This window comes from Eublepharis macularius, chromosome 8, assembly GCF_028583425.1.
Source record: "Eublepharis macularius isolate TG4126 chromosome 8, MPM_Emac_v1.0, whole genome shotgun sequence".
Lineage (NCBI taxonomy): Eukaryota > Metazoa > Chordata > Lepidosauria > Squamata > Eublepharidae > Eublepharis > Eublepharis macularius.
In genome coordinates, this window is record NC_072797.1 from 22693790 (window position 1) to 22754737 (window position 60948).

Sequence of the window (60948 nt, forward strand, 5' to 3'; positions counted from 1 at the left end):
CCACAAAAAGTTTATGCTAGAATAAAATTGGATTATTCTTTAAGGTGCCACTAGACTCAATGTTTATGTGTGCTACAACAGACTAACGTGGCTAGCCCGCTAGACTTCTCAGAGGCTTATAAAAAGCATCAAACAAGGTGTCCTGCAGCAGGTAATGGAGGGCCTTAATGAGTTCCCTTCTGTATACTACTGAGTTGCAAAAGGGGATTAGCTTCATGATGTTTGGGCTATGGGATCCTTCAGGGGTCCATCCTGTTCCCCATATTGTTTAACACAGAAGGGAGGGAGACAGAGGGAGAAAGAGATTTACAGTGCAATCCTATGGAGAGTTACTCCAGTCTAAGGTCATTAACTTCAATGGGCTTAGACTGGAGTAACTCTGCATAGGATTGCATTGTTAGAGTGAGGTGTTGCCGGTATACTGATGACCACACAACTCTTTTACACCTGAGGTAGGAGAGGTAGGGGATATCTTAACTGAGCACTTGGGGAAGCGGTAATCGGCTGGATGAGGGCCAATCAATTAAACCCAGGAAAGGCTATATGCTGTTGCTGGAAAATACAGGGGTTGAGGATTCAACATTTTCTGGATTTAGTTGCATTCCCCTGAAGGAGTAAGTCCAGAGCCTGGTACTGGTGTTAGATCAATGCCTGATGATGGAGGCACAGGTCTCCTTTGTGGAATGTAACTTTGCCTGGTTTGCCAGGTGTGGCCCTGCCTAGTGGTCTGGCTACAGTTGTCCGTGTTCTGACCCCATCCACGTTAGATGACTGCTATGCATTCTCCTTGGGGCTGCCCTTGAAGACTGTTTGGAAGCTTCAGTTAGTACAAAACAGAAGTAAGATCATCTCATGTTGAAGAATAGGACCTGTATGACTAAATCTCATGGGGCCAATGCACTGGAGAGGTCTTCCAGCTACCTTCAGTTCAGTCAGGATGGCATGGGCTTTCCAGCAAAAATGCTCCCCATTCCACGCAGGAGTAACTTGCATGGGTGACAAATAGACTCCCCACATACATATCATCAGGAGAGAGAGAGATGGGTGAAAGCATCTTTGTTAGGAATGACCCCTGGTAGGTTATCTTCCATGCCCACCCCCAAAGTAGCAAGTGACTTTAAGAGCCAGGGAAGTTCTCTTCTATCTCCCATCTTGGAAGGCAATCTCATCTATTCTTTCCCTCCACTCAGGTGTTCTTCACTCACATCCAGGTGAGCTGTGTCTCTATTGTTACTCAGAGTATACTGAAATTTTCAAAGTGGTACAACTTTTTGGAGAGTGCAGAATGAACTTGTTTTGCTATATTACTTTTTCAGTTTAGGCTGTATTGGCTTTTCAGTTAGGTGGCATAAAGGAAAATGGAGCGCATATACCCCACGGAATACACAGTGCACGTAATGGGAGCCATCAGGTTAGCGCAACATTAAGTATTTTGCATTTTCAGGAATAGCTCCCATGTTGAGCTACACTTAGTCATTCTGGAGAGCTTGCTCAGTTCGATGTTATTTTCTCTTTAGTAGTCAAATCTAGAATCCTCCAGATGTGCTTTAGTTTTAATATCTCGCCTTCTAATTTTGTAAGACAATATGTTTAAGCAACAGCTGTTACTTTTGCAATCCACAATGTACTCTCTTTGAAGAGGACCCAGATCACTGGCCTAAATCCCAGGATACAGTGACTAAACGGAAAAGAAAATTTTCTGAGATAAGGTCATGGTAATGATGTTCAGCCATCCCTGATGTTCTAAAAAACTGATCTGGGATTTCTGGTCGGGGAGTCCCAGAGCACACCAGACACATTTTGCCTAAGAGGGAATTCTGAGTGCTTACCAACAACAAGAGCAATTCACAGGAAACAGTTGTACACATGTATTCAATACATTATGAGAATACTAGCAGTGCAATCCTAAACACAGTTACATCCTTCTATGTCCATTGAGCTCAATGCACTGGTGGCGTCATGGACCATCCCAGATTAGTGTGGGATAGGGCTGCCAACTCCTTCCTGCGCCCAGCCACTGTCCCCTTCCTCCATTCTCCTGGTCCCCAGGGGTGAGGGCAAACCTGGGGGAAGACGTGTGCACGTCCACATTGCGCTGGAAAATGACAATTTTCTGGCACACAGAAGCTGAGAGTCACACTGGAGGAAGGGATTTGCTAAAATTGCACCCAAACATTGAGTATGGGACTGAATTTTAGCACACACACACACTGTACAACACATAGCTTCTGTGTCACACATCATTTCCCAGTACAACAGGTAGCCACGGGAGGTAAGTTCCTGCTGCCCCCCTTTCTCCTGGCTTGGCTCCGGGGGACCTGGTAACCCTAGCATGGGAAGATGAGACCTAGGATTGCCAAGTGCTTGATTTTCACCTGGACAGTCCAATATTCTTTTTAACTGTCTGGGAAAACTTAAATGTCCAGTATTTTCGCATGGTAGGGAGGAGGAGCAGTCGAGGCAAGAAAGATGAGCAGTGGTGCCAGCTGCTGCTGTGCCTGGGTGTGCAAGCGTTTTGGTGGGCAGCCAGCGATGCCAGCAGGTTGCTATGGTTGCTGATATGCCATGTGGCTGGCTGGTGTCTCAGCATCTAGTAGAAGGGGATGGCAAGCATGGGCTCTTGCTGAGGAGAGCGGGGCTTGGGATCTGCCTCCCTGCCTCCTCCCTTCTCCCCCTTGTGCTTCCATCCAGCAGCCAGTCTGCTGCTGGAGGGCAGGAAAGGCACAGGGGCTTGCTGAGGAGGGCACAGCTTGGTTTTCGCCCTCCTGCCTCCACCTCCCTCCGCCCAGTCGCTTCAGGCAGCATCTCGTTCTCTGTCTCAAGGCGGCAACCTGCTTGCTCAGACTTCCCATGCAACCCCCTTCCATCTCCCAGCCGTCCTCCTTTTCAAGTTAATGGCCAGAGCGAGCAGTGGAGCCCACATGATCTGGATAACTGACAGGATGGGAAAGCATGTTGATATTCTTCAAGTCTCACTTTCCGCCTTATCCCGATGCAGAAAGATTCAGGCAGGCTTCCCCCCGCCCGCCCCCCGACACACCCCGCTGCCAAATCTCAATATAGAAGAATGATTCAATGTTCAAAACACACACATCCCTTTCCCGAAGGCAGTTTCAGGCTCCCTTGACAAAAACAACTTTTAAAACTCTGTTGCCCTCTTCGAAGATGCTTGCACCGTTTGCATTTCCAGCATCCCCACATTATTCCTGGGCTTGAGGGGTGCAGAGGAAGTGGAACAGAGGATATTGGGAGAGCCCAAGATCCGATGTCACTTGTCCAGCCCCAAGCAGTGAATTGTGCAGCCAAGGAAAACAAATGGAGCCCCAGGAAGACTGAGAAGGTAAGTGTTTAAACAGAGAGGCATTGTTTGCCACATGACATCAGGGGAGAAGAGTATGAGCCAAGCTCCAAGTGACTTTTTTCTCGTGGAGAACACTTGATTGTTTTTGCAAGTTTTCCTGGGAACTGAAGTCCGAGTGTCCTTCCCCTCTCTGTTAGAATCGCTGCCTGAACAGCCAGAGAAAGCCGGTGGCAGCAGCAGCTTTTGCAAATCGTTCATCCAGTCACAAGCCTGCTGGGCAAGAGGGCTCTCAACGATTGTTTGGGGGCGGGTGGCTGCTACTTTCTCCCTGGGCATCCTGCTCCTGGGGAGCTGCTCTGGAGAAAGCCACCAGGTCGGTGAATCTCCAGCCGCAGCGACAGCGGAAGAATCTACTGCTGCTCTAACATGCCCTTCCCCTGCTCCTGAGCTCCTGGAGAAAAACTGGAATGAGGACATGAGAAGACAAAGAGCTAGGGCTGAGGCCCGGGGTCAAGTGCAGGGATGCACGCAGCACGCCTGGCAGCCCAGTCTCCCCTCTGCTAAGGAAGAACTAGAAAAAGTCACTGCAGGATCTGGGCCCTCCTCCTTGTCTTGAGTAGAGCAGCTGAATCAACTTGCTGGGCTGCCCTAATGCAGGACCCAGCTTCACCTATGGGGAAACTCTTATATAAACCTGCAACTAGAACCAGTGTGGGATAAACTTGTTTGTAACTTTGCTGCTACTGTATCTGACTGCCGAAGCTGGCTTGCTCGGTACTATTAGTGCAGGACTCTATGGCTGCCCAGGGCTTTGCCTCCAGCCTGGTGAGCAGGACAGGTGGACACTGTGCACCAATTAACAGAGAATTTTGCAAATAGTTCAGTCAGGGGCCATAATCTCTAAATTATTTGGGGGGAAATGGGTACAGCTTTGCAACATAAATGGGGGATTTCTACAAACTATGCAAAATAGTTCAGAAGGGCATTTTTATAAAGTTAATATGGCTACAGTTCAACTGAATACTTCATGAAGGCTTTTTTTATAAAAGAAGCAAGACTGTAGTCCATGCCACTATCAGTGAAATCCTAAACAGAGTTATTCCAGTCTAAACCCACTGATTTCAATAGGTTTGGACTGGAGTAACTTGGTGTAGGATTTCACTGAATTTGTGGTATGTATTATCTATTTGTTGCTTTTACTGCACTGTTTCCTATTCTGTAATTCTATTTTCTGCACTGATTGACCTATCACGTCTGATACCTTTTTGCACTATAACTAATTTTTGCAATCTTAATCCTATTGCATTGCTTACTAGAGCTCTCATGCGATTTGATAGCAATGTTTTATACCATGCAATCTGCCTTGAGTCTTGATGAGAAAAGCAGGCAATAAATAAAATTTCGTGTACCGGCTTGTCTTTTTTTTTTTGTAATACAAAGAGGTGGCAGTACTCCAGCACAGACTGCCCCAGCCCCACAGGCTGAAAGTGGTGCAGGTACAGCATACCAGTGTGTAGCAGCAGGGAAAAAAAGTTCTGTATCTTCCTCTTGGACATTTCACAGTCATTAGAAAAGCTGTGGAGCCTCCCACACCACTTGGAGGCTGTGAAATGTACACAGTTCCCGCTTCATGTTCCCAATTTATCCACATTAGCTATACTTTCTGATGACTCACGCAAAGGCCATTGTTTAGGTATGTTCTCTCCACTCATTTCGCATTAACCCCAGTTTATACTGCATTCTCCCTTTCTAAATACCATTGCTGACGCAGTGTTGCTGTGCTTAAAAAGAAAACAAAGCTGGCATGAAGAAAATGAAAAACCACAGCTGTCAAAATATTGATGTGATTATTTGCCGCCTGTGAAGCCATGCTTTTTTGTTTCTAGAGGAACATATGGACTTTCAGACCATCGATGGGTCTTTTGCACCAAAGTACAGGAGTTCCTTGGCTCAAAGCTGCAATTATAAAAATAACAAGACTTTGTCATTGTGTTTCTTAAAAAGGACTTAAAAGGGATAATCATTTTATGAAGGTCATATGAAGTTGTCAAAGTAGGACGTGCATGAGGGTTGTCTAGCACTAATTGACTCAATGATACAACATCTTCTGTGAGGAGGTGTCATAAACAGGGTTGCAGGCTTCTCTTTGTGTGGCTTCTCGCTAAAAATTTAATGTATGAACCAGCCATGAGATTGATCCCCATTTGGGCTGTGAAGGTAACTATGACAAAAGCCACCTGTGATAGAGGCAAACCTGAGCCAGTCAGCTGGGCCTTGTCCCGCACCATATGAATGACCCATCACACATTTTCTATCATTCTCTGTGCCAAATGTGTGCCTAAATTAGGACTTGATTTGTACTCCATCAATAACGGAGGTTAATACCTCAGAGCCAAGCTACAAGTGATGCCTTACACATGTTGGACACTTGTCAGCTTACCTCAAGCTTTGATGGGAAATGTAGGCATCCTGGTTTTACAGCTTGGCTCTCCATTACAGCTGCAAGACCAGGAGGCCTACATTTCCCATCAAAACTTGAGGGAAGCTGACAAGTTTCCAACCTGTGGCAGGCATCACTTGTAGCTTGGCTCTCGGTCACTAGAAACAAGACCCTTGTTGGCTGTGACCAAGGTTGTGGAATGAGCCTCTGCTGCCCCCTGCCCCACCATGAATCTGCAACTCTTAATTTGCAACTTTCAGGAAGGATTGCAAGATGATTCTGTTCAGGTCAGCCGGCTAAAGCCCAAATTAAAGGACTGCCTAGTCCCTTATGAACCTGCCTGACCACTGGGGTCATCTTTCGGAGGCCCTGTTTTAGGTGCCTCTGCTTTCTGAGATTAGGTGGGTGACGACATTCTCCCCAGGGAGATTTTTTTGTCCCCTTTTTGTTGCCATCTTCTACCGGCAGGTAAAGACTTCTTTTGTTTTGTTTGGCTTTCCCTCCTTTGTAACCAATGTTTTAGTTATGTTTGATGTCTTTATAGGTTTTTAACTCGGGTTGAACTGTTTTAATGATGTGTTGTTGTTATTTTGTTTTAATCATTTTAAAATGTGATTTAATTACATATGCTTTGTTGGCCACCTTGTTGGCCCTTATGAAGGCAGAAAGGTGGGACATAAATTTTATTGAATAAAATAAATAAAAAAAATTAAATAAGGATGCATGAAAGATCAATGATAATGGCCTCCCTTTTTAAAAAAGAGAAAGGAAAACTGGATTGTGGGGAGGGGAGTTAACCCTTTCCTCCTGCTCTGTTATTTTTCAATTTACATTGCCCTCAAGAGCTACTATTTGACTCATGGGGATAAGCTTAGGAAAAAATTCCTACCTTAGCACCATTTTCTCTTCCTTTCCAATGGCTGCTTCAACTTAAAAAAATCCATCCTTTCCTATGTATAATCTAGTTGAATCATAGGTGTTGAGAGTTGTCCTGAGTGATTTGGAAATCAGTAAATGTTTGTGTATGAGGGATGGCGGGCATTGCATTTTCTTGTTCATTTTTATTTTGTGGAAGCATTTGATTGCTTCATTAATGGCAGTTGGTACAGAGGTAGGCCTCCTCGTTCAGGGAATATATTGTATTGTATTTATATCCTGCCCTCCCCACAAGCAGGCTCAGGGTGGCTTAAAATAGATGAATCTAGCCATGAGAGAAGGGGCCCCAATCCTCCCATTACTGACCCCATTTATGACCATTGGAAATAGGATTTCTAACCTCCAGGTGGAGTCAGAATAACTGACCTCCAAGCTACAGAGATCTGTTCCCCTGGAGAAAACGGCAGCTTCCGAGGGTAGAATCTATGGCATCAAATCCCAACTGAGCTCCCTCTCAGTTTGGTGTAGTGGTTAAGAGTGGCGGGACTCTAATAAGGAGAACCCCACTCCTTGATTCCCCATTCCTCCGCTTGAAGCCAGCTGGGTGACCTTGGGTCAGTCACAGCTCTTCCAAGCTCTCTCAGCCCCATCCACTTTACAGGGTGACTTTTGTGGGGATAATAATAATATACTTTGTAACTGCTCTGAGTGGGTGTTAAGTTACCCTGAAGGGAGGTATATACATCGAATGTTGTTGTTGTTCCCCTTCTCAAGCACTATCAGGTTCTGCCTCCAAATCTCCAGGAATCTCCCAACGCAGAGTTGGCAACCATAGTTGGAATCTGTGGGTGGTACTTGGTCCAGATATGAGGCTGACTGCTTTCGGCTGAGGGTTTAATCAACAGCAGTAGGGAGGTGAAGGAAAGAGGGTCTGTTTGATGTGCAAACAGTCTTGGGATATAAGGATCTTGTGTAAAAGACTCCAGCCATTTTGGAATTTTGGAAGGTAATTCTTTAGCATTAGGAGGTTTGGTTACCCCATAATGCATTGCACACATCAGCTGGGAACAAAGGCAAGAATGATAAGTCTCTGTGAAGGCTGTTATCAAACCATCAAAAGAATTTGTTTATAAAGTTTAAATGATGTCTGTATCTGTTCCAAAAAGACACATTAATTAGAGGCACTGATAGAAACACCTATCACTTTAGAGACAAAGCCATCAATCTTTTTGACATGAGAGTGAAAGAAATCCAGCATTTCATTATTCATCAGTTAGGAGACAAACAACAGGGGAGCAGAAGACAGCTTAATTTTGTCTTTATTATCCATTTGGGAGGCCTTTACATATTTAAGAATTTGGGCATGTGGTCTCTGCAGTGAAAAAAAAATAAATTGGAAATGTTTTCCCCATGAGAAGTAATGGCGAGTGACTGGGAGGCAGCTTGTTCAGGGGCCCAATCCTGAAACTTGGTTGCTCTTTAGTAGACAGGAAGGAGTAGGTTCCCTGCAAATTTGGTGGAGCTTGCTTGAAAAATGCTCCCCCAGCCCCACAGATAGTTTTCCTATTATTCCCCATAGGGAATTTCCCATACGGAATAATGGCTGGATAAATTTTGGGGTTTTCTAACTAGCTTAGAGAATATGCCCCATATTTCAAGATATTGATCACGCAGATTTTTTTTTGTGCACACCCCTAGAGAAAACATTCTAACATACACAATCTAGCAAACAGATATCAGGACAGAGACGTTTGATGTTATAAAAAAAACCTTGCTTGACTTTGTTTAGAGGATGTCATCCAAATAATAGGAAATGAAGTAAAGATCACAAATGTCTTATCTATCTATCTATCTATCTATCTATCTATCTATCTATCTATCTATCTATCTATCTATCTATCTATCTATCTATCTATCTATATCTATATCTATATCTATATCTATATCTATATCTATATCTATCTATCTATCTATATATATATATATCATACTATTAGTAATGGTTCTGAAATTTTCATCCTTGTGTTGGTCTGTTTTAATACTGTTTCACCATTGTTTGACTCCAATTTGTGATTCTTTAGCTGATTCTGCACACGTTGGATAATGCACTTCCAATCCTCTTTAGAGATCATTTGGAACTGAATTTTTCATGTGGGGGATTCCGCATGATCAATTTTGATCAGACTTTCTGAGCAGTGAAGCTGCGGTGGAGTCCTACGAATCCACTTCTCCCCGATTCCACTTAGGCTTTTGTTTTGCACATTTCATCGGCTCAAAGTCCATCATGCGGAATTTTTGACAGGATAAAAATCGATTCCTCATCGCTTTTTCCGGGGGAAGTGTCGAATGATGCACATCTTCATTTTTTTGTTATCCCCCCCCCCCAAAAAAAACATTGCTACACATAAACGTTGCATCAAACCAACACATTAGAAAAAAATTTCTCACAAAAAAACGTTGCTACACATAAATGTTGCATCAAATAAACATATTGGATAGGCCAGAGCACTTCCCGTCGATATTGTGGAAGAGTATTGGCTATTGACATTTGGAGGGAAAATTGTTACCAATGACCCCACGTCTGTCTTTCCTGCTTTCTTCGTGAGCAGTGTGGTTTAGTGATAGGTGTTGTGTTGAGGACGGTCTCTTTCTCCCTCCATGAAATGCCTAGACCACTAGTTGAATGCTGAAGTCCCTCCATCACACTTTCACTCTACCTCAGAAGCTGTCAGCTGTCAGCGAGCAATAAGTAACAAATTTGGCGTGTTGTAAAATGGACCCGTTATTGGTCAGCTGTTGTAATGTGACACAGGATATCTTTCTGCATAGATTTGTAGAAACGTTGCAACGTTTTTTTACATTTTTTTAAAAAAAAAAGAGGGGAAGGGAAAGGGTAGTGGGTGTAGCTTAGAAAACATGATTGGCCAATCAAATTAAGTTGATTCAAAGGGCAAGAGAAAAGGGCAAGGGTGGGGAGAACATCGGATAAAGAATTCTGCATGATTAAAATCCCTAATCTGCTGTGCATGGACAAATAAGTCGGGGGAAAGCAGGATGGAAAAAAACCGGACAAAACGTGCAGTGACTTCGAATCTGCTGCTAGGATTGCCTTCCCACGTGTGGAAACACAAGAAAAAATCGAGGTCATTTAGAAGCTGAAGCAGGGAAAACCATTCATGTGGAATCACCCTGTGTGAAACAAAAAATCCACTTCCAAACGATTGCTAAAGTGCATTGAAAGTGCATTATCCAACGTGTGCGGAATCAGCCTTTATTCTGTCCTTTATTGCCATAAACGATTCCTTATTTTCATGCCATCCGGTTTCTTCACTTGCACCATTTTTTCTCTGTAAAGTGTATATATTTTCAAAAGATTTTGTTTTCAGCAGCACAGCAACCTTTATTGGCATAAATAATACAGACGGAACAGAAGAGATGTTGTAGAATAAGTTCATAGGGCAGCACAATCGTGTCCCCAGACAGCAAAATTATCTCAAGATACAGCACAGTCGTAGGGGGCTTTATAAAATATTACCCTTGATTTTGTTAATAAATCATCATTGTACACTCTGTGTATGAATGACATATGCTGCACATACAAATGTCATACAAACTGCATCTAAAAGCCATACAAGTTGTGTATACCATACACATTTGCAAAGCCAACAGCAAGAAACAGAACTGAAATAGCTGGCAAAAATAAAAACAAAGAGAAATGAAATATGGAACACTTTCTCATCCCTACAAAGTATTACAAAAATCGCCCCTCAGTTTTTCTGGTTACACAGTGGTTTGCTTCATGGGCCATGTGAACTGTGTAGCTACTGCCTTCTGATCCACAAGTCACCAAAAGGGTACAACAGCACCTCTTTACCTGTATCAACCAACCTTGCCAACTCATACAGGCCCAGTGATTCAACTTCCAATTCTTATATTCAGGATTCCCGGAATCCAACCAAGCAGCTGGTTTTTGCTGACCTAAAGTCAGCTATAGGCCATGTCAAAATAAGGTCATGTTGGCAACAGGTCAATTTTATATTGTAATATGAAAATAGTAATGTAATAGCATACCACCATTCGATATACTATGGGTTGCTAAAAAAAACACCATGAAGTGACAGCCATTTCCAGAATTCAAAACTCTTTCTGTATCTCTGTCTGGCTTCCTGAGTCTTGGTTGCTCATTAATTACCATTAATTGTTAGTGGCCAAGCCATGCAAAGCTGAGGGCTTTGATTTTGATTAGCAAGACAGCCCATAAAAATATCTTTAAGTAGAGACTGCAGCTGCCCACACTCCATGGACCCACCCAAATCTTTATCTGTAATTCTCCCAAGCAGTCAGGAACGGGGCAGTGAAAATGGTTACGAGTCATCTGTAAAAACAAAATGTTTTGTTATACTTTAGAGAGATGGAAAGGGTTTCTCTTTGCAAGCTAATCACAAAATGGATGTCCTCCAACTTTTATATAATAACTATAATAATAACATTTGATTTATATACCGCCCTTCGGGACAACTTAACACCTACTCAAAGTGGTTACAAAGTGTGTTATTATTATCCTCATGAGACAATCAAATGGTGAGGTAGGTGGGGCTGAATGAGCCCTGAGAAGTTGTGCCTGACCCAAGGTCTCCCAGCTGAGGAGTCGGGAATCTCCTTCAGAATTGTGCACATACATAAAAGCCAGTGGAGAATGTATATAAAGGTCTAACAGGAAGAGGATTTTGCTAATATACATCCAGTAGTTGATATGTGTGAGGGGGCTGGGAAATTCGCCAGCCTTGGGCATGATTTGTACAGGAAAAAACCCAAAAAGACTAGAGTGGAATTTGGCAACAGGCTTAATAAACACTGTGTAATTATTATTATCATTATCAAGTTTTCACCCAACCCATCAATTAAGATTTGCAACACTGATTTTATTTTGGTTTTTAAAGTAACAAACTCTACTGTCGTCACTGCCAGCACAACAAACGGTTCTCTGGTAGAATCCTCACCTCATTTGTTAGAGAGGACAAACCAGTAACTGACTTGCTTTACCACCGGATAGAATTTTAAACCATTAACTCTTCATTTACAGCTCCAAAACTAGTAATTTGCTATCTCTACGGTTGTCAAACAGCCAGCATTTTCAATGAAACCATGTATTGGAAATGCTGGAAAACCGGAAACTTGAGATTTTGCTCGGTCCCACCCTTTGTCTTTGAACCACCAGACTTCATCTTGGAACCACACCTGACCCACCAAACTCCTTCAGCCCTTGCCTCTGATCCACCTAGTTCTATCCTGTTTCTGCCTGCCTGGGCTCTATCCCAGGTGCAGCCCTGGAGGCCAAGATTTTCACAATCAAAAGCCAGCCACCCTAATCAGATCCCCAACTATATTGCCTAACCAGGGGATAATACAGTCACGGGCAGGCAACTCAGGTCAGCATATCAAAGGTGGTAGGAACTTCACCAGCCCCTCCAGGGATTGACATATGTGTCCTTTTTTGTTTTCATATGTTGTCTTTTATTTTTGCAGCCGACCTTCCCAGTTTATTTCTTTTACAGTATTTTATGGCTTTGGCTCATTATACACTGTTTATATACCATGATGCAAAGATAACATTTTTAAAACATGTCAATGAGCAAGCTTTGACACAAGAAAATAGAAAACAGCATGAAATATTCGTGTCCGGTGCAAAACTTGAAACAGGGACTTTTGAATCAAAACAGCAAGGCTTTAGGGAGATGGCACTTAACAACAACATGGTGCTTATATTCCGCCCTTCTGGGCGGTTTAGTGCTCCATGCAGAGCGATGAACAGTCAGTGTTGTTATTATCCCCAAAATACAGCTGGGGAGCTTGAGCTGGCTCACCCAAGGCCACCTCCTGAACTCATGGCAGTAGTGGGATTCGAACCAGCAGAATGCTGATTCACAGTCTACATAACCATTATATCAGCTTTCTGAGCAGGCTGCTGTGGTCACTGAGTAAACGCATTATCCTCAGCAGTTAGTGCTTACAATGTGCATTTGCATATATTAGGAGAGAAGACCATCAGGAACTAGGGTTACCAGCCTCCAGGTGGTAGCTGCAGATCTCCTGGAATTACAACTGATCTCCAGGCAACAGAGATCAATTCCCCTGGAGAAAATGGCTGCTTTAAAGGGTGGACTCTGTTGCATCATATCCCACTGAGGCCCTTCCCCTCCCCAAACCCTGCCCTCTCCAGGCTCCACTCCCCAAAATCTCCAGGAATTTCCAAGCCTGGACCTGGCACCCCTATCAGGAACCATGATTCATAACTGAAATTGTTACAGTCATTGATTAGACAAGAACATACACACCTGAGATATTTTGTTTTTATTTTTAAAAAAACCCAAAAAATCTCAATAGGGTGCATTCAACTACAATGCTATGAGTCATCTCATCCATTAATACACAATGTAAACAGAGCATGTCTGGGGAGGACACATTATCCTTGCAGTCTCTCCTTTCTGAATGAGCAGGGCATATTTAATCCTTCTATGCTCGTCGTCACATCATTTTTATCTGAAATGTGGGAGATTATGCAAGGGTAATATTCCTACCCTCCAAAATTTGCCAAGCAACTTATGAATTCTTGTCTTCCAGTCACCTTTTACCATGATGGAGAACTAGAAATTAGCACTAGAGCGTATTCCCAGGAGGCTGAGCGAATTACCACTCACTTAATTACACCAGCTCTGTCTGCATTCCCATGGTAGTTTCCAATGCAAACATTATTCCTCATTAGATCTCTCTTCACTTTACTCTTGTCCGTATTCTTATTACAGGATCCAATACATGCAGACCAGTTCTTTGTATATGTCCTCAGAAGCGAGTCCCACTGAATTCAATAAACTTTGCCCCCAAATTATAGACATTGGGTACGATCTGCAAATGTTAGGGCACTTGAGATTTATAGTTCAATCCCGATCAAGGATATGCATCAGAGACTGCTGAACGCAATAAGAAGTGTTCACGGCAGGGGACTCATGTCTTTCTCATTTAAATTATCAAATGTTGGGTCAGGTAAGCATGGAGTGTCTAGCTACATGTGGACATACTCCTGCTGAATCTCCTCACATTTCTCAGCCGTATCCCACCTTTCTAACCTGCTGGCAAAGACTTATTTCCAGGGGTCATTTCATAGAAAAAGAGCTGCAGGAACTCATTAGCATAACTGATTTGCATATGCCACACCCCTGACCTCACCTATTCTGGCTGTTTTGGACCCAATCCTGGCCATTCAGTGCCGAAATTGGGCCCAAAATGGCAAAAAGGGGCTGAAAATGGGTCCAAAATGGTCAGAATTGGGCTGCTGCTGAGTGGGAGAGTGATCCACCACCCATCAGAGGCCTGATCCTATCCATTTTGGGACTAATCCTGGCTGTTTTAGACCCAATTCTGGCCATTTTGGGCCCAATCCAGGCCAAAACAGGCCCCAAAAGGCCAAAAATCAGGTGGGCAGGGCCACCTGACATGTGACCTCTTTGGAGAACTACAGGAACTGCGTTCCTGAACGCTCCCCCTCAAAATGAGCCCTGTTATTTCTGAATCCATAAACTTCTTGATGGTACAGGTGTACTCTTTCAATGGCAACTGATTTTCAGCAGGGAGTAGGGTTGCTGAGACAGGAAATTTCTGGAAACTTGGGAGCGGAAGCTGGGGACGCTGAGGTTTGGGGAGGGGCCTCAGTGGGATACAGTGCCATAGAGTCCACCCTCCAAAACATTTTCTCCAGGGGAACTGATCTCTGTAGTCTAGGTATCAGTTGTAATTCTAGGAGATCTACAAGTCCCATCGGGAAGCTGGCAACCTTAATAGGGGGGCATGTCTACAAATGAACATATGCAACATTGATTTCACCCACTGACTAAGAGGAAACTACATGAGATGCCCATGCATGTGTCGGGTCCTGCAAGGTTCCCTGGGTAGTGTAGTCTTACAAAGAACAGCCCTTGTGTGATTCTCCACCAGGGGAAGAATGATGGGAGGGATTCTTTCTCTTTCAAAAAGCCTCAGCTCGGGGTTTCCTCTGGGAGCTCAGGGGTGGGGAAACAGGACATAACAAGTGGCAGTAAATCCAGGGTGGCTTTTTGTGTGTGTGAGCGAGAATCTGCAATGCAATTCTCCACCAGAGAGAAGAGTGGTGGGGGAATTCTCTCTCCCTTGCAAAAAGCTACCCTGGATTTCCTGCCTCCTGTTATGTCCCTAACCTCCAAGCTCCCAGAGGAAAACTCAAGCTGAAGCTTTCTGAAAGAGAGAAAGAGAATCCCTCCCATAGTTCTTCCCCCAGTGGAGAATCACATTGAGCGGTTATTCTTTGTAAGACTACACTACCCAGGGAACCTTGTGGGACCTGATATGTGAAGAACACGTGTCTGGCATCTCATACAGTTTGGCTCTTAAGACTCCAATGTATTGTATGTGTAGTCCTCAAGGGAGGAAACATCACCTCCCACACAAAAGATGGGTTCGGAGGCCCTCTCCTCCATCCACTGCCCAAAAGAAAAGGAATGGGGGCAGCAGCAGCAGCTGAGCCACATCCCAAACTTTGGCAGCTTCCTAATAATAATAACAATAACAATAGTAACAACAACAATAATAATAGCAAATAGTGATGTTGACAGGCCATATTTACCACAAAAAATTGGTGGAAGAGGACTTAAAAGTACATCAGGTAGTGGAAGAAGAAAAGAGAGGCCTAAAAGAGTAGAAGCACAGAAAAATTACTTCAGGCTGTGAAAACAGAGAACATATTAAAAATAACTGAAACAAAGGCTGAATACAAGAAGAAATGATTTGAGAATAGATTAAATGGTTGGAAGAACAAACCCTTACATGGGCAACATCTAAAAAATATTGAAGGAAAAAGTGACAACAACATAACTTGGGCATGGTCGAAGACGGGTACAATCAAGAAAGAAACTGAAGGTCTGATCTTCGCAGCACAAGAACAAGCATTGCAAACGAATGTTATAAAAGCCAAAATTCAGAAAATCAGTGAAAATCCAAAATGTTGACTTTGCCAGGAAAAAGATGAAACTGTGTCCCACCATATTTGTGAATGCAGCAAAATTTCACAGACGGACTACAAAGCTAGACATGACAGGGTTGCAAAGCTGATTCATTGGTCATTGAGTAAAAAGTATAATCTGCCAGTATCAAAGAATTCATGGGAACATCAGGTGGAAAAGGTGTTAGTAAATGATCAAGTCACGATCTTGTAGGATTTTAGAATAAAAAAATGATTGACATCTTGAACACAATACACCAGACATACCAGTTGTGGAAAATCGAAAAGTTTGGATAATAGACATTGCAATTCCAGGGGATGCGAGAGTCAAAGAAAAAGAAGAAAAAATGATTAAATATAGAGTCCTTAGAGCTACATTTTACGAGCAAAGCTAGTTGCCTGGCAAATGATGAAAGAGGTTCTCTTTGAGAAAATTTAGTCATTTTATTTACATTTTTTATTAACTTCACTGATGCCTTTCTCCCCATCGGGGACCTAAAATGGCTTATATCGTTCTCCTCTCCTGCATTTTATATTCACAACAGCCCTGTGAGGTAAGTTAGCCTGGCCCAGTAGGTGATAGAAACCACCCGACTATGGAAGAAGAATGCAACATTAGACCCCATTGTCATTGTCATCGGGGCACTGGAAACTATTTAAAAAATTTTTGCAACTTATATGGCAAAACTGCAATTTTCTGACATAACACCTACAGAACTGCAAAAGACGGCATTACCTGGAACAGCGTACATATTGCACTGATACCTAGCTGATACTTAGGTCTCTGGCAGAAACTTGTATCAGTGCAGCAAGGCCAATCAATGATAACATGTGATCTTTATTGATTATTGATTGTGCTGCATATAATTTGAATAATAATAATAACTATGCTTATATACTGCTGTTCTAGACAGATTAGTAACTCAATCAGTGTGGTAAACAAAGTCAGTGTTATTATCCCCACAGCAGAGCTGGGGAGATGGGCTGAGACGAGTGGTATACATACCCAAGGCTGCCTACTGACCTCATGGCAGTAGAGAGATTGAACTAATGATTCTAGCCTCAGGTGCCAGCCACACTTTACGAGCAAAGCTAGTTGCCTGGCAAATGATGAGAGGTCCTCTTTGAGAAAATTTAGTCATTTTATTTAAATGTTTTATTAACTTCACTGATGCCTTTCTCCCCATTGGGGACCTAAAGCGGCTTATATAGTTCTCCTCTCCTGCATTTTATATTCACAACAGCCCTGTGAGGTAAGTTAGCCTGGCCCAGCAGGCTTTCATGGCAGAGTGGAGATTCGAAGCCAGGCCACCAAGATTCTAGTCTGACACTCCAACCGCTAAAGCCTGAAAAGCAGCCTCAAGTGGTACCTGGTAGGAAATATACTGGTATTTTTCACAGGCTGGTGCAGTTACCATAAATTGTTCATATGAGGGGGAAAATAGGTGAATTATATTCTGTTTGAAAACTTGATCACTGACTTTCAGGCCTGCAGCTTAACTCCCTTTTGGACAGTAAAAACCTGAGATACACAATTTCAAAGCAACCCACAGGTCATTTTCTGAAATTCTATTGAGATGACAGAGCAATGATTGTTCTCTGTACACACACCAGGTTTTGTCTCATTGTGTCTGGTCAAACTGGTTTTACAGTCTGGGGTGGTTTTTTTTTTTTTGGCAAAAAGAGCTTTAACACGTTTGACCACGTCGTCTTCTTAAAAGATGTCTTACAAGCTACTCTCTTATCCCAGCCTCAGGTGGGTCTAGAGAACCAAAGGAGACGGGTTGAGTGGTTCACACCACTGAAAAGCCAATGGTTTTCTAGCAAAGATGCAGAGAAGGAAAGATAAGGGGAAATTAAGAATATGTTATGTACTAGAAGTGGTTGGGAACTTTTTTTCACCTTTATTGAGGTAGGTACTAAAAAGGACCCAAATTATTTATTAACTTTTAAAAAACAATATGTTGCTGTTTTACCAACAGGGACTCAACTTTTAATAAGAAGGTAAACAAAATACCGTCAGTAAAACAGCAATACAATTTAACTTAAGCATGGGTAGCAGCATTTAGAAATTGCATTTAAAATTGCCACTGTTTGGCACAAACTCTCTCTCTCTCTCTCTCTCTCTCTCTCTCTGTATGTGTGTGTGTGAGAGAGAGACTGCACACATTGGTCTGCTTCAAGGTGGAAACCACCTGCCAACCAAAAGCCCCATGATACAAGGACCTTGCACGCTGTCCTGAAATATGGAGCAAGTGCCAGATTAGGGTATAATGCTTAAAAGAGCTGCAAGTGGCATGTCAAAACAAACAAATGGCTCCTGAGCCACTGACTATTATTGGGTTCTTATTGTACAACAATTCCTCACAGATTTAGTCACCCTTCAAACTTAGGCTCTGTCGCTGTGTTTACCAATCACTGAACAACACATGACATCTAAAGACTGAAGTTTTACACCCAGCACAAAAGAAGTAAAATCAAAATTTAGACGGGATTCTAATGCGATTCTCAGAGCAGTAAACGAGTACTTCCTTTCAGACTTGTAGGAACTAGTACCAGAACTGGCCAGAGATGTTGTAGGATTGAGCATCAATATTGTGTTTGTTAATAACTGATTTATGTTTTCTGAGGTGGAAGTACAAAGCCACTATTCAGAGCAATTGTTTTTATTCATCATATTTGTATTTTATCTTTTCTCCAAGAAATTCCGGTGGCGTAAATTTTATCCTCATAGCAGCCCTGTATGGTGGGGGTAGGCTGGGAGAGTGTGAGCTCCAAGCCTGAATAAAAAATCAAATCCAGATCGCCCCAGTTCATGCATGATACTCTACCTAATTCTCTATGGTAGCTCATAACCACTGTTACGTGTGCAAGGAGATTACTGAGGATTTTAGGCTCTTCCTTGGGCAATTCCACTTCAGCTTTATACGAAGAGGCAAGAAGAAACGCAGCTTGAGGAGAAATTTGAAGACCTTTGAAATTTGAAGACCTTCAAATTTGGGACATTCAATAAACAATACAATACAGTATGAATTGCAGAAATTTGAAAACAAGTATAATTCTGAATACAGAGGGGAAACAAAACATAAGTAATTTGATATGGCAAATTAAATGATGTGGAAATTACCCAGTAGGAGCCTATATACATCAACATACAGTACCCAATAGTATAGTCTACAGTCCCTGTTGCTTTACCAAAGCATCTCTCTGACCCATTTTTTACAGCACAATCCAATTACCTGAGTAAAAAAGTCCTCCTGAATAATTCAGTTTTTCAATTTTGGAAAGCCAAGACAGTGAGAGCTCTCCTTACCTCCCCAGGGAGGCCATTCCATCGGTGCCCATCCTTCTCTTCTCGTTTTTTTTTGGGGGGGGTCAGTCATATGCACAGGAGGCTGGAGAGGAGGGCCAGCCAGAAGGAACTGGTGGAAGAATACCAGAAGCACATTTAAACAAACACTATCTCCAAGAGCTTGCCTGTCAATCTTAACCCATTTAATGGGTATCACGTATCTTGTGTAGGGGAAGTCTCTTTTCTTTTTGACTCCCAAATGTATTTTAATATTCAAAGATTTTAAATCTTTTTAGATATGTGTATTTATTAGGACTGTTCTGTCTCCCTATATAATGCTAACACACACTGACAGTTCCTGTCGGAGTTCAAATTTTAAAAAACAAGCAGGTAGTAGAGAAGAGGTGCTATTGGGGGAAAGCCACATGCTGTTTTTATGCACTGTGATTCTCTTTCAAGGTAACTACTTTCAGAGGAGGGCTCTCCCTTCCACGTGGGAGCCAGTTTGGTGTAGTGGTTAAGAGCAGTGGGACTCTAATCTGGATAACTGGGTTTGCTTCCCCAATCGTCCACTTGAAGCCAGCTGGGTGACCTTGGGTCAGTCACAGCTTTTCCAGAGCTCTCTCATCCCCACCCACCTCACAGGGTGATTGTTGTGGGGATAACAGTAACATACTGTGTAAACTGCTTTGAGAGAGTTTAAGTTGTCCTGAAGGGCAGTATCTAAATCGAATGTTATTATTATGTTATTATGGATGGCTGCTTCCACAGAGAGGACTCCTTCCTCTCAATCTCATTGCCAGTGGGGAGAGGGCCTAGTTTTCCTCATGAGGCAGCCTTGGCTCTGTTCGCCTTCAACTGTCAGCCCACAAACCTTGCAAATAAAAGAATGGCCGCCTGCAGGAATGTAATAGAAGGGCTATTCTCCTCCCACTGCCACTTGCTGGGAAAGAAATATTTGCCAACATAGAACTAGGGTTGCCCACTCCAGGTTGGGCTATTCCAGGAGGTTTGGGGGCCTGGGGAGTTTGGGGAGGAAAGGGAGAGGGACTTCAGCTGGGTAAAATGCCATAGAGTCCACCCTCCAAAGTAGCCAGGGACAATTTTTGCCTGCTGTATGACTTACTTTCCCATGTACTATTAACAGAAGCAAAAAGGAGAGAAGGAAACAAGACAGCCACACACACATCAGGCTTAACTCCCAATAAGAAATGTGAGAGAAAAAGTGAGGAGTCACATCTGATGAGGAGGAAGCCCTCTCTACTTATCTCAGATATTTGCACATCCAAAGGGAAAACTTCCTGTACGTATTCTGAGTTTTCATGTATTGAAGGTTATTTGGAGCATTTATTTTCTGCCATTCTTGCTGAGATTCAAAAGGAAATTGGGTGATTTCAGGAACTAATGCTGCCCCTAAGGATGCGTGGGATACGCTCAAATTCTTGAAATCTAAAATGACTAAGTTTGATTTGCATGCTGCTACTCTTTATGATTACTATACTGCCCAACGCATTCCACGAGGGCTTCGTATACAGAAACCCCCAGGGACGTTTGGGGAGGATGATTCTTTTAAGTCTGACTGGGCTTCAGTTCTGAACAAATGCAGCTTTGATCTTATGCTGCTGGTAATTAGGAGATGCAAAAAGGAAAGCGCCACCCTTTTGGAGGAGATCCAGGCGTTAACTGAGTCCCTAAAGATTCCTCTCCCTCCAGTGGAATATGAGTCGGATTAATGAGATAGATAAACAAGTTAAACAATTTGAAGTGAGGACAAAGGAGGTTAAAATCCAGAAATTCAAAAGGGACACATTAGATTATGCCAATAATCACGTTTACTTTGGGTGGGACCAGTCTAAGGGTAGTAGAGGCACCCAGAGGAAAATTACTTGGGCTGACCCGGTGAGCTCCTTTTCTGATTTAGAAACTTCGGCAGTCTCTGACAGCTCTGGGGACCAGGGCCCCGGTAGTAGGAATTTACGTAGTAGAACTATTTTTTCTAACAAGAGAGGGTTGTCCCTTTTAGAGAGAGGCAATAAAAGAACCTTCAAGAGGGGCCGAATGAAACCTTGATATTTAATTTATCTTCGTGCCCCCTCAGCCCTGTAGAGTATTCAGTTCTCAATCAAGGACTGGGCTTTATCCCAACGACATGCTATAGATCTTTAGATTAAACTGCGTGCGTTTTTTAAGGACAGACCTACAGAGGCTTCTGGTTCAGTTCAAACATTATCTAAACGATTAAAGGGAGGCTCACAATTTTATCCACCTATCAATGACTATTGGATTGACACTTATGAGTATATCATACTAAAAGAAATTGCAGACTTGGAAAGAGAACCAATTCGTGTGTGGCATAACTTCTCCTGCCAGGAGCGCGTAGTTTTGCATACTTTACAAAATGACAGGCATGGTAGTGTTTGTATGTGGGATGCACATTAAGGCCACTCAGGACTAGGATTGTAAAAAATATATATTTTGAATTAAAAACAACATTGTAGAGGTTCCTCTTATCCAGCATTTTCAGAGTTAGCAGCACTCGGAGACTGACTTTCGTGTAGCAATTCTTTGTGCTATACAGGGCAATAAACAGAGTGATTTACTGCAGAAGGAAGCCTATTGGATCCATAAGCTGAAAACTTTATAACCATTAGGGCTTAATAATGATTACTTTGAGTTGTTTCCTTTGATGTGTAATTTGAGTGTCCCTTTAAGACCAATTCGAGCCATTGGGGGTAGCTCAATATAAACGTTACCTACTTATTGCAATGGCGTGCTTTAGAAGATACAGCCGCCCTGCTAAAGAAGATACGCTGCTCAGGTCCGGGAGTGAATAATTGTCGCAGCATTTAAGGGTCTACCACACAGGTTTGTTGTTGATATCTGCTGACAATTGTATACTATGATGAATTTGTATAAATTGAATGTCATGTAAAATTGCATATGGTATAGCATGTAAGATGTTTGTTTTGCAGTGCTTGGCCACGCCCCTGAGGAAGATTCTGCATGAAATCTGAGCTTTTCAGCAGGCCCCAGATTGGGTGTGCAGCCGTGGATTCCCTTACCATGTGTGGACATAGCTGTGCATGAATGCTACTTTGTTTAAAGAAGACACAGGACACATTTCGTTTGGACCTTTGTATTTTCCTGGACTACTATTGGAAATCATAATAGTAATTTCAAGTTTAAGGAAGAATCATTGTATAATTTGCAATTGGCCATCCTACTGATTGGTTTATTTGTATGGGAAATACGTATGGCCCTTTGGGCACTTATAATAGTTTATTGGTTGGTAATTGTTGTTTCTTCCCGTGAAGGTTCTCTTTAGTTTCACTGCCATAGTACAGGAAGTGCCATTGTTTTGTTGAATTCCAGTTTATGGCATGTATTATATTGTACTTCTTTATTGTGTTACCCAATTTTATTGCATTGTTCTTTGTAAGGATTATACTGGTCTTTATTGCATTGATTTATAACTTTGTAATCTGCCTTGAGTCTCATTGAAAAAGGCAGACAAGAAATGAAACAAAGAAATAAATCCTAGTATACTCTTTTAAGATTAGCCCATAGAGCGCTCCAACAATAAAATGACAGCCTACCAGCCAAAGTAAAAGCTGCGATATCTAGGCTCAAATCGGAATTAAGTCCTGAAGGCTGCTCACTGGGCAACGTTGGACCAGCCACTCTCTCTCAAATTAATTTTCTTCACAGGTAGGGTTGCTAACCTCCAGGTAGGGCCTGGAGTTTCCTGGAATTATAACCGGTCTCCAGACGACAGAGATTAATTCCCCTGGGGAAAAAAGCAGCTCCAGAGAGTGGACTTTATGGTCTCATATTCTCCTGAGGTCCCTCCCGTCCCCAAAAGCTGCTGGCCCCAAGCTCCACTTCAAAAACTCTAGGAATTTCCCTACCTGGAGTTGGCAACCCTAGTTGCTTTAAGAATACAGTGGAGGGGAGGCGGCTTGAGCTTGCCAGAGGAAGAGCAGGATAAAAAGAGATAGTAAAAGCAACAGGTATGGCTCTCTCCATCACTACACCAGGTGGGTTGCCAACCTCTAGGTGGGACTTGAAGATGTCCTGCAATTACAACTCATTTCTAGACTACAGGGATCACTTCTGGAGAAAACGGCTGCTTTGGAGGGTGGACTCTATGGCATTATACCCCACTGAGGCTCCTCCCTGAACCCCACCTCCAAATCTCCAGGAATTTCCCATCCTAGAGTAGGCAATTTACTATGCTATTTTCTGACTGCTATATGCGGCTATTCCCTGCCACGAAATGTGACAAGCAACTCTCTATTTTACTGGCTGACGCACGCAAAAGCGTTCTGCACTCGCTCCAAGGCTCCTCACGTTCCAGGACTGACTCCCTAACAGCAAACAACGAGCTCAATTTCCAGGCTTCCTATCCAGCCACTCCACTTTTGCACGCCTCGTCCTCTCTCCTCATTGCGCATGCACTCGCCCATCACCGCGCCTTCGCTCGTCTTTCGGTTCTAAAGTCTCACGGGCAAACAAAAAAACCCTCCACCGCACAGGCGCAAATCATTCGCCTCCTTTCTTAAGGGACTGGCCAGTTTCCCTTCGCCTCGCTGCTCGCGCATGCGCGAGCCGGTTCGGTAGCCACGGTAACGGGACGCGGAGCGGCGCTCGAGCCGGTCTCGAGCCTTGTGAGGAGAAGTCGAGGCTGCTCGTTCGCTCGCGGCCATGACTGACATTCTCTGCGACTGGCTGAACAGAGAAGTGAAGCTCTCGCGGCCAGTGGGTGAGTCTTGCCTTGCAAAGAGGGGGAGTTGGGGGGGGGCTTCTCTTCCTGGCCCCACGGGCACGGGGGACACTGCGAGCGAGCGCCCAGTTCCTAGAACCAAGAGGCACCGGGGCTTGAACTCGCCTGCCAAGTCTTGTCCCTCTGCCCTCAAAGCGCTTGGCCCCATTCCCGGAGATTGGAAGTCCTTTGTTTGTTTGTTTGTTTTTAGTTATTCAGTCTTGTTGAAGGGTACTTTGCACACACCTTGACGAAGGGGGAAAAGTACTTTGCACACGCCCAGAGGCACTCTGCTAAACTAAAATGAAATAATTTGAGGGTTAGTCCAATTGAAGGAAAAGCACTTTGCACACAGCTTGATGATGAAGGAAAACAAGAACTTTGCACGAAGCCAGAGGCACTCTGCCAAACCAAAAATGAAATGAGGGGAGGGGGGTATTCAGTCTTGAAGGTAAAGTACTTTGCACACATCTTGATTAAGGACAACAAGTACTTTGCACATGGTGACAGGCACTGTGCTAAACTAAAATGAAATAATTATTTGGGGGTTATTCAGTTTTAAAGGAAAGTACTTTGTATACACCTTGATGAAGGAAAACAAGTATTTTGTCCAGTCCAGAGGCACTCTGCTAAGCTAAAATTTTAAAAATTTTAAGAGCCTGCGAAAGCGGGGAGGATGGAATATAAATATAATTTAATATAATAAATTAAATTAAATTAAAAAATAAAATATTGTTTGGTTACTCAGTCTTGTTGAAGGAAAAGTACTTTGCACGTACCTTGAGTAAGGAAAACAAGTACTTTGCACACAGCCAGAGGCACTCTGCTAAACCAAAAGTGAAATAAACAAGAGGGTTGTGGCACGTTAAATAAGTTTTGGTTAACATAAACCTGTGCTGACTAGAATCTATATGTTTTTATTCTAGCATAACTTCAGGTGGACTCGGATAAGCAGGGATCTGATAAAGTAGCCACTAGTCCATGCAAGTTTGTGCTAGAATAAAAGTTAGTCATTAAATTGCCAAAAGTCTCTTGACTGCTCCTTTGTATCGATTAACCACATATTTCTGGGGTATGCTTTAGCACTGAAAACAGGTGTAAAGCTTAGTGTTGCTCATGAACGGTAACCCTTTTCCTCAATCTCAGATGCATGAATCGGAGGAGGGGGAAGAAAAGGTGATGTGAATGTGTAATTTTTATTAAATCACACACTCTGGCATGGTGCTAGGATTCTGCTTTTGGCTGATTTTCAGATTAATTATGTCTTGGCACAATTAATTGTGAGAAAAGGTATTCTGTAGATAAAAACACTTTGCAGGGGGTAAACTTATGACTAGAGCTGGGTTGGAGGAGGCAGTGTATTTCAAGACTCCAAAATTAGCAATAGAAATTGTTGCATTAAGAGACAAATCACCCGGTGATAGGGAAGGTCAAATTCTTGTAATACTTTGCACATGCGGTTTCTTCTGCTCCTGGTTTGGAAATGTAGCATCAAGCCAATAATACAGAAATCCCCCACTCCAAATTAAGCACAGGTACAAGAATGTGCCACACGTTACATGTGGGGTTGTGTGGATGAAGGCCCTCATGGTTTTCCTTGCCATCATCCTTTTTCCAGCTAATACCAAACATTCAATCATGGCAAGACCAATGTGAAGCTTCTAGCATACCATATTCTAGAAAGACCCTGTATACTAAGCTATGTAGTCCTGTCTTCTCGACCCATCCCATGCACCTTATCCTGCTGTGCTTCACTGTAGTACATGTATTGATTTGCTTTTCCTGCTGGATACTCAGTCGTTTAAATTCTGCCCGCGTTTGGAAATAATGACCAACTCCTCATCCTGTTGATAAGGTGAAACTTCCATGTAATAAGCTGTCGTTGTTTTAAAAATGTTAATCCAGATATAATCAGTACTCCTGCTGGGTACAGTTAACTAGGAGATCTGTCCAGGGGAAGTTGGGTAGACAGATGGTGTGAAGAGCAGCTGAGCACCAATGGACAGCTGGAACAGGCAATGTTAGAAAGGAGATGGCTAGAGACAGTGGGAAGCTGCATTGGCTGCTTTCCTTTCCTTGGGAAATATTTGGGAGTTTCTTCTTGTAAGCCATGTTATTTAGTGCCTGAGTAGGAAGGAATCTCTGGATACTGCCCAAGTTTGTGGATTCAAGACCACCTGACAGGTATCCTTAGACTATTTTCACAATTGGATCTGAGCAAATGTCTTTCCCACTATTATCCTCTATCATATATTCCAGCAGCCATTAGATACAAATGCGGACAAACAGAAGCTTAAAAGAATGTGGAGAGTAATAACAACAGCAGTAGCAGCAGCAATAATAACAATAATAGATTTATATACCACTTTTCAGGACAACTTAATGCCTGCTCAGAGCAGTTTACAAAGTATGTTATTATTGTCCCCACAATCACCCTGTGAGGTGGGTGTGGCTGAGAGAGCTCTGGAAGAGCTGTGATTGACCCAAGGTCACCCAGTTGGCTTCAAACGGAGGAATGGGGAAGCAAACCCCAAGACAAGAAAGGAAAAGCTTGGAAAATTAGCTTCTAATTGTAGTCCTTCCATGCACACTTCTAGGGTAGCTAGAGGCCAACATTTACCTTTAAAAAGACGCATGTGGCTACTTCCGTCTACCCTCTGCTCTTTGGTTATCTTCTAGTGCTGTTCTAATTTACCTAAGGTGACCCCAGTAGGGGGCTTGCAAGGCAAGTGAGAAGCAGAGTTTGCTTGCTATTACAGGAAAGTCCTTGGTCTCGCATCCAAGTACCAATCCTGCATAGCTTCCGTGAGCTGATGAGGTTGGCCTATACCATGCTACCTTCCCTCTCTCGCCTGCTGTGCTAAAATCACTATTTATTATAACAGGTTGGGAAGTGGGTAAGGGCAGCAGAGCAGGAGTAAAAGAGTCTCTATCCTGTCTTGGACCTTTCACTGGTCCAGGCATACATGAGATATTTGGCTATTTATATTAGAGAGAAATGTAACCTTGAATTTGGTCAGCAGGTTCAGTGTCACTGCTTAATGCAGTACGGTGTGATCCAGCTATATACTGTGGTTTGCAAGGATGCTTCCCCTTTCCCCTAATTTTTCAGGGCCTGGGAGGCAGTATAAACAGAGGCTTTATCCAGCTCCCCCACCTGGTGACCAACCACACATAGCTTGTGAGCGGCATTTGGCTTTGTGGCTCATGAGCAGAGCAGGCTTGTGAATGCTTTGGGGAGGCAGTTCGGCATGTACTTTGGTATATTTTCTCAGTTCATAAGTGAAATACCTTTGTAGATAGTGCTTGTTCTGAGTTTCACAACACCTTTCACATTCCCAGAACTCCCCTTGGGCAAAAAGCAGGGAGGTTTTTCGTCAGCCAGCGCTCTTATGCGGATTCAAGAGACCCACAGCGGTTGGGTTTCCTGCATTAATAAGGACTCTGGAGGGTGGATCTTTCTAGTACATATGTGTTTATCCAGCAGTTCTTACTGTTTCAACTACAAATGCCTTCCCTCCAGAGAAAAATCTTATCCACACCGAGCAATGAAAATTCTCTAATGGAAAGCAGAACTAGCAGATTTCTAGCTCTCTTTGGACTGTGGGAGCAGGCAATTATATAAACACTTAAATTGCCCTTATGCCTCCTGGCTTCTCTATGCCATGTATTGACTGAAATTATGGTATCCTTGCTATCCATGAGCAGAGCCTTCAAATACTGAGAACTTAAGTGCCTGAACCTTCTCCTTGTGTGCTCACTTAGGACCAATGCAGATATTAAGACAGAAGAGTAGGATTTGCTTCCTTGGAGATTCTTTCCGTAGAGCTACAGCAAAATGTGGTTCAGGTTACCTTTCATCTCATCCCCAAAGCTCTGTCCAAAAGATACATATGGTAGTTCTTCAGATATTTTTTTTTTAGTTAGTGCAAAGGGGCAGCTGGGTTAGGCTCTTTCTTCACAGTTTCTTCTGCCCCAGTTCAATGCTTTGGGGAACTTTCCCCCCCTGTTTCTTTACAGCATTGTGGGGTATTCATGCACTTCTGGGTGTTTCCCTGGCATTTCTCCAGTTATTGACCATTTCCACACGTCCTTAAAGGGACGGCCCACTCACTGAACTCTGCTGACTTTCCCCCTTCACTCCACACATCTCCAGTTTTAAAACAGTAACAGGCTGTTTGGCTTCTGTTTTTTCTGAGAACACACTTTCCTGCGGTCCCCGAAAAGGTGTGGACAAAACGGAAGCCAAACAGCTTGTTATTGTTTTAAAATTGGAGACGTGTGGAGTGAAGGGAAAAGCCAGAGCAGTCAGTGAGTGGGCCGTCCCTTTAAGAATGTGTGGAAAGAGCCGTTTTCAAACCTGCTTTGTTCCAGAGTTTTGGGAAGATTGCAGTAAATTCTGAATAGCTGCTGTATGGGTGGGTAAATTTGGAATTTCCCACCCATATGACAATAATTTTCCCTGACCCTGTGCCTGCAGCAGCAGCTATTATTATTGTTGTTGTTATTAAAAACAGCACTGGTATATTGTTATAGTGACATACCACTGTAACAATAGGTGTAACAGGTTCTATGAATTCTCAGCTTTTATTTTTAAAAATTCTTGGGGAGACATAAGGAAAAGGCATATCTTCACCGTGACAGAAGCTAGAGACTTACTTAAAAAAAAAAAGCAAGTCTCTAAAAAAGTAAGTTTTAAAAAAATGAAAACTGAGAATTCACAGAATACTGATTTTTAAAAATCCTTTGATACAGCCTTTAATAGATCATGTCTTCCTGTTGATGTGTTTGGAGGTAGAAGTGGGTATCAGAGAATGTGCCTTGGACTGGTTTAAGTTGTCATTTAACGGACTCAGAGGGTTGCTGTGGGGCACCACCTGTCTTCAGTGTGGGAATTATCAGTGTGGGTTCTTATCCCTCATGTTATTCAGTCCCTACATAAAATTTTCATATGCATACCCTATTACATTGTTTATTGAATGCTGTTGATCATAGTCACGTACGTTGTGTAATCTGCCTTGAGTTTCAATGGGAAAGATGGACTACAAATAACATAAATAAAATAATTGTAAAAGCCCTGGTGGCTTATGGGAAGGGGATAGTCACTGCTGTGGGACTGAGCCAGGGAAACAGAAGGGAAACTTGCCACATGGAAGCTCTGGTGCCACTGTGCTTTACCTGCAGCCGCACCAACAAAGGGGAAACAACAAAAGCCCATCCTTGTGTGGAAACACCCTTAGTTCGTCATGGTAAAGTGAAACAAAAGTCCAGTGGCGTCTTAAAGACTTTCATGCTGTTTGTCCTTAAAGTGCCACTGGACTTTTGTTTCCTTTTGTATCATGCATGCTTCATCTTGGAAAACAAGGATATTGTTTGGTTGTTGTGGATCAGTAGATTATTGATCGGTGGTTTCTTTCCATGCCAGCCTCCTTCTCTGCTCCCCCCAAGATAAGCGTCCCTTTTACCTCAGCTGCGTGGGAACAGAGCACAGGAAAACAGCCTTCATGCCCCTGTGGTAACATTCCAGTCAGCCCATATATTTGAACAAAGGGATGAAATGTGTGGCTCAATCTAATAAACCCTGGCTTATATATTTTTTTCCATGAAATAATTGAAAAGGCAATGGCAAAACAGCTCCTTTTTTCATTAAACTAGATCAAGAATCTTTTGCCAGAGAATTTTCCTCTGGATTCCTGATTGGAGAACTTCTACACAAATATGAACTTCAGGATGACTTTGACCAGTTTTCGCAAAGCAGGTTAGTAGTTTTAAGGCAGCTCTCATGCAGCGTTCCTGGTATATGCATGAACATCAGGTCATTAACAAGCGGTACGCTGTGGTTTCACCGAATTTAGTTTGTGTGAATTACAGAATTGCTAGCCTCATGGATGTTCCTGTAGGACAAAACTTGGTTCACTCGCCTTGGTAGTTCTGTTATCCTCAGTCAGCTCCCTTAAACCTATTGCTAGAAAGTGAGGACAAGTTACGTCATCTGTTCCACAGTGGTACATGCCCAGACATGTTTGTTTGGTTATTTAGAATATTTCTATGCCACCTCTTCAGAATCCTGCTTGTGGTGCTGCTAATATGTGTGCACATTTTAACTACAGTAGAGCATCTAATTCGGCTGTCACTAATTCATAGAGGGATGTAAGAGGGCAGCTTCTGTGTGGCCAGCCTTAGAAAGTGAGATGGTTAAAACCAGATGTTTCTGGATCAGGATGTGGCAAATCACATCCATTTGTTTAAAAATGTATATACTGCATTACAGATTTCAAGGTGGTTTACAATTTCATATAAACATTAACTACAGATAAGTCACTCACGCCTGTCCACAGATACAGAATCATAACAAATATTGCCCCCGTATATCAAATACCTGTTTAGAAAGCTCTATCTTGCATTGCCTCCTAAATTCTAGCAATGATCATATGACTTCCTCTGAGGGGCTCATTCTGCAAAAATAAAGCTTTTGCTAAGGAAGCTGGTGCCAGGGCTGTAGCTGAGCTTGTATGATGGGACATTGGGTTGGGACGTCTGCTGGGCAAAGCGCAGTTGATGCTCAAGTTGGTAAAGAGAGAGGCAGTCCAATAAATATGTTGGTTCCATTGGTTCCAGTCTGTGAAGGGCCTTGAAAGTCAATACTGTCACTTTGAATTGTATTTGTTTGTTTGTTTAAAAAATGTATATACTGCCTTTCCTTGTGGCTTTAGGTAGCTTACAAATCACAATTTACATCATAAGAACTGTGTTGCCACTTTCTGCCAGTGGGTGAAGACTGTTTTTTTTTGTTTTGTTTCATTTGGCATTCCCTTAGTGACCCCAATGTTTTAATTGTCGTTTTTATGTGTTCTTATGTATTTTAACTCTCATTTTAATTATTTTAATGATCTGTTTAATTGTTTTAATGATGTGTTTTTGTTGGCTTTAATAGTTTTTAAAGTGTGATTTTTTTTTTATTATGTATGTTTCAATTTCTTAGCTGCCTTGGTGGCCCTTATACGAGCAGAAAGGCAAGGTATAAACAAATAATATAAAACATACAAAATACAAAGCCTCCAATTTCTCCCCCCCCCTCAATTGTTTGGAGCCAATATATGATTAAAAGCCATGGGAAATAAATGTCTCTTCAGCAACTTTTGAACATTTCTAGGGACAGTGCTCCCCCCCTTCACTTCCTTAAGGAGCCCATTCCACAGGGTGGTCGCTACAATGAAAAGGCACAGGTTCTAGTTGATGGTACCTTAAGTGGGGAAACAGCCAAGATTATAGTTGGGCCTGGAAATAAACAGAATCCAGGGCAGATGCTCCAGTGCAGGAGTTTGAAACTGCTGGCCTCTGTTAAGAGATAAACTCTCACACTCTGCAGTAGCACATGTAGCAGCTCTGGTTTGACCCCTGACATCTCTGATTAAAACTGATCCTGTGTAACAGTGTTGTAAAAGACCTCTGTCTGAAGTCATTGATGCTGGCTGTAGATAACTCAACAGACTAATTCAATATGACAGTTGTATTTGTTTATCTGGGAGTGGAGGATGGCTTTAGACTGCAAAGGTTCTGCTCTTCTGACGTCTGTTTTGCTTAGCTCTATTATTTGCCCAGGTCTTATGTGTATTGTAGAATGTGAAGCTTTTCAGGTAAACGTCTGAAAATACCTTTACATTCTCAAGCCAGAAGAGACCCTTATGCCATTACGTCTTCTGTTCTGTAAACCTACAGAGTCGCCAGTGCAAAACTTAACAACTTTTCTCGCATGGAGCCCACCCTACAGCTCCTGGGCGTGCAGTTTGATCAAAACGTGGCCCGAAATATCATGACGGAGCAACATGGGGCCGCCACCAAGCTTGTGTACCAGCTGTACGTGGCTCTAGAGAAGAAGAAGAAAGCTGGCCTCACCGGAGTCGCCATGGATGCCATGAGACCCTCGGCGCCTGCAAAGCTCAAGAGTGTTGGAACTGAGATGTATCGAGAGGTGAGCTTGTTATACATGGGCACCATTCTTTGTAGAGAGTCCTCTTTCGGCTGTGTGTAGCGTAGAAACTTCAAAAGAGAATATTTATTTTAAATATTTATTTATTTTTAAAGGGTTTTTAAAATTTTAAATAGATTTAATTTGATAGCATTTTTATATGACAAGCTACTTTAAGAGCACTTTCAAGGGGTGGTATGTACATTTTTAAAATAAAACTAGTCAGTATTAAGAACAAATAGTAAAAAGTTAATACTTAAAAGTAATAGAGATTAAAAATTATAATCAGTTGAAAATCCACCAATATTTAAAACCAGAATCTAGATTTTAAAAAAATTATTATGAAGTTTTCTGTGGCTGTGGCAGACTACTTTTTATCTAGAGCTTGATGATGTGTATGGTGGCTCCATTACACACATGAAGCTCCCCTAGCTACATGGGGTATCTTGGTATGGGTATAAATTTGCATACAAGACACTATCAGAACGAGTAAGTTCCACAGGTGTTGATCATAGTAAACACCGTGTCTTACGTACTGATTTTACCAACTCTGGGAGATTCCTGAAGCTGTCTTTCTCACATTAGTTCGGTGAAATACACGGTATTTTAATTACAGTCTGGTCTCCTTGCCTTGTCTTCTCCCAGCAAGTGTCTGAATTGTTCTTCCTACTCTCTGTCTTCAAATAAACAGCTGCTGGGCAAAGGCTTGCACTGTTAAACCATATTGGAAAACTGAAACTGGGCAAAATGCCCAGAAAGCTAAATAAGGAGATCCGAACTACGACTCACTCTGAACGTATGTTTCTTTTGTCTCACATACGTACACTCATGCTAAGCTGGCTGTGTTCCCTCTACCAGGGCGGCAGTTTCCTTAAAAGAGCCGCTTAACTGCAGACCAAATCCATACTGAGATGATTGCCGTGTTCTTTACACACACACACAAGCCCTCTATTTGTCACACATTTCTTCTTGGCTTGGACTGGGCTGCAGCAGCATCAAGTGACTATAAAAAGCCTGTTTCCGGATTTATGGCTCTTTTGAGAAGGCTTGATGAAATATTGTGGCCTTGGCCCAGCAGGGACAATTATTACATGTATGGAAGTAAGATTACAGGCACATGGCTCTGGGCTGGATGAAGAGGTAGGAGCTGTACGTGTGAATTCTTGCCTGATGAAGTTGCCTTATGTGCAGCTCTAGTTAGTGGTACCAGCTCTGTATGAAGGCAAGCATGGATGGGGCTGAGTGTAGTCTCCCCTTTCCCCCCTCCATGCCAAACATCTGCAGTCACCAGTTATACTGGGATATATAGGGAGCCCCGTGGTGCAGAGTGGTAAACTGCAGTACTGCAGCCCAAGCTCTGCTCACAACCTGAGTTCGATCCTGGTGGAAGCCAGGTTCAGGTAGCCGGCTCAAGGTTGACTCAGCCTTCCATCCTTCCGAGGTCGGTAAAATGAGTCCCCAGTTTCCTGGGGGTAAAGTGTAGATGACTGGGGAAGGCAATGGCAAACCACCCCGTAACAAAAAGTCTGCCAAGAAAATGTCATGATGCGAAGTCCCCCCATGGGTCAGTAATGACTCGGTGCTTGCACCTTTACCTTCTGTATAGCTGGGGTGGCCATGTGTCTACAGCTGCTTTCACACAGTGAGGAATATCCACATTGCTTTCATCACCTGTGGATGCAAAGTCACATAATTTACAGATAGAGCTTCCACAGGCAGGAATTTTCCACATACACTTTCCTTCATCTTGTTTCTGACTTTTCCCTTTCGTATGTGCTCTGCAGTGCCTCTGCATTAGCTCCCAGGGGTGTGATGGCCATGGTGCTATTATTTGTTGTTCTTTTCTTCATATGTGCACATATGCAAATAGTGTCCCCCCCCCCAAGTTGAAGTGCCACTACTTTTATTTTCTGTAGCTGGAGAGATATCTACACAGTGCAGTGCAGAAGGATTAGTTCAGCAGAGAATTCCTTCCTCCTCCCCCACCGAACTTTTTGCCTTATGGTGCTTTGGCACTAAGGTTATTATTGGTTTTAAAAAGAAAAAGCCCTATAGTGGTGTAGCTGGGGGGGGGGGAGGGAATCTGGAAAAATGGTACCCATGAGAGGTTGGCAAAGGCACCAAATAGGCAGGACCTTTGCAGGTCAGGAAAAGGTGTGCCATTCTTTCCAGCTGATGCACTAATGCAGTTGGGTTGACTTGGGAAAGTGTGTGTTGAGGAAGGGGGAAACCCTGACACAGGATGATTACAGCACAACATGGTATGGAATCTCTGAAAAGCACTCCCATTTGGAAGCCAAGGTGGAGAAAAAGCTCCCTGGGGAAGCAAACTTTAGATAACAAGAGATTTTGTTTAAGCTGCCTGTACCAATTAAGCTGGTGCGAATGAAATAGTATGTTTTAGCATTTAGGTAAGTTTACTGTGGAACAAAAGAATGTCTTGCTATTTGTACTTCATGCATGGTTTCAACTTTCTACAGAGGTTGAAAAATATTTTGCTATTAATCATGAATGTTATTCTATTTTTAAAAGAGTTGGAACCTTGCAGTTTTTTTTCCCCCGTTGCTGCGAGAGGGAAAAGGGGCAATCTTTGGGTCCCTTTGGGAGGAAGGCAGGCAAGGCATACTCATAAGTAAATAAACAAGATCTCCTTCAGTTTTCTTTCTCACTGCAGTCCCATCCCATTACTTTTTTGTCCATATTGGTTCCACCATGTCTGGCAGAGCCCTTTCAGGCTTTAAATGGAGCCCTTTCGCTTGCAGGATAGCTGGTAGGATCCAACACAGCATGTTTTACTGTCATAAATGTTTCTTTTAGTTTCATACTTTTTGCTTGGTCTGAGAGTCTGTCTACATGTTACTAAGTACCTAGGGATGCTCAAGTGCAGGATTGTATGTCTAGTCCTCAGTTAAATGCACGTGACATGAACGCCGGTTTCACGGGAGCTCCCTTTGTGTGACTGCATCTGCAAGTGATTTCAGAGGGCAAAGCACCAATTCCGCTCTGTTTTTGCTGTGAGAACATTTCAATGAATGGAGGTGGGAAGTGGGAGAAACTGGGATACCTTTAGCAGTTGAGGAGGGACTGATATCAAACACATGATGCGGAGCAAATTGAAGCATGACTGTGCAATCGAGTGCATGGAAAGTTGGAGGGGGGGCATGTGAAATGAGGTTCACTTGAGCATCCCTAGGTACTTAGTAATGTGTAGAGAGACTCTGAGCTAGGGGTTTCTCCCCCCCCCTCTCTGGGATAGTTTCAGATAGCCATGTTAGTCTGTAGTGGTGGTGGAGAGTGCTGTCAAGTCATAGCTGACTTGTGTTGACCCCTGGTGGGGTTTTCAAGGCAAGAGTCTTAACAGAGCTGGTTTGCCGTTACCCATAGAAGAACATAATTTGAGACCAGTATCATCTTAAAGATCAACAAAACTTTCCAGGAGATGAGCTTTCGTAAGTCAAACCTCACTGAACATAAATGATTTTTTTTTCTCTATGTGAAAAAGCTAGGTCAGTTCACTCCACATCCGGTTGTTATTCAGTGACCAATCTCTAAGAAACCTTATTGGAACAATTCTGCTTATGTTTAATTTTTTATTTCAGTAGTAATTGGTTGTCATGTGACCCTCACCAAACCAATTCCTAATCTATAAAACCAAAGGCATTGGCCACATCTGCCTGTCCTTTCCACCAAAGCAATGAAGCCACTTCATTTTATAGCAAGGTGAACTTGGGTTCATAAACCTCTGGAATGAACGTACCTGCTGTAATTGCACTGAGGGGCATGTAGTCGTGCATCCAACCATTGCAGTTCCTCTGATGAAACAGTATTCATGTTTGTGGAAGAGAAGGTGGCAATTTCTGCTGATTTCCCTTCTCCCGTCTCAGATCCCTACTTTGCCTCCTGTGTTGTTCCTGAGGGTCCTTCACGGTGTTCCGTGGGATGCAGCCGGAGGGAGAAAGTAGGAAAGTCCCTCTCTGCAAAGTCCACAGGTGGCTGGGCGTCAACCAATGTTTTCCTCAAATATTTTTGAAAATCTTCTCCTTTCAGCGCCTTAAAACCTTAGTGCCGCGTCAAGCGGACTTGTCGCTCCAGCAGATTTCGGACAACTTTCAGAGCAAAGCCAAGGATATGGACAGTAAGAAAGGTCAGATGTATCTTGTGGAGCAACAGAAAGCAAAAAAACTGCAAGAGGAGAAAAAAATTAAAGACATGGAAAAGGTGAATAGCTGACTGTGTCCCTTTTGTTCCCGTCCCCCGCTTACTCCCAGGAAAATGTACTTAGGATTGTCACCAAACAGTGTAATCCTCCTGAGTAGATTTATACCCTTCTAAGTACATCAGTGGGCTAGTATATTGTTACTCTACTTAGGACTGCACTATAAATGTTTTTTTTTTGAAAGACGACTCAAGCTACAGCTGGGTGTCCTGTAAAATGTTGTGTTTTGCCTCCTGATAAATATATTTTTATTTACTTACTTAGTTTATACCAAACTTTTCTCCCCAGTGAGGGCCCCAAGCAGCTTACATCATTCTCCTCTCCTCCATTTTATCCTCACAACAAACCTGTGAGGTAGGTTAGGCTCAGGGCCAAGCTAGAAGTGACGAAGTACACTTGAACGGCAAGTGAACAGACTCCGTGTATTCCTCCCTGTTTACTTGCGCTTCGCTTGCGCTCCACTCGATCACGAATGGAGCGCAAGTGAACAGGGAGGAATACATGTGAGTCTGTTCATTTGCCATTCAAGTGTAATTCGTCACTTCTAGCTTGGCCCTGAGTGGATGTGACTGGCCCAAGGTCGCCCAGCAAGCTTCCATGGCAGAGCGGGGGTTCCAACCTGGGTCTCCCAGATCCTTGTCCAACATTCAGCACTGCCGCATATTGGAGAGGAGAGCATATCTTCCTGATTTTGTGATGGTTGCACTGAATATTCAGTGGGGTTTACTCCCAGGAAAGTATTCTTAGGATTGCAGCCTAACTCTCAAAATGATTGCCTCTGGTCTCTAAAAAGTTCTTGAACCTATTTTTGCACCTGAGAGGTCTTGTTGGTAATTCAAGCTGTGGAACAAACGTTGCTTCCAGTCCCTATGCACATTCATACAAAGGCACACTCTGCAGTGAGGATGGCCATGCACATCCAGAAGTGCACTTGCACATACTCTGAACATGGAAGGCTGCATCTACTTGTGGGTCTTTCCTTCAAGATCAAGAAGTTTCACTTTGATGAATATCTTTCCCTTTCATTTTTTTCCATTACTGCTCCAAAGCATGTGGTTTGACTCTTTTGCTGATTACTTTTTGTGTCGGGGGCAGGGGGTGGGTGGGCTTTGTCCCCAGTGTGGGTTCAGGATTCCTGAACTAGGTTTTAAGTTAAACTTTGACTATGAACATTACAAAATTAGTGCTGCTCTGTTAAACCATATAACACATCTATTTGTTACATATGTCAACTTAAAGTTGATTTTGTTTCCGTTCAACTTGGACTAACTTTCAAAGACAACTGGATCCTAATTCTCCATTGTGATTGGTTGTCATATTTGACCATGTTAGGTTTTCAGTAAATGCAAATTTGTATTGAGAAGAGCTGCTTATTTTGCTGTGACAGAGAACTAGTGGTTATGGGTCCTTGACAAGGGTTTGGGAGACCCAGGTTTCTACCATGGAAAGATGAGTGACCGTGGGCCACTCTCTCTCAGCCTAACCTACCTCACAGGGTTGTTGTTGTCAAGGTAAATATGGATGAGAGGCATGCCCCTCCCCTCGAACACTTTTGAGAATAAATATCTGACAGATAAATTGTGTGGGTATTTATTGATGATTAAACTCTGGTGGAAATGGAGTCTTTATTTATAATTATTAAAGTCTTTGCACTCTCTCTCAGCTTCCAGCTCTTGTTCTTCTAAAATCTCCCTCTAAAACAAGAGCAGACATTACCTGATTAACAGTGCAATCCTATGCAGAGTTACTCCAGTCTAAGCCCATTGAAGTCAATGGCCTTAGACTGGAGTAACTCTCCATAGGATTGCACTGTTAATCCCACAGTTTTATTTATGCTTGTGAAGCTTGTGTGGGCAGAAACTGACTCTCCCATGAATTTTGCTGCAAAACCATACTGCTTTCTGGGCAATTAATACTTCTTTTCTAGCCTGTTTTTAAATAGCTCATTAGCTTTTCATGGTGTGTTTAGAAAGTTGTAGAGAGGAGGAGGCAGCATGAAATCATGGCCAAGATTCAAGCCGCCATCATCCAGATCCCAAAACCGTTGCCGCAGCACACCATGCAGGCGATCGAAGCCCAGAAATTACTGAGGAAGAAAAGGGAGGCAGAAGTAAGTGCCGGGGTTTTGTTTTGTTTTCTGATCTTTGAATGAAAACGAAAACCAGAAACAGTGGAGTGTGCTGCACATTCCTTGACCAGGCACCACATCTGAAGAATATTCCCCTGGAGGCCTGGGCTGTTTTATGTGATGCAGAGAAAAGCTGTTTGTGGTGCTACCTATTGCATTTCTACCGTGTAATGATAATGATTGATAAAGATGATGGTGTCTGTAATAATGGGAGTGGTACTCTCGCAGAATAGTCTTAGCAGAAGGCTTTATGGTGGGTAACAGTGACCTGGATCACATGGAAACAGCTGAGTTTTCAGTAATTAGACTAGAATACTTTGGAAACCTGGAAATCACGTGAAACGTCCAACTCCATGGTCTCTCCAAAACAACAAGGGCCCCAGAAGTTTTGTCCACCTAGTTGTGGCTTCCCACAAGCGTTTGACTGCCCTTTTGCTATGCTGTCCCCATTGTGCAGCAAAAACCTGAGCTTGGGCTAGCTACATACACGGCTCCAGGTCCTCTGATTTTACAGAACTGTTCTGAGCAGGACTTTTAAACATGACAAACTAACCAGAGCCATGTCACACATCTATGTTAGCAGCTATTTGTGGTTAATTATAGGGTAGAATCCAGTTAACATATTGAACAGAAGGAGGGCAGGTCAAGTGAGCTTGCTTGTTTTTCAGAGCACTTACACAGAAATTCGGAAGTTTGAACAGCAGATGAGGAAAGAGGCATCCATGCACACCATCAGCAAACTCAATGACAGGTAAGATTTGGGACAGTAACTTCAGAGCAAATAGAGCTTTGTTGTTCTATTGCAATGTATAAAAACAGAAGCAAGGAACTGCCTTCTAACTTTGAACTTGCCAGCCATCCTCGGTTCATCAGCATTCCTTTCAGGGAATTTGTTTGTCATATTTTTTTGAAATGTTTTTGGTACTTGCTTGCTAGGTGCGCTCTCTCCCCTTTTTCCATTTTGCATTGAAAGCCCCGTTTCCACAATGCCTGGAAGATCATTTACACATTTTCTCCATTGCAGATGGACTGTTGCATCCAATCTGGAATTTCTATTCCAGAAATTTTGAGAATTCCCTATAAAATCTGTAGGATTTAAATTCTCATTTAGGGCAGAACCAGATAGCCCAAGACACAGGATGCTGATGAAAGTTGCAGCTCCATGTCTAGCCCCACCCCACCCCGCCCCCAGTGTGCTGTCATGAAACATGTGACATGACGTCAGAGATGGGCTGGGAGATGAAAAGAGAGCCCCTCCCCATCCCACAACCATGCCCCCTCCCCTGATGGAGGGCTGAAGAGCCAACCAGGTCAGGCAGCGGAGGAGGATCTTCTGTAATGTTCCTCACCACCTGCACCATGGGGGCAGGTGGGGGCTCTGGGACAGAGAGTCCTCCAGTGTAGAGGCTCACCAGGATTTTCCCAGTAAAGTAAATGGCCCATCTGCCCCTGCATGACATCAACGAATCAAGCATTTCCCTACCCCTCCCACCATTGTGTTATATTTAGCATGAGGGGTGGGAAGAAGTGAAGGAATGGCCAACTGGTGCTTGATGTCACACATTATATTGCATAACATTATACAGGGTGAGCCCTGACCTGGATAGCCCAGGTGAGCCTGATCTCATCAGATCTCAGAAGCTACACAGGGTCAGCCCTAATTAGTAGTTGGGTGGGAGACCCCCAGTGAAGACCAGGCAGGCAATGGCAAACCACCTCTGTTAGTCTCTCGCCTTGAAAACACCACCAGGGGTTGCCATTGGTCAGCTTTGACTTGATGGTACTTTCTACCACCATGTATGGTTGAACCAGGGGAGGGAGATGTGGGGCTGCTGCTTTCTGGCAACAGTTCCCTGTTTGGGGTGTGGGTTTAATTCCACCTTTAGATGCAGAAGTGCTCTAAGTGATCCAGGTGTTTACTGTGTTAACTGAATTCCTCTCCGTCTGTGGTCTTAAGAAAAAAACTGTGCTGGTCTACAGATGTGGCCTTTGGCTCAGCTTTGTATCAAAATCTCCAGGCTCCATCGTGAGACTACTTTAATAAGCTGTACCATAAGCTTACCACTCTGCCCCTTAAGCTGCAGTACTGCAGCCCAAGCTCTGCTCACGACCTGAGTTTGATCCTGGCGGAAGCCGGGTTCAGGTAGCCGGCTCAAGGTTGACTCAGCCTTCTATCCTTCTGAGATCAGTAAAATGAGTACCCAGTTGCCTGGGGGTAAAGTGTAGGTGACTGGGGAAGGCAATGCAAACCAACCCGTAACAAAAGTCTGCCAAAAAAAAGTCGTGATGCGACGTCCCCCCATGGGTCAGTAATGACTCGGTGCTTGCACAGGGGACGACCTTTACCTTTGCCTACCATAATCCTCAGCGGACATCCAAAAGGGAAGGGAGGTATTTGTTTTGTGTATTTATTAAGAAAATGTATATATGGCCTCTTCAGAGACCCACTTGAAGCTGCTCTTGAAATAAAAATGACACAGTAAAATCATTAAAAAGCAGTTAAGATTTTTTTTTTGTCTTCCAGTTCTTGGGGGGCTATACCACTTCTCTCCCCCCCCCAAACTTTTATTGGCAAGTTACATATAACAATTAACAATCAACAAATAACAGATCAACCAATATTATACATATACAAACAATTTTGGGATTGTCCAGTGTGATAACATTGTCTATCATTAGTGATTTACAGAGCTGAAAAATACAACAATTAGCATTATCATAATGTTCCTTAATGATTAGGTGAGATATACACATAATTACAATGTAAAATAACCAGAGTTTGTTATAGTTTGTAAAAGTTTCGATTTTGGCTGAAGATTATTTCTTTCTATATAAGTGAAAAAGGGGAACCATTTTTCGACAAAATTTGTATCCGCAGGGAAGTGTTCAGCTTTATGTATGTCGTCGGTTACTTTGTCAAGAATAAAGTTATTCCATATTTTCCCCAACCAATTCTCAATTGTTGGTATGTGATTAGCCTTCCAGAACGTAGCTATGACGCTTTTTTCTGCAACAAGGAAGGATGCTATAAGCTCCCTTCTAATTTTTGGGATTGTCAATTCTTCCCATTGATCTAGAAAAATTAATTTTGGATCTAACGGGACTGTATAACCTGTTATCAGTTTGATTTCACTCAGTACTTCATTCCAAAATTTAGAAATGTGATGGCACTCCCACCAACAATGGGCATAGGTGCCTTCTTGCCCACAGTTCTTCCAGCACAAGGGAGATGCAGAGGAGGAGATTAACGATATCTTCTTCGGGGTTAAATACCATCGATGGATGATTTTATATGTCTGCAGTTTTATCACATTAATGTTAGAATTGAAGATGTAGGAAGACCAGATCCTTTGCCACGTGGAGCTCGCTCTATCTACTCCACAGTCTTTATACCATCCAGTTTGACAGCTCAGTTGGTTTTTACTAGAGAGGTGTAATATAATTTTGTATAATTTAGCTATTATTCCTTTCCTTTGAAAAGTAGCATTGTCTAACAATGTTTCAAATTCTGTTAGAGGTCTTTTAACTATTGCTTGGAGGTCAATCTTTTCTGCCATATTTTTTAATTGTAGATATTTGTACCAATGTATTTTATCTTTTAATTTATGTTCTAATTCTGCTTTCTCTAATAGTCAGGACTATTAGAAAAAGCAGTTAAGAAATTATGAATAACACAAGCTATAAAAATAAGCAGTTTCCAGACAATGGAAGGATTTTTAAAATCAGCTATCGGGTGGGTATCTCAGCTGGATGATGCCTCTTCTGTGAGGACTTTGAAGTATCTCCTTAAGTTCTTGTCCCAGCCCAACCCAGCCTTATCATTTGCATTCAGTCCTATCTAAAACATTTTCATCTCACCCAAGAGCTCAGGGCAGCAGCATATACGGCTCTGCCTTACTCTTTTTATCCCCCAACAGCCTTCTGAGGTAGGTTAGGCTGCAAGAGGGAGAGGGACTGGCCAAGTTTCATGGCATATTGGGGATTTGAACCAAGGTTGTCCAGTTTCCAGTCCAAAACTTAAAACATTACAACACGCTGGCTCTTGTTATCCTTTCAATTTTTTATCGTCCCTCGCGCAAATTTGATTCCTCTCCTTTTCTCTTCTACAACTCCCTCCCCACCCTACTGAGATGTAAATTGTAAGCTCTTCCTATTAGTGTGTCTGTTTCCCTCCCTTATGTTACTCTGTAAAGTACCGTGTACTTCCTTGGTATTCTGCCAATCACGAATAATGCTGAGGAAGTCATGGGCTGATTCTGCCCAGGTTGGATAATGCACTTTCAATGCACTTTATCAATTGTTTGAGGTGGATTTTTTGTTTTGTACATAAAAAAAATCCGTTCCAAATGATCTGTAAAGAGGATTGGAAGTGCATTATCCAAAGTGTGCGGAATCACTCCTTAGAGCAGAAAAGCAGCCGTTCACCCAGATGCTTTTGCAAAACCTTTGACGCTTGACACCTCTCTCGTTGCCTTAGCATGATGCAGATGGTGTTGCAGACGCGAGACTTGACTGCTTCATCCCCAGCCATCACACAGCTGCTGAACACCTACTCGGATGATGAATACATAAGGAAAATTCAGAAACGTCTTGAGGAAAACACCTTTGCTCGTGAGCAGCGAGAAAAAAGGCGAAGGAAGATGTTACAAGAGCAACTCGTAGCCCATGAAGCACAAGAGGTGCGTCACCTTCTGAAATATATGTGACAGTTGGACGACTCAGCAGCAACTGGCTGTTTTGTACTAACTAGTGACGTTGCAAAATTTAAAAATAGCTGGCTCTTCATGCAAAATGTTCCTGCCTGTAATACTTTATGACTTAATTCCCCTTTGCTCTCAAATTGTTCATAATTCCACTCTGCCATGGAAGCTTACTGGGCATCCTTAAGCCAGTCACTCTTTTTCAGCCTAACCTTCCTCACAGGGTTATTGTTGTGAGGATAAAATGGAAGATAGGAGAATGATGTTTTCACTTGGGTGCCCACTGGGGAAAAGAACAGGATATAGATCTCTAAATACATATTTTTAAATTAATAATATATTTCAAGTTAGTGTGCTGTTTTTACACCTGTCATTTGGCAGTCACCCAACTCAGCTATCAAAGCCAGTAGCTGTTGTTGGAGCACACCCAAAAGTTGTTTAACCTCCTTTGGGGTCTCGAGGGAATTGCCCTGCTTTCTGAAATTGCCTTGTGCTTTTCTATAAATGGGAAGGTTAATACTAGCAGAGCTGCCCTTGCTTCCTCCCCTGCAAGGCAGTTCATGCCAATAAATATACAGCATGGGCAAAGCATTGTGGTGATGCATGAAGCACATGGAAGGAAAGGGCCTGTCACATGTTTGCTTAGGCGGTACATTGCATTGTCCTGTCTCCTCATCTGAACTACAATTTCCAAGCAGCAAGGCAGGGGCAGGCTTAGTTGATGATGATGATGATGATGATGATGATGATGATGATGATGATGATGATGATGATGATGATGATGATGGACAAATTAGTGCCCCACCCAGAGTGGTGAACAAGTTAGTGTTATCCAGGATGGGGTCCCAGAATCACTATTACTGGCTCCTGCCAGGGCCAAGCAAGGGGTGGTCCTTGCCCCACGAGGTGGACAGGAGCCCCTGCTGCCACTGGAAGCCAGTAGCCCCAGCACCTTGTTTCCCATTAGGTAAGACCACTCCTGAAGCATAGCGAGGATGTACCTATGCAACGAAAAGCAAATCTCTTGAGTACTCTTGATCCAAAGCAATCTGTTTTTTTCCTTTCTAGAGTGCACTTGCAATTATTATTTGTTAAGAAAAATAGATAAATGAAATAGATACATGAAATAATATATAGTAAGAAATTTCTGATGCTTCAAGATACAGAAGTAAGCCAGTCATAATGTTAGAAACAAGAAAAAGAAGGCATGAGAGAAAAACGAATTCATCCTATCAGATAATAAATTAGATATTTCTATTTTTTATGTACAGAGTTCCAATTAACAGCTATTTATTAATATCCCAGGCTTTCTGCAAAGCACTTAAATTACATAAAAACTTCTTTAGATTTATTCATCCATTTGTTTGGGAGCGGGGAGACAGTTTAGATTTCCAATATTTAGCAAAGGTTAATCTTACCGTGGTAATTAAATACAGAGTTAATTGCCCAAACTTTTTTGGGATTGGAACATAATTTAAATGATACAATTAAGTGGAGGACTGCACCTTTGTACCAAATGCAAATAACAACGATCTTGTCAAGATTGCCCCAAAACTATTAGCCCTCACCCATTTCTGCCACATATACAAAAAAAGACTGTCTTCCCCTCAAAACCAAAAGCTACTGGAATTATTTTGATAAATTCTTGCTAATTTCAAAGGACTTAAACACCACTGGTACATTATTTTACGTAACTTTTCTTTATATAGCATGCTAACTGAAAAGGTAGAACTATGCTTTAATAGAAATGACCAAGATATTTCACCCTATTAGTAAATTTCACATAACAAAGCCAACAACTTTTATCATTATTATGTTTATTAATGTAAATTCAGATTTTTGTACATTTAGCTTATGATTGAAACTATGCTGTAACTATCCAAACTATCTTTTAAAGCCTTACTGGAATTTTTAACGTTTGACACAAACAAAACCAAGATCAAACCAGCGCTCGTAATTAGTGACCCAGTTACAATGTGAGCCATGGGGAGTTCATCCATTACTAGTTGTGATGAAGATAGTTTCATGTTTTCTCCCAGTAGAGCTGGACCTAGTTAAGTAGCTCTGTTGTGGATTGCTTTTTACTTCCTTTAGGAGGCATATAGAGAAGAGCAGCTCATCAACCGACTAATGAGACAGTCACAGCAGGAACGCAGAATTGCCGTACAGCTGATGCACGTGCGGCATGAAAAGGAAGTGCTATGGCAGAACAGAATTTACAGAGAAAAACAGTTTGAGGAAAGACGACTTAAAGAATTCCAAGAAGCCCTTGATAGAGAGGCGGTAAGCATTAATTATTTTCTTTCGTTTTTAAAAGGTTGTTTTGTTGGTTTATAATCACAAAGTGCAATCACAAGCACATTTATTCTGACATTGATTTTATTTTAAGGATCTATTTAAAAGGTTAGAACTGAATCATAGGATTAAAAGGCCTTACCTAGTTACCAAAGAAGCCACTATCATCAGCAGTGTTTAAGAAGGTTCCAAATCTTCTGAGAAGCTTGGTGCTGGGCAGTGTCAGAGGGGCTTCATGTCCCAAGACAGGGTCTTCCAAACATTAGTTTACCTAAGATTTATAAATGTGATAGCCACTTTCTTTCAGAATTTCTCAGGCCTGACAAGAATGTTACCTTACCAGAACTGGAGGATGTAAAGCGAGAACAAAAAAAGCTGACAGCCCAAGCCTCTTTCCCTGCTAGCACCCAGCTATGAGCCATCATACCGTATGCATGCGCATTAAGGCATCATATGGGAAAGCTGGCTACATTGCAGTATAGTGTGTGTATATGTGCTGTGAATTCAGATGTGTTGGGCTAACTTGTGGAGATTTTCCCCTTAACAAAGGGGAGTTCACTAATAAGGTTTTTGCAGTGTGGATTCAGTGAGGCTGCCCATGTGTGTGTGTTTTGTATGTTGTCTCCTAGCTATGGCTGTTCAGTCAAGCCCAGACATGTGCAGAACCCAAGCCCTCACATGTTAGTTAAATAACCATCTCCTCCTAGGACACTTCCCAGTCAGGGTAACAATGAAGAAATTGGGTCCAGAGGAGTTAGCCATGTTAGTCTGCAGTTGCAAAATAGTAAAGAGTCCAGTAGCACCTTTTTAAGTCTAACCAATTTTCTTGTAGCATAAGCTTTCGAGAACCTCTTCGTCAGATGCATGGAAAAACAATGGCTCCTAGACACCTGGGAAGCCAGGTTGCGGGCGATGCGGGGGAAGTGGGCGGGGAGATGGCATGGCGGCTGCCATGTTGTGGAGGGGACAGGGGAATGACCAGGGGCTGAGGGGGCATGCCCAGGCACATCCAATGCGGGCCACTGGTCTAAGAAGCTGGCCCCCACCCCTCGGCCCATGGCAGCATCCCACCCAGCCCTCCCTTTTGTCACAACTTTGGGGTTAGTAGGCTGTGTATTGGGCTTTGGGCACCGATCTGGGCCCTCAGGCTCAGTTTCCCTATTATGGGGGTCCCCATAAGGGGTCTGGGGAGTGAGAAACGGCCAGTGCATGCACAGTCAGGGGTTGTCAGTCCGCCTCACTCCCAGGTGGCAGGGGATGTTTCACACAGGGGTGTACACCCACGTGGCATCCCACTGACTGTCATCCCATGGTTCCCCCCCTCAGCAGGAGTCTGAGGGGGCGTGTAGGGCATCAGCTTGGCAGGGGGGTCAGCCGATGCTTAGATCCGTGCCCGATATGTGCCTTTGCTCCCCAAGCTGTAATCTCAATAAAGTTGTGGCCTTCTTTACTTCCGGCACTGTCTGTGTGTTTTTGTTGCCGTGTCCCCTCCCCGCTCTCCTCCCCCACTTAGCACTCGCCTGCAAATGGAAATTGCATCTGAGGAAGAAAAATGTGGTTCTGGAAAGCTTATGCTACAATAAAATTGGTTAGTCGATGAAAAGATTGAAATTGTTAAAGATTTTCTATTCCTTGGCTCAATCATCATCCAAAGAAGAGACTGCACCCAAGAAATCATAAGGAGATTTGAGACTTATCTATGAAGAAGCTAGGGGACTAAGGTGATGATAATTGATACTTTAGTATTCCCCGTTACTATGTATGGATGTGAAAGCTGAACAATGAGGCAACTAAAAGGAAGAAAATTTATTCATTCAAAACGCAGTGTTGGAAGAGAGTTTTACAAACACCATGGATGGCCAAAAAGTAAGGTTCTAGATGAAATCAAGCCTGAACTCTGCCTAGAAGCTAAAATGATAAAACTGTACTTTGGTCACATCATGAGAAGACAAGACTCTGGAAACGATGATGCTAGGAAAAGTTGAAGGCAATGGGAAAAGAGGAAGACCCAACATGAGATAGGTTTTGAGTCAATAAAGGAAGCCACGGCCTTCAGTTTGCAAGAACTGAGCAAGGCTGTCAATGACAGGACATTTTGGAGGGCAGGGTTGCTAGAAGTCAAAAGAAACTTGATGGCACATATCACACACACAAAACAGGGCAATGTTTGTTTTAAGTTTCTGCATTTGAGGTGCCGTTGCTGTATTGACTAGTCTCCTAATGAACCGCTGAACCTGCTGCAGAGATTCTGTAACGTATGCAGGAGTACACAGGGCAGTGTCAGTCAGACATACTGGGTCTCACTGTAAATCTGCATGAACTGAGCATGCCCCTTAGGACACACCAGATACTCTCCAACTACTCTAAATTTTAGAGGGGGGCTTTATTTTTTCTGCTCATGTCATTGCCGAACCCCAGATGGTCTGCACACAGTCCACAGTTTTCTGGGAAATCTTGCAAGCCTCACGTTTAGACCACAGTGAGCCACAGATAATTGTGGCAGCAAACAAGCTGCCTCCAAAGCAGAGCTTTTTGAAGAAGGGGCACCAGACTTTATAGAAGGAAGCAAATTTATCTAAGTCTTCCTGGTTTACTTTCTCAATGCTAGCTCCTGAACCTTTCTGTTCATGGTGTATGATAATGGAACTGAGCATTGCACAGTTAAAGACACTGTACTTAAATGAAGTGAAAAAATGTAAAAGAACTGACATGTGATATAATTAGCATGAGAAAACTAGAATCACGTGTTAGCTGGTAGATCATGAGCTGTGGTGGAGGCCCTTTGGGCTGGCTTTTGAAATTATACTTGCACACCTTGACCACTAGAGGTCATCATTGCACTTAGCATGTCAGAAAGGACAGTAGACACCAGGGAAGTTGTGATGAGACTGTGGCTCAGTGGTAGAGCACCTGCTTAGCATGCCAGGGGTCCAAGGCTCGCTCTATGGTAACTCCGGTTAAAATAATCTAGTGATAAGTTTGTGATGCTGGAGAGCTGTGGCCGGTCAGAGTAGACCATGCTGACTGTGAGAAACTAATGGTCTGACTCAGTATGTATGCCTGAAAGTTTCTTTTGCTGAAAGAAGGTACCAGTATGGGCTGCTGTGTCTGTTGGGGAAAAGTTCCAAGCTGGGAGTCAGGTAGAGAAATAACATTTAATAATAACATTTGATTTATATAACGTCCTTCAGGACAACTTAATGCCCTCTTAGAGCGGTTTACAAAGTATGTCATATTATCCCCACAACAAAACACCCTGTGAGGTGGGTGGGGCTGAGAGAGCTCCTAGAAGCTGACTCACTCAAGGTCACCCAGCTGGCTTCAAGTGGAGGAGTGGGGAATCAAACCTGGCTCACCAGATTAGAATCCTGTGCTCTTCACCACTAAAACGAATACATAAGGAAATGGAGGGGGAAGCTTATAAAGGGATATAATTAATTTTGAAAAAAGTAGGAGATATTAAACCTGGCCCAACTGCAAGGTACCAAATAATGATTTTATATATTCATATATATTGTATCACAATAACTATTAGGGGGGAAGGTTTGCCTTTGATGGTCCTTGGAGATGGTGCCTGCATCTTTATATACCATAAGGCATTAAGCAAGTTTGCTGCCATTGGACCTCCTGTGCCTTTTCCTCTTTTGCCCATTTCCTTCTACCTTGTGCCATTGGTTTCACAGTACAAGGGGAAGGAAAAAGGCAAAGAGGGGCAATGGAGATGTGACACAGGAAGCTGCAGCTTCAGTTGGTGCCTTTGGAATATTTCCAAGCACAGGCAATTGTCCCTGAGTGAGGGACCACGCAGTGCTACTGGAAAGATTTCCAAAGCCTTTTGGTAAAACCAGTGGCTTGAGTGAATGAGGCTGGAACTACACACCACTCGGTAGACCACTGGGTTTCCAACTTCATACGTGCCTGTCAGTACTGTCAGGGCTTTTTTTCAGCAGGAACGCGGGGGAACGGAATTCCGGAAGTCTTGAAAATGGTCACATGGCTGGTGGCCCCGCCCCCTGATCTCCAGACAGAGGGGAGTTTAGACCGCCCTCCGCACCACCAAGCAGCGCGGAGGGCAATCTAAATTCCCCTCTGTCTGGAGATCAGGGGGCGGGGCCACCAGCCATGTGACCATTTTCTCCAAGGGCAACCCACTGAGTTCCACCACCTCTTTTCCCAGGAAAAAAAGCCCTGAATACTGTAAAGCATAAGCAGGCATTTGCAGGAGAAAATGGGCAGGAGAGCCGAAGCCCTGCTTAACATTTCCTTGGCCACCTCACCCAACCAGAGTAAAAGCAACCTAGGGTGAAAGGGTGCTGGGATGGAGCACTCCCTAACATCAATTCTCCCCTGCAAACATGAGTTCGGGAGTGTGTATTTTCCAAGGTAACCCGTACCTCTAGTCTGAGGGTGCAGTTTATGAGTGGTTACACTAATCTGGTATTTTATGGTGAAATTCGAATAACAAGGGCTTGTTTTCACATTTTAAAATTTGATTACAATTTTAACAAGGTGGGTTTTTTTTTTTTGCTAATTCAAGTTCCTTGACAATCAAATTAAAGAAGAAAAAAAATCCAACCCTTCTCTAAAAATAATTCCTTCTAGGCTCTTGCAAAACAAGAGAAAATTGAGCTTGAGGATCAAGCCCTTAAAGAAAAACAGCTGCACGCAAAACTTGCTGCTGAAAGAGCCGAGGCTCGCTATAAGAAGCATTATTCTGTTTGTTGGGAAGTGGTTGAACAAATCATTGATTTAGCAACCAAAATAGGAGAATACCGAATGCTGACAAACAAGTAAGTAGTTTTACTTTCCTCAGTTTAGCAAAAAAAAATATAAAAAGTTGCTTTTCTAAAGTTGTAGGAATAGCTATCCCTTAAATACGATCTTTGGGGCAGAGACAGAACAGCAGAGCAGGGGCAGGTGAAACAAACAGCAACCAAGTCCAGCTTCTGATTTGTTTGTTTTCTTCATTTACACCCCACCTTTCTTCCCAGTCATATCCCAAAGCACCTTACATTGACCTCCTCTGTTTCAGCCTCACAACAACCCTGTGAGGAAGGTTAGGCAAAGTGTATGTAACTGGCTGAAGGTCACCCAGCAAGCTTCCATGGCAGAGTGAGGATTTGAACCTTGGGTGTCCCAGATCCTAATCCAACCCCTCTACGTCCCTCTACGCCCCTTTGGTGTTTTGGGGGGGGCAATCAGTGGGAGGGCTTCTAGTGTCCCTTCCCCACTGCCAGACCTCCTGAAGACACCTGGATTTTGGCCACTGTGTGACACAGTGTTGGACTGGATGGGCCATTGGCCAGATCCAACATGGCTTCTCTTATGTTCTTACACCACACACGCTTCATTCTGACCCTTTCCTGGATCTGCCAGTATTGGGTACTGATCAGTTTCGCTGCAGCTGCACTAAATTTCATTCCTGCCCTCAGTTCTTGCAATACAGCTGTGTGCACAAGATGAGATAAGCGTAGGGTGCAATGGAAGTTTCTTCCTTTCCTCCCTGGCTGGTTAGTGGTGTGGGAGGCCAGTGCGCACCTCCTTGCCACATTCATTGTCTCAGTCCATCTTGTAAAACAGAAAAGATTGGCTACGGCACTTCTCCTGTTGCCAGGATTTCCCTGTGGACTAGTCTACCAGAGATGGCAAGGACTGGTGCCTTTGCAGCCTTCTCAGAAGCTCAGGGTTGGATCTAGTGCAAAATTTCCACTTAATGCTAAAGCTTGTGCGAAAGCAAAAACGCAAGGGGAAAAAAGCCACAGTCGCTGTTCCTGCTAAGTGTAAATGTGTTGTATCCCCACGCACGTTTCACTTGCTCAAGTTCTTGTGCAACCAGTTTCTAAGTGATATAATATATAGGGAGGAAAGTGCTGTGTGTTGCGTAAATTGTGTGCCAGTGGAACTGCGCCAAGTCAATTAATGTTTCCACTTGCAGATCACTGGATCCAAGTCATGATGAGGCTTAACTAGTCAAAAGTGCTTTTGAGAACCAATGAATATATTTTTTAATTTCTGAATATTGGCTGGATGGCTGTCCCTGGTGGTTGTTGGAGGTGGCCAATAGGTTTTGTTCACCACTTTTATGTTTGTAATTCTGCTTTTAGGATTTTTAACTTTCTGTGCAGCTTTAAATCCTTTGTGTAGGATAGAAATATATGAACAAAACTAAATATACTATCTAGTCAAGCAGACCAGGCCATGCACACAAGTTGCTCATGCTACAGAGTAGCACCCCTAGGGAGGCAGAGGAGACCTCTTTGTTGGGCTAATGGTAGGGGTGGTGGGTCTCGCAAAAGAGAAAATGGATACTGCTTGCCAGCTGAAGGCCCATGAGGGCAGAAAGAAAGCCCTGCTGATCCTCCCCTTGAGCACACAAATGCCCCTGCAACATTTTTAAAAATCTGCACAGCCAATCAGATCTCCAGTGGCTAATCAGAAGCCCTGCTGCGCGAAAGCTCCACCTGGCCCTGTCCACTTGGTTGGCACTAAGAAAGGTAATCGATGGGTGCCACGGCACCCACAGGCACCATATTGCAACTGGTACAAAACGCAGCGGCACGCATCCTTTGGGGAACAAAGCATCCTTTGTTTTGCGCCAGCTGCATTGGCTGCCAGTGGAATTCTGGGTCAGGTTCAAGTTTTGGGGCTTAACCTTCAAGGCCCTTAGCAGACTGGGGTCAACATACCTGTGGGACTGCTGTTCCCCGGACGTTGCTCCATTTGGCCAATGAACACCTGCTGGTGATCCCTGGCCCCCAGGATGTTCACCTAGCCTTGACCGGGGCTTTTTGGGGGGGGCCTGGCAGCAAACTGGTGGAATTCTCTGTATGTGGAAACCAGGGCCCAGTGGAACCTGTTATTGTTCCACCAGCCCTGCAAGATAGAGATGTTCTGCCAGGCTTACGGTGGTTGAGGCAGGTGAATTATCCAGCCAGCCTCCTGCTGGGGGTTGAGGGGGGGCATTGAGCCCCTTTCCTTAGTCCTGTCCATTCAAACAGTTGGCCACCCCTACCCCACAGGATCTGAATGCTCTGGGCTGTGCGATATTAAGCGCTGCATCTTGAACTGTTTTATTGTACTTGTCGTTTGCTAGATTTTATTTATATTGTGGCTGTTTTTATATATAGGGAAATAATATGTTGTTATCCACTCTGAACCCACTTGCAGGGAGAACGGGCTACAAATTTAATTAATAAATAAATATTGGGGACCCCATTCTAGACTGTGACATTAGGCATTCTCATTAAGGTGATATTTTTGTTTCCAAGTTGTTTCATTTTGCTAGATGAACTAGGTAGTGGGTACATTTCCCCTGTTGCATAATGGTTTCGGGTTTCGTGTTGAATGCAATGCCGAAGAATGGGATGAATGTGGGTGTGGTTACTGTACAAAATGCAGTCGCAGGACTTTAGTATACCCAAGTTTCAGAATGATCAGTTGACAGTATCACTTTGATAAAATTTGATAGCATTCCTGTGCTTCAAAGCCAAGTTGTTGCTGCAGACGCCCCTTTCACCAGCTTTGACTGGGAGTACAAATGCAGAGAATCATGAGAAGAAATAGCAATCGAGAACAATAATCGTGACAACCCAACGAAATAAACACTTATAACAATTGCAAAAATATTCTTATTGTTATTGCATAATTCAATTTACCATTCAATATCTATCAATACTCACAGTCTTCATATACAGACCTGTACATAAGGTGCTATCTCACCGACGTTATTTTCAATATTCAGTAGTTTGAATGGGAGTTTCTGAATATTGAAAATAATGTCGGTGAGATAGCCATCTTTGAAAAAGACCCTGAAACGGGACCCCCCAGATCAACCGGTCTGCCCATTGGATAGTATAAATTCCAACCTGCATGTACTTGGACCTATACTTGAAGTTGGATCCTATGAACTTTTTGAGTGATCCTAAGGAATACTAATGGACTTTAAAAGTATCAACTGTTTATAGGTAGTATCACCATTGCTTTGCTCTAGCACTTTATGTATAGGTCTGTATATGAAGACTGTGTGTATTGATATATATTGAATGGCAAATTGCATAGTTCAATAACAATAAGAATATTTTTGCAATTGTTATAAGTGTTTATTTCGTTAGGTTATCACAATTATTGTTCTCTATTGTTTGACTGGTAGTACAGGCATAATATTCTGAAGGTGCATTTTCTGCATGGGGTATCAGACACAGTGGTGAACCAGCAAGTCTTGTTAAATTATCACTGTTTCTTCAAAAAGATGCATCTGACGAAGAGAACTGTGATTCTCGAAAGCTTATGCGACAATGAAGTTGGTTAGTCTTAAAGGTGCTACTGGACTCTTTTTGATTTTGCTACTACAGACTAACACGGCTAACTCCTCTGGATCTTCAAAAAGATGGAGTGCCTATACAAAATGAATGCCCTTTCAATTAATAGAATTTGCCTGGACCTGGAGATTGGAGACAGTGCTGTCCTGTGAATGAAAAAAACAGCACAGTCATCTTTTTAACTTAGATTATTTTCTATTCTGTCTTTCCACAACTCAGTCTGCAAGGCAGCTAGCATAAACCTTTAAAAAACAGAGCTAAAAATGAAATTGAAACCAGATTAAAATAATAAATCAAATAATTAAAACAGGCAGAAGAGCAGCAGTATTAAATAGCATCTGTGTAGAAGAGCTGCAGGGCAGCTGCAAAACCACCTGTCTCCAGGACTTCTTCCAAATAAGACACATTTGATCAAGCTCTAAATAGAATAAAGATCAAATGCATATGCTAGGAGAGACAATTTCACAGCCGGGGTGCCACCCACCACTGGGGAATGGTTCAGATGCAACACAAAACCATAGATTGGTATTACATGAACAAAGACGCGTGTAAGTTTTAATTTGTGTGCTTATGCATTTCAGAGTCAATTACTGCCTTCCACTTTGGCACAAACTATGGCTTGCCATTTTATCCAAACTTGTTTGTGCTTCCCCTCCAAACCATAGCATGGATGTTGGGCTGTAAAGGCAAAAACTCAATTACTCCTTTGAGCAGGCAAGAGAAAGAGAAAGGTGGAGGAGGGAGGGTTCATTCATTGGATATTATATCTGAACAGCAAGATCCTATCCTTCAAACTAACTGCCTAATGTATTGTCGAAGGCTTTCACAGCCGGAGAACGATGGTCGTTGTGGGTTTTCCGGGCTGTATTGCCATGGTCTTGGCATTGTAGTTCCTGACGTTTCGCCAGCAGCTGTGGCTGGCATCTTCAGAGGTGCTACACCTCTGAAGATGCCAGCCACAGCTGCTGGCGAAACATCAGGAACTACAATGCCAAGACCACGGCAATACAGCCCGGAAAACCCACAACAACTATAACTGCCTAATCTCTGAAAGTGAGCATACATGAGACAGGGCTTCTGGTGATAACCTCAGCAAGTGGGTATGTCCACACAGAAGGAAACAGTTTTTCAGATATCCCATACCCAAGCTGTTTTGGGCCATTTTCACACTGCTTACCGGCCCCGGAACATCGCACTGAGCTCCCAGAACGACAGCGTCTTCCTGGCACGATTTCGCACAAAAACTATTGTTCTCATGTGAAATCGTGCCAGGAGGACGCTGTCGTTCCGGGAGCTTGGCGCGATGTTCCAGGGTTTGCAGCACATGCAGAACATACTCCTTGAGGCATGCCTGTTTCCAAATGGAAGAATTTGTGTTCTGTAAATTCTCTGTTCTTGCAGAAGCATCAGAGATGAAACAAGCAGTTCATTTAGTCATAGGCTGATACTGGCCTTCTGAGCATTTTGTTGCTAATCAGGTTTGTTTTTTACTCCATTTATTGACACAGGACTTTCCAAATGCTGTCCAAACACACAAAAGTTAATATTCCTCAGTATCCTCCCATGTCAGTGTAGTTTCTCCTTGTATGGGTTCTATGGGGCTTAGGAAGCAAACTTTCGCACACATTTAAGTTTATATAACCTCAGCAAGTGGGTATGTCCACACAGAAGGAAACAGTTTTTCAGATATCCCATATATATATATATATATATATATATATATATATATATATAGCAGCAGATATATATATATCTATATATATATATAGATATATATATATAGCAGCAACCTTTATTGGCATTACATCCATGTTAACAAAAACACTCGACACAACCAGAACTCAGTCTACAAATACACAACTCGCCTCACATTTAAGTTAGGATTTTTTTTTTTTTTAAAAAAAACCCTTTTGTCACACGCTAGGGCACCCCCTGGCGGCGTTAGCGGTGGGGCGGGGCCACCTTGGCGGGTCCGTCCTGCGAGTGTCGGGCCGCCGTTGCTAGGTCCAGGGCACGAGGGTCCCTCCCCAGGTGGCCTCAGAAACAGGCGGCCCTTGTCTGCACCGGGGGTCCAGGCAGCACGTGGCTCCACCCAAACAACTGCGCCTTAAAGTCAGGGCAGCCGGTTTCCTTCTCCTCCTTGACCAGCCTGTGGAGCCTTCTTAAATACCTTCCTCCCCCTTCAGCTCCACCCCCTGTCCCATGCTCCCCCACCCAGGGCCATCCCTACCACCTGGGCCAGTTGTGGTCACGCCTGTCGGCCCCACCCAGCCCCAGCCCGTTGGTGGGCTTCGTGGGGTTTTCCCGCCCCCTTGTCTCTGTTGCCCTCCCCCTCCCTGACTGGCAGCTGGTGGGGCCTTTCCCGGCCCAGCTTGGCCTGTCCTGCCCCAGCATCCAGCCCGGCCTGGTTGGCTCCCTCCCCTCCCCGCCCCCGTTGCGGTGGGGAGGCGCCCGGGCTGACCAAGAGCGCCTGCACCGGCGTCCGCCCACTCGGCCCGGCCGGGAGCGGCCCAGCCCCGGCCCTTCCCCCGCCGGGATGCCGCCGCCACCGCCGGCGTGCAGCCCGATGCCGGGGCCGCTGCGGAGGCCGGCGCCGGCCAGCCCGGGGCCTCGGCCGGCGGCGCGGCGGTGGCGGCGGCAGCCAGCGCCTCGGTTGAGCGAGGGCCGCTCCGGACACCGCCCCATGGGGCCTTCTCCGCGGCCCCCCCGCCGCCCTCCGCTCGACCCCCAGGTAGGTGGCGGGGGGGGTTGCTGCCGGAGGGGGGGTAGGGGCCCGAGGAGTCCGAGGCCCCCGAGTCGGGCCTCGGACACCTTTAAACAATTAATACAACTTTTTTAAAAAAAAAACTAAACTCCTAAGTGCAACCATACGGAAACTTTAAACCAACAACGTCTTTGAAAAGGTAAAACAGTTCAGCTTGTTTGATTCCACCAAGTGATAGAGTCCTTTTTCATTCATTCGAAGCAACTGTAGCCCAGGCTTCTGTTTTCTTGTTGGGGAATTACAACCCTGTAAAAATAATATGATCCCAGTAACACCATCCAAACACAATACACAAACACCACTTTAAGTCATATTGTCCACATACAACATTTCTGATTATCTTATTCAAGGTGATAAGAGCATATTAATTACTATTCAGCTCCCCAGCAACCAATTTCTCCCTCAGCTGTCTGGCTCTTGTCACTGACTTCGCCCTATTGGGCTAAACCAATTACCTCATAGGGGTTGCATCAGCATTTATGCACACATGTGGGTATATGTGCTTATGTGCACTACATGTTTTCTAAAATAAGAGGTGCTAGAGCTCAAACCTGCTTGGAAGACATGCGTTGTGACCTAAATGTTCTCCTTCCTAATTAGATTTGTGCGGGCTGATTGACAATGTTCAGTGTGTGTAAGCACATATACCCACTATTTCCTATTCTCTGTTTTCAATGTTAGTATGGATATTCCTACATTTTTTTCCTACAGGTAGATCTATGCTAAAATTCTGTGTTGGTTTTATATGAGTTTTAATTGTTACAGCTTCCTCAAAAGAATCCTGATAGTGATCATTTGAGTGATCTTTGTTACTGAACCCTGCCCCACTCCAAGAAATATAGTTCCTAAGGTTCTCTGGGGTGTGAGAGTGACCAGTAAAAAGGAGCATAAAACGTTCGGCCGGAATCAACAACTCTACCCTCATGGATCTCCCAGCAAGGTCTCTTGCAATAAATATTCGTTTTCCCCTCATCTCTTTTGCCCGGAGACTTCATCCTACCCCAAAATTTCCTTCTAGTTACTGAAACTCCCATCCTTTGTATTCTCAGGGAGAATTGGGCTGCTCCCCTTCCACAAAGGGGAAGGAGGCTTATTTCCAGAGTACATAAATATATTACTACGTTTCCCAGCTAACATTGTGTCTCCCTCCAATTGAGCATTCTCGTGCAGAGAGATGCTTAGTTGGAGGTGTTATCTCAGCTTACTCGAAGGTTGGCAGTGATTGGAATAGACTTCCCTCTTAGAGGGCACTCCACAGTCGTAGTGCCTCTTTTGAAAAGGCTTGTATCTTCCCACCCTGCTGCACTTCAGATGGTGGATGAACAAAAAGCAAGGCTATAGATTCTGGTCTCAAAAACTGAGTTCATAATAGAGGAAGTGGCCTTTAAAGTGTCCTGGTTCTAGAATGTTTAGGGCTTTAACTATCAACACCAACTCTGTGAACTGGTCTCCGAGAGACAGTGAAGTGGATATACTGTCAGAGCTATATGCTCCATTTGGTAGGTTCTGGTTAATAATCTGGCAGCCATATTTTGGACTAGCAAGAGCCAAGTTAAACCCATCCTTCTCTTTTTTTTCCTAGCCCATCGCAGTTCTTCCTATCAAGTGCTCAGTGTACCTGAGTCCTTGATAAGTTCTGGTCCCAATGGCTGGAAAGACCTCCAGGTATAACCTAAAATACAGGAGGTTTGCAGGAGTGGAATTTGTAATCTAAAAAAGGAGCCATAGCCAGAGCTCAGATCATAGTTTATAAGACAGTTGATGGCAAGATACAGCTGAGCAGGGCGGGACAGGATGGACCAGGCCAGGCAGGGAAGCAAACTGATTGTATTGAGGGTCACCTGGTGGCATATCTCAATTATTCATTACCTGACTGATAAGAATGAAGCAGGCCATGGAACTAGGCATCTGGAAACAATGTGGGATTGGCTGTCCTGGATCACCTGACTACCAAAACCTGGAGGATTTTTGTACAGCTGTGTCTGTTGCCTAAGCAGACATACCAACAGTTTCCACCTCCAACCCATGGCTTACGTGGTAGAGGGTACAGGGAATAAGTGCTTAGTAGAGATGGACACGAACCAAAATATAAATCAAAGTTTGTGACAAACTGGGCCGGTTCGTGGTTTGTGAACCAGCAGTTCATCAGAAATCATTTCTGACGAACAGCCACGAACTTTAGGCTGGTTCGTTTGGTTCATTTTTTGGTTTGTCACTGCAGACAGCCTGGCGCCGATCAATCAGTTTCCTAGGCAACAAGGGGATGGACTGCTTGCAGACCTTCTGCTGACCCGGAAGTGGCCTTCTGCTGGCCTGGAAGTGATTATTTGCTGACCCGGATGTGATGTTTTCATGAACCGAACGAACTGGTTTGTGAACCAGGGCAGGTTCGTGAAAGTTCATGGTTCATGAAATGCGACAAACCACGAACCGCACAGTTTGGGTTTCCCCCCGGCTCATGCCCCTCTCTAGTGCTTAGCCCACAGGGCTTCCTTCTTGAGTATGCTAGTGCTTTATGCGTCCCTGGTCTGTAATTGCCTTCTAGTGAACAACCTACTTCCTCAGGCTTTTCCCACTTTTTAAGGCATCTTAAAAGCTGGGCATGGGTGAGGGTTTTTTTCTTGAGAAAGGTACGAGGAGAGTAGAGGTAGAAATAGAATACATGGAATGGTTCCCTAGAGTTACTGCTCTTGCCTGTGAACAGCCAGTACACGTTGGTCCTTGCTTCAGGCTCTCTTAAACTGTCTTGTAGCTTTGGAGACTATTGGATAAGAGGATTCCTTCCTGATCAGAGGGAAATACATTACTTGAGTGAACACACAGAGCAACAGATGTTCTGTCTGTGTCTGGAGAACATGTTGGGTCTTCTTCCCTGCAATGTAGTTCATGCTTCAATTTGTTCCTTCTTGTTGCATCTTTGCTGTTGCTACTGATTGATCTTCCTTTTTACAAAGCGTGGTTCAATCAATCTGACTCCAGGTTTGCTTTGCTTGATTTCCACAGCTTAATCCCAGCAAAGCTGATGCGTGACTGGAAGGAGCTCTTCTTAAAAGGAAAACCAGTTTATGAGCAAGCTGTGATCAACCCTTTGCCACCTGAGCCAACCCCTCAGCAGCTTGTAGAACTGGACAAAATGAATTTTCTAGATGAAAAAGATTATAATGACTATAAGGTACTCCCAACTGACATGGCATAGTGGAAGAACATAAATGGCTTGTAAAAAAATCATTGCTCATGACTGCCACCTGTTGTCTGTGATGCTACATAGGTTTGATTGACAGTTTATTAGACTTTTAATACACATTTTCACATGGTTCAATGTACTTCATTCATAATCTGTTTTTCTGGGACTAGATGACACCTCAATTCATTGCCATTTTGGAAGGCTGTGCCATCACATTAAATATTTTGTTGTTCTGCCAAAAGTACAGTTAACATCAGTATGCAAGACCATCAAAGTTGCAATAAGAGCAAAAACTACTACTATTTAAGTAGACATTAAACTGTAGTACATTCCACTGTGCCTGAAAATGTAACATCAAGGAATATGCAAAACTGAATGCAAAATAAACATTGTGTCTCCCAACATGAGTAGTCTTGTTTCATACAACATCCTTGGTATCTGATTTTTTAAAAAAACACAGTTAGTAGATTAGTACTTTCTAGACAGATTCTTGGTATTTTGTGTTCAGCTAATTTTAATATCGCGACGTATATATAAGGTGGTTCTGAGAAATAGCTCTTATCATTATCATCTCCATGTAGGAATCTTACGTGAAAACAGAGCTAGAGTGAGTACATGATGTCTCTGCTATGATTATAAAACTAAACTCTCAATATCTTTTTCTTTTGATAACCATTTTTATGTAGTTATTTTCCATATTGCCCTGACCTGGATAGCCCAAGTGAGCCTGATATCGGATCTCAGAAGCTAAGCAGGGCCAGACTTAGTTAGTAATTGGATGGGAGACCTCCAGCGAAGACCAGGTTTGCAGAGGCAGGCAAAGGCAAACCAGCTCTGTTAGTCTCTTGCCATGAAAACCCCACCAGGGGTCGCCGTAAGTCAGCTGTGACTTGAGAGCACTTTCCACCACACCACCACTTTCCATATTATTGATTCATTATCAATTGGGCTGCCTTCAACAAAAGTTTTTTATTGGTTTGAGATCTTTTCTATTTTGAGTCTCTGATGTATTTTCTCTGTAAATAGCATTTTGTTTTTAAAAAAAATCTTGTTAGGGAAACCATTACCACATATTTATGTTCTCTTTGTGCCCACATCCTGAATTTAGTACATTTTATTTTTGTGTTATGTTAGGAGTCGGTGTGGTGGATGCTTTATATTTTCTTGTGTTAATTCATTCTTTGAGGTTTTGCTTCTGCAAATGAAAGCTGTTTTCATGATTCATATAAATGCTTTATACTTTTGAACATGGCTTTCCTTGGAAGAGCAATTTTTTTTTCATTTGGAGGGTAATACATATGCCACTTAAACCGCGTCTTATTTTTGGTACTACACTAGTGTTGACCATTGTTGAATTGCAACATGAAATCAGTGGGCACATCCCTGATATTTTCAGTAGACCTAGTTGGCAGACTAGTGCCCAATCCATGTTTCTAGTTCATCATGGTCACTGCTTTCTCTAGAACTAGATTACATGCCATGCAGATTGTGTGGTGGTGATGGTGGAGAATGCCCTCAAGTCATAGCTGACTTATGGTGACCCCCTGGTGGGGTTTTCAAGGCAAGCCACTGACAGAAGTGGTTTGCCATTGTCTGCCTCTGCAACCCTAGTCTTCGTTGGAGATCTCCCATCCAATTACTAACCAAGGCTGACCCTACTTAACTTCTGAGGTCT

The 60948-nt window shown here is 43.3% G+C and overlaps 1 protein-coding gene across 1 annotated transcript; it reads left to right on the forward strand.

Moving 5' to 3' along the window:
• The first annotated feature begins 23613 nt into the window (after positions 1-23613).
• Positions 23614-59606, forward strand: SPEF2 (sperm flagellar 2). The gene is made up of 10 exons (XM_054987321.1): positions 23614-23699; positions 29355-29457; positions 31419-31671; positions 35716-35886; positions 37854-37994; positions 38681-38763; positions 42490-42691; positions 44807-44995; positions 49610-49797; positions 59093-59606. Exons 1-10 carry the CDS (start codon positions 23642-23644, stop codon positions 59283-59285), a joined length of 1581 nt encoding a protein of 526 aa, XP_054843296.1. The 5' UTR covers positions 23614-23641; the 3' UTR covers positions 59286-59606.
• The last annotated feature ends 1342 nt before the right edge of the window (positions 59607-60948 follow it).

Bases quoted from the DNA above. Each gene is read 5' to 3' on its own strand.
- SPEF2 (XM_054987321.1), top strand. From the start codon at position 23,642: ATGACTGACATTCTCTGCGACTGGCTGAACAGAGAAGTGAAGCTCTCG. The intron at 31,672-35,715 runs GTGAGCTTGTTA...TTCTCCTTTCAG, and splicing joins GAACTGAGATGTATCGAGAG to CGCCTTAAAACCTTAGTGCC. The intron at 35,887-37,853 runs GTGAATAGCTGA...TGGTGTGTTTAG, and splicing joins AAATTAAAGACATGGAAAAG to AAAGTTGTAGAGAGGAGGAG.